General features: G+C 45.5%; 1 long non-coding RNA gene across 1 annotated transcript; it reads left to right on the top strand.

The window, feature by feature from the left end:
• Positions 1 to 27,836: 27,836 nt before the first annotated feature.
• LOC119385230 (uncharacterized) lies at positions 27,837 to 55,179 on the top strand. Its single transcript, XR_005182133.2, has 3 exons — positions 27,837 to 27,958; positions 54,747 to 54,835; positions 54,898 to 55,179. It is a non-coding gene; the product is annotated as an uncharacterized LOC119385230 (long non-coding RNA).
• Positions 55,180 to 72,089: the final 16,910 nt, after the last annotated feature.

Below are 72,089 nucleotides of genomic sequence, written 5' to 3'. Positions count from 1 at the left end.
AGCGAACGCCTTCACATTTACACGGACGGTTCTGTCTCGTGTGCAAGCTCAGCAGGGGCAGTGTTTATTCCCGCGAGGTCCGTCACCATAAAATTTAAGACGTCGCACTTGACCTCATCGACGGCTGCAGAACTCGCCGCCATCCGTGCAGCACTAGAGTTCGTAGTTGAAGAATCTTCGCAAGCTTGGTTCATCTTCTCGGACTCCAAGGCAGCTTTTCAATTTCTTATGTCTCCATTTCGTTATGGACCTAATGAGCAGTTAGTCGCTGCTGTAAGGCTCCTTCACAGCATAGCATATCAGCGGATACCGGGTCATTGTGGTATATACGGTAAAAACCGTGCGGTTGAGGCCGCCCGATCTGCACATGACAGTGACCACTTCGCAGATATACCGTTCTCCAGAACCGACGCAGCTACAAGGCTTCATTCGCTGGCACGTGAGCTCACACTTGCACAGTGGAACTCGGCGGAATTCACCTACGCTCATCTACACAGCTTGGATCCCAATCTCCAGCTCAGTCTTCCGATAGGAATATCGCGAGCTGAGGAGACGCTTCTGTGCCGCCTGTGGCTTGGCGTGGCCTTCCCGAATGCCTATTCCTCTCTGATTGGAATGGCCAACAACTCTACATGCAATAACTGCAGCTGCGAAGAAATGATCTCTCATCTTCTATGTGAGTGTCCCCGTTTCATTGCCTCGACAACTTCCCTATGCGAGCGGGAGTCACCCAATGCAAATTACATAACTGGTGGGCCGTTTAAAGCTTCCAACCCATTACAAAGGGCTGAGCCATAATTCTTCATCGTCATCAGTCGTCGCGTCAACAAAGTGCACATAATGCCTTACAGACGTGCAGCTGGTGCCTCGCTTCTCCGCAGAATGACGAATAATGGCTTAGTAGGTGCTTCCCAACTTCACAAAAATTGTGATTTATGGCGTAGTGGGTACCTTTCTAGTCTACTTGTATTGTAGCCCCAAGAGAGCTTAACGGGCTCTAGAAACGCCGCTCTTCCAGCTTTCGCTGTGACTGTGCTGCGGTTTCAGCGCAGGCCTGGCGTTTTTTCTTTTCCCGCTCTCCTTTTTTGTAATCTCTGTCTTCTATTATCTTTTATACCCCTTACCCCTGCCCCCGCACAGAGTAGACAGCCGGTCAAAGAAATAGCTAACCTCCCTGTCTTACCTCTTGCTTCTTCCTTCCTACCTTTATTTATACACGCACCTTCAATTATGCTACTATTGATTAAAGATCGCCCAATCTACGTTAGAACACTGTGATTTCTGCCTAACTTTACGTTGCCTATCTCTCCTCTACAATGTGCCATAATGCGTGAATAGTCTGTTCAACTTGTTTGGTATTAAAACACAAGCAGTTACATAGAGCAGACAGTTTCAGCAATTTGTCTTGCATGCACAACTTCATCTCTTTCATTTCCATGCACAACAAGCAGTCATACTTCAATTGATACAAGAACCAGTGGTTACAGTATTTTATTGGAGTCAAAATAGTAGCAGTTCTCATGTCAAAAGTAAGAATATATATATTTCCATCGTGGCTCACACAGCCTACTTCCAATAGTGAATTCGTGGAACAACATATACAGTAGAACCTGAGAACTATACATAATTCACAACAGTAAAGCAACACGAAAGTAGGGCGTAAAATCTCATCATAATGCCGACTGACATGTCGGCATAACTTGTCGGCATAATCACATAACTGCAATGTACCAGTACTTCTATTATGCATAATTAGTACAGCTATGTTTCGATGTTTTCATGCCAGCTAGTGCCATCTGCCACTGAAAAGTTCTGCATCAATTCCTCACTTTGTGGCTTATGCATAATTTGCCCACTGAAAATAATCCAAGTACCATGGCTGCAGAGTCAACTTGAAATTTGGCAGTCACATGGAGTGAACAAAAATGTCCTATATATAGCAACTGGTAGCTTTGCACATTGGATCCTAGGACTTGATATGTCATGAGGTTGAATAAAAATCGACCACACATGTATGGAGGTTGTAAAACAGTCGGGACTTAAGTTTATAGTTGAAGAAAACTCAAAACCAAAACCACAACACATAGAAACGAAGGGGACAGGATGACGCACTATACTAACAACTGAAGTTTAAGACGTGCTTGGTTTTCTTAGTCATGCTCATGCTCTTTCTGCGGATGTGTGATTGTTTAATCTTGTATTTTTTTCGTACTGTGTGTTTATATCTGTCTGTGATTTCAATTAAACTTCAGTTGCTAGTAGCGCGTCGTCCTCTCCCCTTCATTTCTCTTTGTTGTGATTTCTTTCACACCCTCTTTAACAATGAATATACACCAACTCGCCAACTGTTCCCGTTAGGACTTAAGATGGTTGACTAACGCTGGCTCCACTCAACCTTTTTTTTTTTAGGGGCGTAGCTCCTCTTAGTCTAACCTTGTCACGTCTCCGTTGTCCGGCGTCAACGGCAGTATCTCTGTCCGGCGTAAACGGCAGATGGCGCTGTCTCATAGAAGTACATACAAACTGCAGTTCAGGGATGATATTCTAGATGCCGCTGTACACAATCCGTGTCGTCATCACGATTTCTCGTACCATTTCCTAGATGGCGTTGGTCCAATAGAATTGTATGCAATATGGCGCTTCTGTGAATCAACACTAGATGGCGCTAGAAGTGCCGCTGCTCTCCGATTGCCTGCTGCGTGGGCTGCGCGGGGATGCGCGGGGAGCGAGCGCCTCTCTCATTCTCCTAGATCGTCGCCGTACGCGTCGGATCGTTGGTGGAGCATGAACGATGCGCAGCGGCGGGCGCTCGCTTGGCGGCAGCCAGGCGCATCCCGTGACGGTGCCCGCCAAGGACGCCGCTGCGAAACGGGCTCAACGAGAAGCCGATCCCGAGACCATGATTGCTTCAGGAGCTTCGCCCAAGCTCTTCATCATTCACCCGTGAATATGCTGTAATTTTTTTAAACAATGCGATATTTTAAAATGCATACAATATGCGAAAGGTTGCACGCAGTATTGTGCACAACACTCAGCCTCAATCCCAGTGTTTGCTCGAATGTAGTAAGATGTACGAGATGCTTGACATAGTGTACAGTGAGGCACAGTAGAGTGTTCCCACAATCGTGGGCGTCGGCAGGGGGGTCCAAAAAAGGAACTTCTCCCCTAAAGGCACTCCAGCACTTGGCCTCACCCAGGCTACACCAGCGCTCTCCCGCTTACCCGGCCACTATGTTACACCGTCTTGCACCCCCCAAGACAAAATTCTGCCGACCATCATGCCCACAATACACTGTCTTGAGCACGAACAGGTGGGCGAGCAACTCTTGCTGCTTTGCCAGAAGTGTATTCCTGAAAATGACACAAAAAAAGTCCATAAAGTTTTCTGCATCCATAAAAATGAATGTCTTAACCAATGACTCGCACTTGACTATCCTTATTGCAGACTTTTTGACAAAACCTGAAATAAATACAAAATTGAGATGCTGCTAATATTTCCTTGTGAGCTACTTAATGTACACAGGGCGAAAAATACACGCAGGTAAAAAACACGAAACAACACCAGAAGACTACTCTTGTCATGTTCACCATCATTCATGTAGTTTTTGATGTAAGTAACGTTATCATTATAAGTGCACTTTAAAAGGGGTTGGAATGCTAATAAGATCTTTTTCATCCACCGCAGCTACTCTGTCTAGGAGTGAAGATTGGGCAACTAATATTGATTCATGGCAAGAAAAGAAACAAAAAAAAACAGCGCACTTTATTATAATTGGGATAAACTAAGGCTTGGACACAAGAACACCATTTTCACCTTGTCAAATTGTGTCAACAGTCATAATGCTGAGTATTGATTGTAAAAACTATGGCAACATAATGCAAAACTGCAAATTCACGAGAGGAAATAAACAAGGTGATTCAACAACGTGGTTCAAAACAGATTCAATTGACTTATATCAATGCGATTAAATTAGCCTTGCACATCTCCTAATGGCTAAGAATATGCACATGCAACCTTGGCAAGCTCCACTGCTGATATGTGACTAATGAAATTGCACTCCTTCCATGCCGTTGAACGGCCGTTCATTGTTTTCTGTGTTCACTGCTTTCTGGTGTTCATTGTTTTCACTAGCGCAAATGTTCACCCCTTTTTGATTTTGTCACTTTGCAGTTCACATATGTGTTTTGCCATTGAATGTACACATGTTTCTACTGCTCTGTCTTTATTAGTTTTTTGCTCTACAGGGCCTCGTGCACTTCCCAAGCTACCATTGTAGCTTTTTGCTCGAGGCCCATTTCTTGTATTTTGCTGGAATAAACGTTCATTCATTCAATGCTATAAAACGCAGGTGCTGCCCAATACACACTGTCACTCACCAGATGTCTGTCATATAATATGGCCGTCAATATATCGCTTTAACATGATTTATTCTTTCTAGCTAAATGAACACAAGACAATGATGTTAATGTACCTAGATATTCTATTTCACTGTACCTTGATACATATGTGTCAAGCTACAGTGCATATGTACCTCATTTTATGGTATTTCCGGAGACGGACAAAGTGCGCAATGCAAAATTGTTGTCGAAAAGTCTTCTCACCTGCTGATAATCTGTGCTTCGGTGGGTTCTCACAGTTGCATGGCGGCAAAAGGATGTCCTTTGTTTCTTTCTTTCTATCTTTCTTTTACTTTCTCCCCCGTACAGCTGCATACACCCCTCCCCCCCCCCCCCCCTTCAGCACTGAAGGCATTATAGAAAGCTTCGAAAAAATAGAGCGAACACATGCCAGAGGAAGTGAAATAGGAGTTTTTGGTTCTTGAACTCCATTTGACGAATGGCATCACATAGTAAATTTAGCTCCTTTCTCCCACATAATTTTGTAACGAAGTAAAATTGAGGACGCCGAATTTTATTGCAACACCCACCTCATTACACCCTAAGGGAATACTGTCCAGATGCAGGTACTTTTAAGGAGGATTGTAGCCCTTAAAACGCCCAATTAGGCTAGTTTGCGTTTGCAGTGAAGGGTCACCTACAATTCGTTAATGGTAAATCACTGTCGGGATTTCAATGCACATCAAACTTCTGCTTCTGTTGTCTTGTTACTAGAAGTCGTGATAAGGGTATGAGCTTGATAATGAAGGCAAAGAAAATCACTGAAGCAAGCACAAGTAAAGTGAGCGCAACATCTATATCTCATTATTATCGAAAGCGTTGTACTAAAAACGATTAAACGGCCCAATCCCCATACCCCTAACAGCTATAAGCTTGCTTGTAATGTTGTCTGTGGGATCGTCACTGTACCTCCTTTCGCAGACGAGGAGCGTTATAATCAAGTATACTTTACGCCAGATAGCACTGAAATGCTGGAAACCTGAGGAGGTGCCTCGTATTTCTTTTTCTTTTTTTATGTGGTTAGTCAGTTCTGCAGCTGCCCGCAGATAGGAGGAAAGCTCACGTGAAGAGAAAGCTCTCATCCAATCAACATTGAAGCATGAAGCTACAGAGAAAATCCATACTGATTTTTCAGAAAGGAAGCTCCTTAGTTCGCTTAAAAATTTGTGACGGAAAAAAATCGTTCTTACCTTGTATTTACAAGACAGATTTTCATAGAACAATAAATTAGTTAACACGAATTTCTTGTGGCGGATTCGCTAGGCGATGTACAATGCTGATCATAAGGTAAGTGTAGAAAGAGCATTCTAGAAAAAACATTGAATTTTATTACTACCATGGTAACAGTTGTCTCTACCAGAAAAGCGCAGGGGCCCGTTATATGAAATTGTTTAAGGTCAAAGCCTTAAACGGCCCATGAGAAGTACCCGTCCGCTAAAAGCAATGCTGAAAAGCCGGCGTGTGGTACAAGAAGTCCCTTGACCACCCGCGCGCCTCACGGATTGAGTTGTGCGAGCTGCGCGATAACTTCGTCTTTGCGGCGTCCGTGTGACTAAAATATATATAAAAAAGTAGCATTCGCTTGATGTAAAGCACACGGCACAAAAAAAAAATTGAAGGACGCTTTGTAAACTGCAAAGTGTGTTCGGCGAAAGCCTGTGGCCATTCGACTGAATATGCCATGGTGTCGAGGTAATCCACATTATTGGGGCGCTTCTCCGAACCGCTTGCCGTGGAATCATCACCGGGCCGCTTGGGAGCCGTCCGACTAACTCGACTGCTGCAACGAGACGTCAGACGAAGGAGCGTTGCCGCGCGCGCTGCTGTGCCATCACGTGATTGCTGAGAGAGTGGAGGGGGGGGGGGCACGAACGGACGCCGCCGCTGGACGCCGCCGCCGCGTTGCTGCAACAGTTACGCAACGCGCGTTGGAAGGAGCAACGCGCAACTGTTGCTATGCGCCGAAGGTCCATCCCGTGATTGCTGAGAGAGTGTGAGGGGGAGAGGCCACGGCTGGCACCGTTCGAGGGCACGGACGGACGGACGCGGTCGGACGCCGCGAGTATGAGGCATTAAAGGATTTCGTCTTAAAGGGGTACTGACACCTTTTTTCGAAGGTGAGTTTACTCTGCCATACAAATCTCCTGTACGCAGAGACGTCTCTGAGCAAGTGTGAAGCTCAGCAAATGCTGATAAGATATTTTAATTTCATATTAAAGTCAATTTTTCTATGGCGATCCTACTGACATCGACACTAGCTTGACGTCAGGCTACAGTACAAATTCTGGCGACTTCACGCAGCAGTCTGGCTAGTTATGATGACGTTAGGTGCCAAAACTTCCAAGATGGCTGCTTGTGCGTCATCAAAACTTCCAAAATGGCCGCTTGTGCGTCATCAACGGAGCCACGGTGCGAAGCGGCCGCGGAAACGTCACTATATATTGTGCGAGCACGTGACGAGAAGCTCCTACCGTGTTGTGACGTCAGGGTACAGTAGGAACCGAAACTAGCTTTTAAAAACACACTGCAATTACTTTCTCAGGGTGCACTCGCACTTAGTACTACCTTTTCTAGGCTCTTGAGGGCTTGACCTTTCATTTGACGAAAAAAAACGATAACTGAAAATATTCGTGTCAGTACGCCATTAATATCTAATCTTCGGGTTGTCTTAGACTAATGTATAAGGGATCCTGTGAGTTTTTGAATTAGATTAGACTAATTATGGGATAAAGAAAAACAAAATAGATGAAGGACAACATGCCGTCCGCATGATGCGAACTCACAACTTCCGCATTTTGCGTGAACATGCGGGATTGCGCATAAAGTCCCAAGAAAGTGAAGTGGACGGTGGAACGGCCGCCGCTGTACCACCATTGGCAGAGGACCTCATGCGTAATGCAGAATATGTACGTGTCTCACCATAGACAAGTTGTTTTTTCCGTCCACTTTAACAATCGCTTATCTTCTAATTGCCACATTTTAGTTAAGAACCACAATTAACGCCCGGCGTGCTTTTTTTTTGCCTTTGTTATCCGACGGCTTCTTACGGCTGCGTCTACGTAAAGAGAAGCGATGCTTTAACTTGAACTAGTTGGTATAGCATCCTAAAGCAGTAGCGCTGAGCGAAAGGCACAAAGGACAAACTACAAAGAGACTGGACAAGTAGTGCGCTAACTTTCAACTGTTTATTTTAGCAAAAGCACGCCAAAGATAAACAAAAAACAGTGATGACAGCGAAAAACTATGTGACGACGTGATATACATGAAAGCAAGCCATTTCAAGCCCTCGGGTCCCGCGAGTGTATTGTTAACTAATCTAGCAGCTGTGAATAAAGTTAAAGGCTGCCTCGCTTAGGGCGTCATCGCGGCTTTGTGTATATCTTTGACGTGCTTTTGCGAAAATAAACAGTCGAAAGTTTGCGCACTACTTGTACAATTCTCTTTGTCGTTTGACCTTCGTGCCTTTCGCTATGCGCAGCTACATTAGAAAGAAAAAGCGACAAGATAGAATCGGCTGTGTACCGAGAGTGCACTGATGCTTAGCCCCGGAGTCCTCTCCGCCTACCACTGCAGGGTACCGAAGAACATGCGCGTTGCCTGGAGCTCGCAGCGGCGCCCAATGGCCCGTTCACTCGGCACCCGATGACGACGGTGGGAGGAAGGAGGCCCTCTACTAATTACAACGCGACTGCCGCAGCTCTTGCCTCGTGTCTTCAGATTCGTCGGACCATGCATGGCGCGCGCTTATCTTTCCTTTGCTGCGCCACTCGACAACGGGGCCCTCATCGACTCAGCCAGTAAGCATTCTTACCTCTTTTATTCTTGGCCATGCCTGGATGCCGAGCTAACGAGCTGACACGTCCTCGCTGCCTCGTCTACTCAGCGAACGGCCTCTAGGTGGAACAAGCCATAGCGCAGTGCCTGCACAACGCAGTAGATGCGCTCGCCTCGCCCGGACTGACAAACTGAAACGACGGCAGCCGTCAAAATAAATAAGTCACGACGAATAAATAAATGACGATGTTCCGAGAAAGTTCACTTTTCGGAGGACGGCTCCCGTTCCTCGATTATGTTTTTTTCTGACCGCGCAATATTTTATGTCTCCTTCCAGACGGAGCACTTCGTGGGATGACTGCGCTTGAAGACGAGATTTTGTTTTGTTGACTTCCGCGGAGAGATGAAAACTGCATCTAGATTTCCGAGCTGTGCGGTCCAACTACGCATTTTACTTGCACACCTAAGGCATAGACTGAAGCAGATCTTGACACACTTTCTTTTTGTTCCATCATTTCTGAGTGAAATGGTAAAACAGAAACATGACGGAGAGCCGGCGCTTCGAAATCTTGAACTTGCTAGAGAGGGGAGTGACACAGCGATGGAAAAAAAAAACACGTTGCACTTCAAGTGGAAAACATCTCTTTGCCTCGATCTCTGAAGGTGCCGAGGTAAGCTGAAAAGTAGGCAAATCTATGAACTTCGTGCCCTTTGCGTTGCGTTTGTGGACGAGAAGATAGCCTGCCCGCGGCAGGCTATCTTCTCGTCCACTTTTCTTTCTTCACATTTGCATTACATTTACAACAAATAACATCCCCTATACTTTCCTTGGCATTATTGTCTGTTAGTTCTCATTAATATAATGCCTGCAGTATTTTGCGGTGATTCGCAGCTATTTGAGGCAACAAAAGGCCGGCACAAAGGTACCCTGTACTCATAGAAAGATGCAGAATGATGTAGGCACGGCTAGGACCCCTGAAAGAAGCTTTGGGTAAATGACCGCCTCAAAGACTCATTTAAAGTACACTCAAAGAAAGAACGGCAATGTCTGCGATACCCTTTTTTTTTGACAGACGGCGTGCGTTCAGAAAGAAACTCTTACGCAGGAAAATAATCAAATTGTCTCCTGTCACCCGACCGCGTAGCATTTATTTCCATTATAATAGGTTTCGAAAGCGAGACGCGTGGTCTACGTGCCAGTCCGATATTTGTTTCATTTCGTATCTCGATTTATTTGTTTTGTTTCTCCCGCAGCCAGAGCCCGATGATTGGATGCCTTGCGTTGGCTCTATACGTCAATGCCACGACCATTTAGCGGCGGGGATTAGCGATGACGCAAGCAGCGGACGGTGCTGCAAAGGCTGTTCGATCTAATGGTAATAAATAGCAATCTCCGCTACCGCGGTATAGCAAGCTAAATGCTACATTCAGCGAGTACTACACGTAATCTGAGTGCCTGCTACACAACGATCGGAGAAAGGCCAAACCAAGGTCAGAACCTCACGTCCATAGGTTATTGACCGCAGAAAGCCTGAAAGGCCGCGATTTCTCAGTAGAACGCCAGGGCACCAAAATCGCGTGCATCAGAGAAACGTCGGCCTCAGTGACCAACCGTACTTTTTCTGCCAGCGTTCAGAGCTCGCCTTATCTCTCTCTTAACAGCATACCTGTTTAAGCTGGGGTAATTCTGTGTGCCCGCCGCACAGATCTCGGCGGGTATGCGCCACAGCAACCGCGTATGTGCCAAGCAGCTCCTGGCATAGCAAAGCCACGCAATGCATGTTTGTGGTGTCTTCACTTACTTCTTGTGTCCGTGTTTGCACGCCGAGTCATTTAGAATGAGGAGGAGAGATTTGAAGGTGAGGAGGAAGGGAAGGAATGCCGGGAGAGGGTAAAGCAAGGCATAGCCTTGTAGAGCATAGTTAAAAAAGAAAGAAAGATGAGATAAAGAATCAAGAAGAAGAAAGAACTCCAGCTGCGTTCACCAGGTGGTGACGCTTGCTTCCCAACTACGCTGTTTACTCAGATTTCACAGGCGGGGAACTGGCTTTAATAGTTTCTTTATTCTAGTCCCCATTTCCTCACTCCCGGTGTAGCATAGTGAACTGGACGCTCGTCCAGTTAACCTCCCTTCATTTACCTTCATCATTTTATCTCTCTCTCTCTCTCTCTCTGTCTGTCTCTCTCTCCCTCTCTATAAAAACAAAGTACCTAAAATTGTATATTTTAAAAATTGAAATATTAACAGAACTTACTCCTGAGTATATTAGGAGCACGCTGACATCCCACTTCATTAACAGACAGAAGCTGGTAAGGGGGTTTCGATGAATACGGACACCAGTGGTTTGCTGCAGCAGGCACAGCGCCTTCCTTTTGGTAATTAATTCTAAGTTTCGGAAGTGCACCAAACTGAAATTTGCCTTTGAGCATTTAGCTCTGCTGTGTAAGGGTCATTGATATCGATCAGAATAAATAAACTGTTTCCCGTAAACCCTCAAAGTGTGGCAGAGGTTGACGTCATTTATGTCAATTACTTTAGTGTCCGAAATTTCGTAAAAAAGATGGCTGATTCCTCCTTCATAGGAATCGGTATAACACGAAAGTGAAACGTGTCGTCACAGAAGTAGTTTACTGTTTATAGTGCATTGGTATATGAGAGCTTGTACAATGTCTACTGTTGTTTGGCAGATACAGCATCGCTTGATGTGGACGCATCGCACTCACGTTGGCGCCTATAGTGGCACATCTCCGTACCGACGACAAACGCCCATGATCATGATTTCACCCTTGCGGTAGCTGAAGTTCTTAACATATACGTGGACACCGCATATGGTGAATCCCGCGCAAAGATGGCATCAACAAGCACATAATAAACACTAATGCTCGATATGGACTCCTTCAAAGCGTCCTGAAATGCGAAGAGAAACGCTACGCGCGTCGTGTCTTCCCTCTAGCCTGGCCGTTACTTCTCACAGGGCGAGCGGGGAACGCGGTGCGACAGCCAGGCTAGCGTAGGAGAGCTATTTGTCGATATGGATGGATGCTGTGAGCGAGGCTTGCGCTAAAACCGCCATCTCACGGTGCGTTAAAGCGTTGACGAAATTAAACTTCTATTGGAAACGCGGCGATCGGTATGGTCGTTGCAACGGCACGGGTTTTTTTTTTGTTTTTGTTTTTTAGAGCCTGATGGCACGCATGTCACCGCCCCGTTATAAAGGGAACGCTCGTAGCATCCATCCATCCAAGAACACTGTGAGAGGCAAGTGTTAAAGATAAAAGGCGCGTTCATGTCGCCTCCGTAATGTGTTTGGCGGCAGCTCAGTGGGCTAAACGCCCGCCGGCAATCGTCGCGGACCGAGAGGTCATGGGTTCGATTCCCGTCAACGGAACATTTTCTATAGTTTTTTTTTTCTTTGCCATCTGATGGCGTTCATTTCGCTGACGTACTCCCGTGACGGAAATACGTCATGAAAGTCTTGGTAGACTCTGGCATAAAACACTTTCGTGTTAAAAAAAAAAAAGATGGGCTACGTGACCACTTACCACAGGAATGTACTTCAGGCGGTAATAGACGCACAAGTACAATAAACCGGCAAGTTTAGTTAATTGTAGTTACACATGTACGCCTAGCAGATAGGGATGGCGAAGAGACTCAAAGAAATGCGCAGCGTCAAAGTTGATGCGAATCCCACATAAGACCATCTCGAGGCCTTTCATCTCGATTACCTTGCCCGTCACCTAAGGTATGAAATAATTGCACAGATGCGGCTTCCCTGTTGACCATGTCAGACAGTAGCATGGAATATAGGAGTAAAATTGTGTACGTGGTGAAGTTTTTCAGTACTGACATTTGGTAAAGGGGCGGGCGTAGACCAATCCAATTAGCAAATTATAATTGAAGGCGACCTGGAAGTAACGTCCTAGTGATGCGCGTGGCCATCAGAAAATCCCTTTCGCTGCGTCCATTTACAAGTGCACCTTATCGGCCCCCAGAATGCAGTGCATGCAGAAATGCGATTTCCTATGGGATTAGCTATCTTAGAACGACACAAAGTTAAACTAAATCGCGTAGGAATTCATCATAATAAAAAGGGAAAGAAAACACCGTGTTTTAGTTGTCTGGTTCCCGTATGCATGTACCAGTTCTGTTTTGCTTTTTTTCTACTCAGGTGACGAACACTATATGTGCTGTTCCGCTCGATTAATTTTGCGCTAGGCTTGCTCACAAAAAGCTTGAATGGTTCCAGTTAATAATTTACCTTTAGGCCATGGTTATAGCATGTGCTCGTCGCGAGAGTTTTTGCGTTCTGCATGAATATGTGCATAAATAAATTTTGAAGTATGCGACGTCTCTATGACCGCTTACATTTCTGCTTCTTTTATTGTATCAGCACACACGTGGCAGCCGTCCACCACGACACTGCTTTCTATGCCGACGCAATCACTAGCTGGTCAGCGTTGAGTTATCGCGCTTCGGCGTATGCCTCTCAAATTCTGCGTCATCTCCAGGAGAACAATGTAACAGGCCAATTCAAAGACATAATCGGAAGCCCCCGAAACAAATTGCCTAGTTTACCTTGCTAACGTGACCGCCAAGTTAGATAACTATAAATAATAAAATGTAGTACAGGAGTCAAGCTTCATTAAACAAAGTCAGAAACTTTCCAGTGCTTTTTAAACCCCCGCATAATGCTGGTTGTGCGACACACACACTGAAGCTGTATTATTTTTCTTTTTTTGAATCTTGGCGTTTACAGTGTAAAAGGAAGAACCACGAGAATGAGTTCTTGTCGAGAACACCGGACTCCTGGTAGTGCAATTCTACCCCAGCCCGACAACACTGTGTTACCACCAGTGTTACTGTCTGCTTTTGTAAAATTTAATAGTTAGCGTTGTACGTTTGGTAATGCATACTAACGTGGCTACTTGTGTATGTTGGTAAGAAATGACCACGGACATGACTAATAGTGTTTAAGCGCATAACCAGGCGAAGACATGAACGTGCAGCGCCTGTTTGTCTCACGTCTTCTTCCATGTCCTCGTCTGGCTGTGCCCCTAAACAGCAGTGGTGATGTATAGTAGGCAGCAGCGTAAGAGACAACTACAAATAAAGCGAAACGACAAACACAGCGGTCCTTGTCGTCGCGTTCTCTTATGCGTCGTCCCTTGCGATTCTCCCAGCCATAAATCTTAACAGACATTCGCCGCTCTTTTAAACTCTTGATAACGTATTATGCGTAGTTAGAAGTTTAAGTGCATACATAATGCGGGACAAAAAATAGCCCGCGCACATTTATCAGACCACCGCAGTGACATTTCAACAGGTGCTAGCTCAAATAACCACTACGTTGTTTCGCAGTCGCCGGAGCATGTTAACAAATGCTTATTTGGACTCCTTTACCCCTTCTTAAAAAAATACAGATATACATTAGTCTTTCACATTCATCATTCGAAAGCGTTCTGCTTATTCACTTCACTCCTTGCGTGCTACAACTAATCACCTTCACATTTAGAGAAGATAAGTTTGTTTACATCTAAGATTTATGTGCTTTGCAAAAGTATGGACCACTGCAGCTACATATTTACAATTAATGCCGTTCATTGTGTTTTCTTTATCTTTCCATGCCAGGTGATGCTGTCTCTTTCAAAATATTCTTCTACTTCTTCTTCTCCTTGTTTATTGAACGAAACTTTCTTGGAACTTGACTACTAGGACGAGACCAGAGATATAGTTTCGGAGAGAGAAAAACTTCCCTCACGATCCGGCAATTTTCGAGGCGCACCACAGTCGAGATTCACCCGCTTCTCTCATAGAACTCGGCAGATCACGTGCTTACTTGCCCGTGTTCTCGTCCGTACTTATGTTCAAAGAGGAAATATTGACAACAACGTTATCCAAGATCTCCGCTTCAAAAAAAAAAAAAAAAACGATGCGTGCAAACGTGCTTTTTAAAGAGTCATTTACACGGCAGCCGGAAGCCGATGAGCTCAGCTTGTAAGTACGTGAACTCGAGAAAAGTCCCGTGTTTTCGCAGGTCTACAGGAGTGGCTCAAAGCCGCACGTATCTCGGGCAACGACTATGGCAGTGGAGACGCTTAGCAATGAATAGAAAAGCTACGCGACGACGCGTGGCCCTTGGGAAGCTGCGTGATTAAAGTTTCAGGCGGTTCTTGGGAAAATACTGTTCAGCTCTCCGTGCACTCTTCCTGGTTAGGTTTGCGGCGAGCGGCATTAAGTAGTGACGGCGCGCTGCGCGCGAACAAACCAAACGGAGAACGAGGTGAGTTGTACATACCTCCGAAGGAATCCGCCGCGTGCTGGCGGAGAGACCGCGTACGTGTGTGTCCCAATTTCTGAAGTTCTTCAGCCGAGTTTTATTAAGGCGAAAGCTTCAGATGCCTCATCAAATGCTAAAATTGACCGTCAGCGGCGTCAAAACGAGTGATGCAAAAAAATCGTCATCACGTGATGACGTCACCATTTGATGTCATCATGACGTCACAGATCGCCAAAAACTCGTGACGTCATCATGGCGTCACATGACGTAACGTCACATGATAAAATCATCACATGACATCGTCGCTTAATCAAAGGTGGGCCGATCACGGAGGCGGTGTTAAACCAGGTGGGTTGCAGAAAGCTTGCAATGCATCCGATCCTGGAGGCGGTGCGAAACCACTTTAGGTGCAGAAAGTTTTCGGAGGGGGGCGGGGAAGATCAATACATCGACTTCTAAGAAGAAGATGGCTTTCGTCTTCGACTCGTCTTAGGCGAATGCATAAGCGACCCCATGAGTTTTTTCCGCTCTACATACAAATTAAATGTGTTCTGTCGATTCACTCGGCCAGCCGCAAAGCGCCCACGGCTCGGTCAGGAAAACAAGTTTAATTGTCATAGTTTTTAAGAATTATTGCAGCGTGATCAGACTTCGTCCAAGAGTAGTCGTGTGCCGCAAGAATATTGCCTAAGCATTGTGCTTTTTTTACAAGGACGGGCTATACTGGTCTCATTCAAACAACGGTGACATTACAAGAACTGATATGACACCATAACACAATATTGCTTTTCAAGGCATCGGCGCAAAAGCTGTGTAAACAAAACAGCCAGCGGCAAATTCTGGGAAGCTAGAAATTAAAAAAAGACCAGCACGTCGTGCGCACATTAATTTCGCCATTAAGCCCTCATAAATACCGCTACTCGCAGAGCAAAAAAAAAAAAAAAAGAATCTGGAGGCGACTCCAATCCTTGATTTGGATATCTGGTAGTGGCACTCACACGTCGGCGTTCGTGTGCACAGGTGTATTCCTTCGGCTAACATTGTTTTTTGCACGCTGTACATGCGGATCTCAGAGGCCACGCAGAAAAAAGCACGGGGTTGGGATCTGTCCAACTAGGTGCCGCAACAATCCCTGCTGCTCACAATCCTTCAGTGAACTCAATTAATTTTCATTAATTATACTGACAGTTAAATGGCCCTTATCTTAAGTAAGGTTATGCTTCGATATCATATGTATCCAATATAGGTTGAACCAGAACCATAAGTTTATTTTTTAGAAGGCTTTTTATCAATATCCGGAAAACCGGAAGTAAGTGCTCGACCGGAAGTGCTTGGAAGAGAAACAAGAGTGTCACTCGGTGCTCGTGTCACTAAATAGGGTAAATTAGGCGATTTCGCATTGTCGAGCTAAAAACACCCGATCTTAGCGTCAGTTAGGTCGTGTGTATCAATCCCAAACTTTTCACCACTGCTCATACTTTTTTTCGACTTCATGTCTCACCATTTGCCCCGTATACTTTCCGGACTGGTCGCAGCTTCCGTTGCCGTCTCGGGTAACATCATTAAAAAGGTAGCCCATCGCAGTGGACTCTCTCTCTAATTGAACGCGTACGAGTGCGGTCCATTCTACGCTGACATACAGAAAAGCGTGCCTGGCTTATAACAAAACACGCTATAAAATAGTGGAAAGGCCCACATTGCGGAAGAAGTGCAGCAATTTGGGCCAGCGCGGTAGAGTACTATATATCGTGGTGGAAAAGCAGCAGGATTTATCGTCGGGCCACCGACGGTCAGGTTATTAAAGCCGCGACACAATTATATAAGCCTGACCGCTACGCCGATGTAGCGACTAATTAATTTCTTCAATAGCGGCCGCGCACAACATGCCTTATCATTACAAGAGAAAAGAAGAGCGTAAGAGATTATGTGGTAGCAAGGTGCGACCTCTTAGCATTGAAAGACGAAGCTGTTGCTTTGTAAAACAAACGTGCCGCCGTCGCAGAAGCCGGACAGTAACGACTGCGCATGCGGAAATTTTAGTGCATTAAATACGTGTGCTCCGAATGATGCGGCAACGCGAAATACGTCCAACGCTCTAAATATACAATTATCTTTTTAAGGCGAAAGAAACATTTTCTGCATAGAAGCTGCATAGACTTTAAATAGCGATCGATGCTCCCTTAATCTTCTATATTGACTTAAAAAACCAATAACGTGCATTTTTTTCCTGTTCTTCTATTCATCCTTGTTTCGGACTTTTTGTTTGTGCGTGTTCTTTTTTTAATATTAATATCATGATGATAGGGCAGTCTGCTCTAACGAAGCCTTCCTTGCCAATTTTTTCACGTATAAATAAAAAAATTATTTGAATTGAGAAAGGAAAACATGAAGTGATATAAGCGATTTGATGTAAGTTCATGACGTAAATGTAGTTTTACCACTTTCTCTTCACGCGAGAATACATTAAAAAGTACCACGCTTTTGTGAGAGGTCAGGTGTCTGCACTCACATAGCGTGTAGCTCAAATTCAGTTTCTAATAGAAGAATACATCTACACAAACTTGTACACAAACAAGGCACTTATCACAATATCTCTTGTGGCACCATGTAGACGCTTGGCCCCTTGAAAAGACACCTGCAAACTGCCAAAATGTGTCAGCAGCTATGCTGATGGCGTTCCAGGTATTCCAGCCTAGTGCGCCAGCTGTTAACCGTTTCCGTCGTCCACGCACTATGCAGTATGCATGGATGCGCGTGGTGAAAAGAAACCTCTCGTTTTGCTGGTTCGTAAAAGAAATCTACATGCACGCATTCAGTCATGCGTACAAGCCTTTGTCTTCACTATAAACATCCTGGAAACAGTCTTCACTATAACATCCTGAAAAAAAGCATTTCTTTTCCTTCAACAATTTTACCACGTGCCTTCAGGGGTTGAATGTCAAAAACAATAGCACTCTAGCCACTACCACACTAAGATTGACAGCACTCAACCCGTAGCCAAGTTTTCACTAAAAGCCACCTTTCCCTTTACGAAAGCAAACATCACTGCTTGCGTGGCACTTACCGAGCATCGTCCGTCTTAATTTGGTCTTTCGGAGAAGAAAAACCAACTTTGTTTTTACGTCTAGAAACACCCATTTGCGCGTCGTCCTCGGTTCAGTGGTTAGGTAAGCAGATAGTTAAAGGAAAATGGTGTGACAGGCGCCTTGGTGCTAAAGAAGTAGTCCGTCTCAGTTGAGCAGTTTAAGCGAAAACACGCCGTCTCCCTTAAGCAGTGTGTTTCTCCTCCCAACGCACTCACAACAGACGGCAAGTCAGCATCGCGAAAATACGAAGCACAGCGTGAATCTGCAACCATTAGGCACGACTCTAAAAGTCAGTGCCCGGCATACAGGCAAGCTTTGGCAGGCCCGCGTTTTCCATTAAGCGTGGTGCAAGAGAGCCCCTTTCTTACACAAACAGAAACCGAGGCCCGCTTCAAATAAACAGCGTATATAGAAGTCCTCACGAGAAGCAACCCTCCCCCTATTCTTTCCCACCTTCCCTTCTAACCCCCACCACGTGCCTTTCCCTCCGTCTCCTTTGAAAAGACGCGCTGCTGCGAAGACGAACCGAGTGGCTCGTAATGAACGAGACGTCACGGGCCTTCGACCCAATTAGAATCAGATTAGCCCCGCGGTGTTTGACAGGTGACTGGCAGTTTTGCAGAACATGCAGCACACAATTACCGCGGTCAGTGCGCGCGCAATCTGCAAACCCTCTCTCGCAAAGGGTACACCGCGAGCTTTTGTCTTTTCCCCTGGATGGCGCCTTTGTGTACCGTGCTGCTGTTGTTTGTTTTTTTCAACAGAAGCCAGTGAGCTCAAAGCGGGATCGCAGAGGAACAGTCGTCGTTCTTTGAATAACTTGTTTTCTTCCGCTCGTTTTCCTATTCTAAAGAATATGTGGTGCTTTTTTTAATGTTACTGAGCGTTCAAGGAAAACCTCAATAATGACGTTTCCAAGTAACGCACATCAAATGTCAAACAAACCGGTGGGATTAAGAAACAGTACAAAAAGCAGTGGGTCCTATCATGTATTGCTGAATGCGCTTCGAGCGGGATGGCGAAGTGGCTTCTTCTACTAAGTGGTTTGTTAAAGAGCATATACACGTGTGAACCAGCGGAGGTTTCTTTTTTACGACAGGGCATTGAGATCTTTCTGCGACGCGGATACATTGCAGGAACTGCATGAGCGGGTAGCAAAAGATAGCGTCTTGGTGCATGAAGCTAGGCGCCAGTTCGTAGGCGCATGGCACGACCACGTGATTGTGGAATATAGCATTGCGAGAATCATTTGTCGCGAAGAGTTCCGTACCTTGCAATAGGCGTGCACCGAGAATCTGCATGCCGCTGAGATAAGCGATAGGCGCTAAGAAATAAGGCTAAACAACAGTGTAATCATGAAGGCTGCAGCGTTGCTTCTTTACTTCAAATATAGTTTTAAAAAGAAGGCAAGACAATTTTCCAGCGCATCAAGGACTCGGGAGGAAACGAAATGGCTCATGCAGCTGCTCGGGGATTCACAGACCGAGTGGCCGCAAATGCGCGCCAACCTCTAGTGCCCAATGACTCCTAACAAGACACCTATAAAGATACGCTGATCACATTCCATGAAATGTGCACACATCACAGACACCAACGCCTAACATATCCACCTCTTTATCTGCCTAGAACGCGCCAGAGAGAAATATTGTGGCGGCAACTACAAACTCGCACATTTATTCCCCCACGAACTCTGCACTTATTTTTCCCTGCCACATACCGTCACCCATGTGTCGCTTCTGCCCTGTCCAGATAGCAGATCTCTCGCATATCATGTGGCAGTGTCCCATCAAATCTCGCGCCCGCATCCACAAACCATTAATTAGTAGTGAGGAGCTGTGGGAGACTGCCCTGCGCAGCTCTGATCCCGCCCACCGAGTACTGAGATGGGCTGAGGGGATAGCGGAGGCCTACCACTAGAGCACTGCACGGGCTCGGGCCTACCCGAACACCTGGGCCCGGCCCGGCCCACGGGCCGGGCCGGGCCGGGTAAAGTAGTTCTCACGGTGGGCCCGGGTCGGACTCGGGCCTAAAGCTCCGGGCTTAGAGCCGGGCCCGGGTTATAGGTGGCGGGCTCGGGTTGGGCCGGGCTTGGACTTTGCTTAGTTCTTAAAGGGACACTAAAGTGATACAATAAATCGGTTAACACTGGTAAAGTGTACTCTGAGAACTCGAATGTAGTTAGTTTCACCATAATAAGGAGAAAATGAAGGGCAAAGTTCAATTTTTTTATTTCGCGCTGAAGTTTCCGCGCTTGACGTCACGGATTTCAAACTGTATTTGTCGTATTTTGAGGACATTTACTCAAAAAAAGCTTCTTGAAGCTTGGCATGTGAAGTCTATGGGCCTCTCAGTCAATGTACTTAATTTTTACCGATTAGGAACTACGTAGATCACAGTATACGCCGTCAGCATCTATGACGTCACTGTGTTGTTGCACGATTTTCAAGGTGGTGTCGGTACTCGCATTTTCCTTTTGTGCGTTTTCTCGCTTACCAAGACTCTTGTCTCAGTGAGCGTGGTGATCTCGGAATTTTAAAACAGTAATTTACTGATAATATAAAAAATTGTTTTTTTTTTCGTTAGTGTCCCTTCATATGTGTTCCTCGTACGGTGTGCGTACATATACGTTTCACATTTCATCTCGTTTAAGCTTTTTTTTAATGTGGGGCAAGCTATCCGGAGAAGTTTCATGAGCGGCAAGTACTGATCTTTTGCATCTTGCATACGGGGCTACTTGATTTATCTGAAACGGGCGAGCTAAATGTAAATAAACCAGGCGCTCCTATTGTTAATATCTCGCTATTCTTTACATTATTTGCATTCGTTATTATTTATAACCAAAAGTTATTTTGTAATCGCTGGAATAAACGTAATATAACAAATTTATACCTATAACTTATTATCGCAAGTGCGATCACGGAGCTCTAAGGCGGGGAAACGTTCTTGAACGTTCCATCTCTCCACTAAAACGAAAAGACTGCCAGGAGACTCGTTCCAAAGAACCCCTATAAAGACATTCTTTTTCTGTGGCTCCGTCTCGGCTCCCAGAGGTCATGTGACGCGAGATGGACATGTACAGCCTGCTTTGTGTGCCCACATTGTTAACATCTGAGCTTTCTACTTGTTACGCTGTATCAGGGGTCGCAAAATCACTTCAGATGACGGCCAGCATTCACGAAAGTTTAGCTACGCAAGGGCCAGGACAGTGACGAAGGTAGGAGTGGAGTGTGTGGGAGGAATAGGTTGTACCAGATGTCAGCTAACGTTGCCGTTTGAAAGATCTTTTTAATATTTCATATATGGCTCATTTCCGAAGGGTATTGGGCGGCAGGATTCCGCCAACATATCGGTACCATCTCTGAAATGACTAAAATCTGGACGCCAATTCTGATATATAGAATTTTATTTCGCGGTTATGTATGAACACATAGTGGCTGCAGGCGGTGCCTCACGAAAAAAATGGTTTAGCCCTGTCATGCCTGTGTAGCTCAAGAACGTACTTATAAAGAAAATAAAAAGAATAGGACCAACAGAGTCATGTGCGAGCCGTATATAGGCCGCTAGCGAGAGCTACGCGGGCCGCGTGTTTGAGACTCCCGCACTATACCTATAGCGCGAAGGCTTAATGACACTGCCACAACAGCATTGGAATGTGCAGGAATAGCATAAGTCCATTAAACAAGGCGTGGGGCGAAGTGGATTCGCTTGACGAAATATCTGGCTTGAAATAAGACAATCGTGAATTATATGCCGGGTGATGTCCCCCTACCTCGAACCATGTGCACCCAATGAGTAAGCGTCAAGAAGCTTATTCGCACTTTTATTTACAAACTGGAACAAACCCCAAAAATAGATCGCAATCAGTTCGTCCACCTACTGCCAGTCCTACCAGCGTAGTGCAATGACCACCTTCTACCGGTACAACATGGTTAGGCAGGCATACACCAAGTAAGCGTGGGAATATGGAAAAAAGAGGCCCGTGCAAGCCGTGCATAACAGACACTGCTGAAAACTGCAAGGAGAAGCCCTCAAATAGGCATCTATAGATTACATTGAATAGTGGCACAACGTTCGGGAACGAGAGAAATGAAGGGATGAGCTGGACAGCTATTTTCAATCTGCAGGGATCCTAAAAGATATCCTAAATTTGCTCCATTGGTGGAAGTTAAGAACTACGACTGCCGACGCCTTCACATTTCACAAGGCATATGTGCGCCCCTGCGGCTAGCGCAAGCAGTGCGAGAAACTTTAGCGTGGCAGGACGTGTGATGTAACGGCTCACGGTGTGCTTAAAGCTGAATCTCTTTGTAATTTGATTTTTTCTGCAATAAAATGGGAACAAATAAAGTATAAACTATGCCACAAAACTTATAGACTGTATATAATAGCAGTGGTGTGATATATAAAAAGAATGCTATGACAAATAACTTCTTTTTTTTCCATTCGGCTTCTGATACGTATTTCCAAAGTGTACGTGGTGCGCTGGCTCGTTATAATTTTATCTAGGTTAGTGCATTTACAACAAAGGTCATAAATCTGGCTTTTTTTTTGTCTATTACTCTTGCTGTGCCAAGGTGCTAAAATGCTGAAGATAGGTGCTACATATCCAGATGGGTGCACGGTTGGCTTTGTCGTTACAGCATGCTTTAAGGGACAGTAAAAGAAAAAAAAAAACGATTTTGCTCGTGTTAGTAAATTACTCAGTTCCAAAGTCATCTCGTTCGCTGCGAGAAGACGCATGGGAAGCGAGAAAACGCGCAAAAAGAAATTACTGATGGTAACGCCCCCTTGAAATTCCCGCATCAAACGTCGGAACGTCATATAGATTTTGACGCCATCTGCTACGTCCTACACAGATCCTAAAAGGTAAAAGTAAGTGCAATGTCTTACGAGGGGGCTATAGACTTAACATACGAAGTTTCAGGATATTTCGTCAAGCCAAAGTCGCCAAAATACGAAAAATACGCTTTGAAATTCGTGTTGTCACGCGTGAATATTTTGGCGCGGAATTTAGAAATGAAACTTTGACCTTGATTTTCTCCTTTATTAATTCATCTGTGTTGGTGAAATTAACGACCTTGGATTTCTCCGAGTACAAATTATCAATCTAAAATTAACGACATTAGATTTCTCAGAGCACAATTTATCCATCTAAACCGATTCATTGTTTCCCTTTAGTGTCCATTTAAATTTCAATAGAAAGTGCAATAAAACAGAGAGCGTTCGGTTCTCTGTCCCCTCGTTTTTATTGCGCTCCTTATCGAAACTGGACTCATGTTGCAAATCACTTTTCTTTCTACAATATCTGCTACAAAACGCTCTTGATGATCCCGACTGTTTTTGCAGAAAATTAGGTACCCCGCTGAACAAACGTTCATCGTACCCAGTATGTCCGCACAACCATTTCCACGGTGAGCCCCTTTTTACAGGAAAGTATCGTAGGTTAATTTATACTTGCTAGCCAAGCATGCGCCAGGCATGCGTAGATATCTACCATTTAAAACGTCTTGCGGCCCATTCTATGTTTGGGCAACACCACCTAGATTATTGGCCCGGGCCTCTGTCGGGCCAGATCTGTGGTCGGGCCGGGCCGTGCCGGGTAAGCGAAATTTTTTCTCGGGTTCGGGCCGGGCCCGGGTCTCACTTTGATTCACCGGGCCCGGCTCGGGCGGGTAAGTTTGAACGAGTCCCGGGCCCGGGCCGGGCCCGGGCCGAGAATCACCGCCCATGCAGTGCTCGACCTACCACGACTGGTAGTCTGACGTTATGCCACACGAGGGGATGACGGACGCCTGCTAGGACTGGCTCACAGACCTCCCACTCTCCCCTTAGGCCCCTCCCCTTTCTTAGAAAGGGAATAAGTTTCTTCACTCACTCACTGGAGCTCCATCACAAAAAATGGGCTATATTTCCAAGCGGACGGCTACCACAATAAAAACCTAAGCGGCTTAATTGGTACCTAAAGTGAGCAGGTTTATTAACTTACGACAAAAATTTTTAATTGAAACATTTAAGGGAATTTTCGTAATAGCGTAGTTCGTTTAACATCTCAAATTGTGTGTGTAACCAACTTAACTGGTGCGAAATCATTCGCTTAATTTATTTGATTGTGCATGCGACACCATGAACATTGGCCAACGGCGAAACAGTCCTGTGGCGCAGAAACGAGATGTACACGCCTTTCGCGGGCCCAAATCCGGCATATTGAAAGGGTTTCACTTTGGCGCTATGTAAAGCGCAGAAACGAAATGCTAAAATTCTATATTTTCTTGAATAATGACATGCGCAACCCAGACAAAACTCTTTTTATTCACTGATCGATACACCTACGCTGACGTGTTAGTTTTCGCATGAGAAGAATGTGAAAATCTCGCCAGACTGCATGTTACTCAACATCAACATCTGGCTTGTCACATCTATGCGTATATAAGCAAAGCAGACCCTCAACTCCTTTCGGCGTTTCGTTTCGTCATTGGTGGTTACAAAGAGATCAGGACGATACGTATGATGGAAGTATGCATTCTTTGCCCGCGCGACACGTCAAAACTTTCTTGAAGTGAGTTTTCTGGCGCCTTACTCCGAAGATCAAGACGGGATCAGGAGAACGTAGGCCGACTTCGACACTTTGAGGAAAGCTTTTCGTGCGGCTTTTGAGCCCGGGCAGAAACTCGCGAGCACGATTCCTCAGAACAGCGGGCGCTGTGCCGCTGGCGTTGTTGACAGCCACTCCGTCTTAAGATCCTTCCTGCAGGTGCTTCGTGGCCCCGCATGTTTATGCACGCCGCAAGTGCATGTGCGTCGGCTGTGCTATCGGTTTTTCTTGGCTGCGTCGTGTCCTGAGTCGCCGGATAAAATTCCAACGAAGTGCAACAACCAAACCGTCCTTGTCGGGCGAATAAAGTGTGAGTTTCAGAAACTTTCAGTTTTCATTTTTGCCCCGTTTGCTTTTGAAGAGCTGTTGACGTATATGGTGTGTTAGATGCGAAACTGTTTTTGTCGTGTGCTAGCGGAAAATTTCTTGTTTGTCGTCGTGTGCTAAACTGTCAAATGCTAAAATAACCACTAACGTGGCCGTACACTCCACTCCAGACAAAATGCTTCAGGAAGAACATTTAGTGATTATACGGGAAAATGTAGGTGAGATTATGAATTTTGCTTATTTGGTAACGAGTCGTCCTGAGAGGCGGAACTCGTATTGTGTGTAATAATCTCAAATCAACTATTTTCAATCAGCGCTAATGACCTTACCTAGCAACGAACTCTATGGGTACGTTCTAATAAAAAAAATAAACCGTTCATAATATGCATCTTAACTTTCTGAGAGAAAAAAAAAATAACTTGAAACTATCATCATTTTTCGCTAACTGGACGAGTGTAATATTCTGGCAGATAAAATTATACGGACTTTCTTTAATATGCATGCCTAAACAAACTTGTGTGTAAAGAAATACTTTGTCATAACTTCCAACAACTCAAACAACCGGAGACTTTCGTTAAGTACACTGTACTAAAAATTGCTATCGGCACTAAAGTATGAAAAGCAAGCTTGAGCGGTTCTGGCCGCGCATAACTTGCAATTACTTAAAACGTTTTTCCAACCATTTCTTAGAGGCCTTATTTTTTTTAACTAGTTGGCTGTAAAGTCATCAAGTACAAGGCACGTCAAGAAAGAGAAAAGAGCGAGGAACCATCTTCAGTGGAAAATTCGCAATATATGCAGGTGTCTTTCCATCTCAAAACATTTTGATAGTGAACCCCCACGTTAATGAAGGCTCCGTTAAGATGGAATGCACTCGCGACAAAAAAATAACGTCAGTGTAAAGTGAGCGTCGCGCACGAACAAAAAAATGCGTCTAATTACGATGCGGGGTCTGCTTGTCAATATTGTTGCAACAATATGTAATAACTTACAATAGTCAATTATGAACAATATTGACGTACAGTGACTTACAATGACTACAGCAGGTTAAAACATAAGAATAAATTTAAGCTCCGCCCAGATTCGTCGCTGTCCGACCCAGAGAAAATTTGCATATATCTCCTATCCAACTGCATTCGCTCATTTATCTGACGTCATGCGCGCCTCGCGTATTTCAGGTAGGCGATTTTCCCATAGAGACACATGTTTGTGTCGCAGCTTTTTGGTCGAAAATCTTGAACTTCGTGGAAAATTTCAGCAAAGATTCCAACATCACTGTAAAGGAAACGTAATATTTTTAGTAGGGACGACGAACCTTTAATTAGTAACGTGCGTAGTATTTACATTAGCGGCGAAAAAGTACTTACGATTACAACGGAAACCACCTAGTACTACTCTCTTCCAGCGATAAATTTCTGGTTGCCGAAGTTGTATTTACTTTTAGGTTGCAACCGACTATAGACATACAGATCGAGCGCGCAATTTTTCCGCCAATGATCAGTACTTTCGCCAATACTTCCCAGAATAGCCCTCAGGCACACCATCAAGGTAACGCGAAAGTACAGTAATTAAACAATGTCCTGCCTACCGAGCTGATCAAGAGCCACGAGGTTATCCAGCTGTTATTATAGTTGTGATCTTTCGCACGCACGACAAGAAAAACAGAGATATAACAGCAGCACCATCTATCATTCCAAACGAGCCTCAATTTACGGAAGAAAGTCGGTGGATATTTTTCCAGTCATGTTATTGATGCCCCAAGCGGCATTCATTTCTTATGACACACGGACGTATACCGCCAACACCATGGTCTATTCCGCCATATCATGACCAAAGCTGCGCTTTTCTGCTTCAGTCGGTATTACATATTGATCTGATATTCATATGCGCAGAAGTAATAAAATCGGTTTGTATCCCTTCGCGCAATTTCGAGCCTTGTACGTTTATGCTCCAGGTGCACAGAGCGTGTTTTAGTAATAACATGCATGCATGCGGTGTTGAAGTTAAGGAGCTATTGGAGCAAGCGCCTGCTGCGGGCACCTGTGCTTCCATGAATCTTTGAGCCATGCTGAAAGATAAAGCTGCAGCTATTCTTTCCCTGCACTGTCTTACAGACGCGCATAATTTATCACTGCACACACGCAGGAGCTCCTCACTGGAAAAGAATAGTTACTTATGCACGCATATCATTCTTCCAGGAGCAAAGAAAGCATGATATATGTTCCTGTATTGTTCGAGAACCGTGCGATCACCGTATAGTCATGAGCAGCTTGTCAGCGTCTCCTTCCGCCGCGAGATCTGCATATTATTCCTATTAGAGACAAAAAAACAACAAAGTAATGTAATCCGTTCACATTGTGTCAATACTGTAGCACTTGGTGTGGTTTTAGGAAAGGATATGTAATAGGATTATCAAGCCTTACTTCTTTTGCTGCAACAATATGCAGCGTATCGTTCTTCATGTACCTATTTTACAGGGTCCCTTTCTTGCCTTGATCGGTATAGCTTCAGGGGGAGTGATGCTGAAATATTTATATACTAATGCTTTTGAAGAACTGTCGCTTCATATATCTCATTTTCGTTTGACAGCTGTGGTCACACAGTTTTGTATAAATTAAATAAATAAGTATATCGGAACGACGAACGCTTGCAGACAATTTTTTTTCCTGCTTTTTCTCCTACAGAGAGTCGTGTAGAAACCGAGAAGTTTCTCTTCCGGTTAACCACCCTGCTTTTCCTTTGTGTCTTCAGGCCAGCAAAGCGACGCGAGCATTACTACTGTTTTTAAAACCGACCGGCTTAATCGACCGCTTGTAGGCATTCAATGGACAGGTGCATATGTACCCTGACAGTGCCTTCTCTCTTCTTTCTTTCTTTTAATCCCTTCATCCCTTCCCCCCAGCGTAGGGTAGCAAACCGGACGCGCGTCTGGTTAACCTCCCTGCCTTTCCTTCATTTCCTTCCTCCTCCTCTCCTCCTCCTCCTCGCTCCCTATTTAATGTACTCGTGAAAAAAAAAAGTGTTATTTATTCCTGTAAGAGCCCTCTTCTACAGAAGAAACGTGAGGCCGCAGTGCCTACAACGATCTGCAGTGCCTGCAAACAACGCTGGTTAAGCAAAGAATAGACACACGGCGTATATGTGTCGAGCTTCAAAAGGCCCATGCTTCTTGAGAGTTATTGTAATTTTATATGGGTGCCGCATAATATTCTCATCAGTATGTAATCAAAATTTGCGGATAATAGTGTAATAGTGCTATAAACAAACCTAACATAACGTTAAAAATAAATTTTTGTCAGTGAGATTCTCCTTTGCACGATCATAATTACGCTGTTTTCTTTAGCGCGGCTGCAGTATTTGTTTGTTTCATTCTATAGGGTGTCACGTCTTTTACTGTACGCGCCTGCGAGCCTCTACAATACATGCAGGTCATGATTCATCGTGGAGAGGCTCTCCTTCCAGTGTTGTGGGTGATGTAGTGCTCCACTTTTAAATAAGCTGTGGTGAGTCATGAGTAACAGCTAAACCTTGAATTCGCACAATGCTCCTACTTTCTCCTTTTCCTCAATTCTCTATTTCTTTCGTCGTTTATGGCGGTGTGTTGATGGTTACAGGATAAAAAATGCCAAGTTCGCTACAGCTAGAAGTTGGACTATCCTCCTGTTCACCATAGCTCCTCACTGAGAGGCGAAGAAAGCAGGGTAGGCAAGATCGTGAATTCAAGCAGAGCCGCTATGCTGCCCTACACTGAAGGCAACAGAATGAGGGAATAAAAAGAGGAATACAGGGAACATCGCGGGTACATGAGAGGATGCACAGGCGAACTTTAAAAGGTCACTGAAGCAGCAAAGTTCAAGAACAGCACTAGCGCACATGTAGGTTTCTTCACCAGTTACAGATGTCTGCAGGGGCCGAGTACTTATGACTCAGAAAATGGTCCAGAGTACAGGTCGTTTACATACGGGAGTTCTAACAAACAGAGGCGCGCGCGCACGCACGCACACACGCGCGGGCGCAAACACAGAGAGAGGTAGAGAGAGGAGAACGGTTATCCAGAATATATAAGGCGCACAGTGCGGTCGCAGGCTCACAACAGCTGCGAACGACCACATAGGTATGGCGGAATGGTTATTCGATTGGTGTCTGTGCGAGGAAATCGCGCACTTACATAAGATATATCACTGAGGGGAAGGCGCATAAATCATACGAGCAGTTCGTTGATGCTTATATCAAATTTTGGCTGTTTTGCAAGTTGTAGCTGGGTGACATAACATTTATTTCCTATTGCGCCGTTTCGAACAAACCAGGGGAACGATTCAGTGTGCTTTATGACCACGTATCGCATTGTATTAGTGAAAAAGTCACAGTTTGTCACAGTTTCTGTAAAGGGCATTGCATTGATAGCAATAGCAATGCATTAGACAATAATACAATCTAGGACTCATAGCTTTACAGGCCCTGTATACTGCAGTAAACATTCGCTTACTCCTCCGTCAGAACGGCCGGCAGTGGCTGGGCTTTTACTCGGTGCAGCGCGCTTCGTTGGAGGCGAGATGCAAAGGTTGAGTAAGCCAACGAGTCGGCTGGCGGCTTCCTCAGCTCGATCTGCGTGCACACAATGATTCAGGTCTTGTTATCTTGTAGATGCCAGAGACAACGTGATGCGTTTGGACCCTTCAGTCTGAGCCATACACCACGCCACCGTTCTCAAAGCCACTGCTGGCGGTCATCTAGTGAGATGTATTCCTCATTGCGTGTGCTGTTTGACTCCGTGTGTTCGTGACTGAACACTACGTGTCATTTGTCTGTATATGTGATCACTGTATGCACCATAGTCATTAAAAATGTTTATATACGTGTTACTTTCTGCTCGTAATCGCTCGACCCACCCTCCCCGTAACTGACGCCGCTCTCGGTGTGCATCGTATCCCCCGTAGGACGTTCCTTAAGCCTTTGGAAGTTTGTCCTTGCTGAGAACAAAGAAGCGCTGGTTATACATTGCTCTGCTTGGTATGTCCGGCGTAATGAATACGAACAAGTCTCCACAAATTGGTTTCCTTCGTTTATTTTCGTCTGCCGTCTAGGTGCTGCCAAGCCTTGCCGCACCATTTGTCTCAGCGGTTAGAGGCGTTTGCGCGGTAGGCCTCGCTGGCTTTCTCGTCGGCCTCCAATGCGCTTTTTTGCGCGTTTGTTTTTTTGTCAGACCAAGAAGGCCACTCAGGCTGCCTAAGCACGCTACCTGGACTAAATGTCTTCTCTTATGCAATGTCACAGCAGGGCACCTTCTTTCCTTCGATTTTTTTTTCGCCTCCTTCCGTGATACGAGGACAGAAACTAACCAGTGCCAGGGGAAAACATGAACAGAGGAAGCACGCTAGAAACAGAGAATTTCGCGGCTTGGTCGTCTTGATTTATGAATCATGGGCCGCGAAGGTTATACACGCAGGTTTTTCACCCGCGCAACGAGAGAGCCACAACCTCGGCAAAACAAGGCACCCGTGCCGAGAGCTTCGTTCAGAGAGTGCATTGTATACGCACCCTCGCCACGTAGTCGTCTTTGGTTCGTTTTCTTTTTTTTACTAAGGTTGTTCGTAGACCTAAACGAGGCGTTTAGCCGGGCGTCGCGCACAGCAGCATGCTAAATTCTTCCTCGTAGGCAACAGAGGGAGACAACCAGCATTTCTTCCCTGCGCGCCGTAAATCTTATCCTTCCTGGTGTATTGCTGTCTTGAGCGTTCGATTTTGTCTACCGAAGATTCGACGATCTATTACCAAATCGCGCAGGCGACGGTATTGGCAGAACAAACCATATATTTAGAATGTTGCGTTGCACGCATCTGACGCCACGGCATTGTCTCATTACACCGACTGGTTGGTTACAAGATACCTACACTCGTGCCTGGTTAGAACATTGGTTGGAAAGTTGCCTACAGGGATGTGGCTACGCCTGTGTGTTTTTTTTTTCTTTTTTTTCTACTCTTTCCTTTGGAGCTTTGAAAACTTCGAGCTCGAAGTTCAGAGGCGTTGCTACCGGTGCCCGAGGCTCCAAAGAGCAGGCAGCCAATTGTTATAGCTCACAGCGGCGATGGTTCGCCCAGGGTTTTGTGCCTGCGAGAACGGTCCTTTGTTCCTCCGCTGCCACGCAGGCCTGTCGGGACCATTCGCGCCCTTTCAAGAGGGATTAATACCACCGGTTAACTCGAGCTGCGCCTCTCTATTTGTTTGTTTGTATCTTTTTCCTTTCGCTTTACGTTACTCTCAAACTCTTTCTTTCGCTCATCTTCGCACAGGCACTGGTTCCATTGTTCTCCAATCGGACTCCGCACCCAGAAAGCGAGGAGGTGTTTGTGGGTGTGTTTATTGGAGATCGATTGTCTAACTACAGTCGAATGTCCCTCCATTTGACTGCACTATCGCAGGCGTGTAAGCCATCAGCTTACTCCCTTGGGTTACACCGCGCCCTTTTTTCTTTCATTTGCTTCTACATTGAGAAGTTCGTTAACAACGCTTTGTTCGCGAAATTATGCTCGAAGCGTTTGTGAAAATGACTTCGTTGTGACACAAACACGCTCCTTTGTGACCTACGCTAAACAAAGGGCCGATTAAAATAGCGTTGTTTACAACGTCGATGAATATATCAAAGCAATTGTTCTATACCTGCGTCATTATAGCGATAACTTCATATTCATGACCCATTCGCGCATCATCATTTTAAAATCCCAGAGGCCTGGTATGTCTTTGTACGGTTAATACATTGAGTATTCCATCTTATTTTATTATTTATTTATTATTACTGTAAGCCCCTTTAGGCTCTCTCGGACAGACGGTGACAAGATGAACACTATGATGGTATTGTTAGGACCAACACAACTGCATGTACTTATATATTTCATTCGTAGTGCCAATGTAGAGTACTGTCAGTTATATGCAGGTATATTTACAGTAGTGGGCTTGAATCTGTTCCGCATTACTACAAGTATAATGCGGAGACCGCGTGAACGCACCTAGGGAAAAAAAGAATACGTAATAAAATCTGGAATTCCGGCTGAGAATTTTTTTTGTTCCGTTCTGAAAATGATACCGCCATTGCATTATACTTTTTTGCGAGGTATCTGGGGGCAGCGTTTGCCAAATGCACGTGTAGCAACGACACAGACGTAAAGAACACCTTCGTAAGACTCAAATACGGTACGTTAGCCATGTTCACAGAGTTAGTCCGGCACCGACTCGTACCTACCGACGTAACATCAATTTGCTCTTACGTGTTCAGCGTTTGTCTTGTCAGAACAGGAAGACGCCATTCTCGTAGTTTAGAGCAGGTGTTTTATAGTTGAGCTATTTGTTTTAACACATAAGTGTCTTATGACGGGGCCCACCAAGACTTCACTGAGACCATTTCCGTCACTGAAGTGACGTCGGTAAATTGTACACGAACAGATGGCTAAGAAAAACCAGAAGAAAAAGTTTCGTTGATGTTGATCACTTGGGAATCAAGCCCACGACTTCTCGGTCTGCGTGAATAGGTGCCCGGCGATCTACCCACTGCGCCACCGGCGCACATGCACGAGGCTTTACAAGCGCGCCTTGTATCTCTTACACTTCCCTCTCGCAGTGATCTTCGTTGCCGGGGCGGTGTCACCGTCTAGAAGCGGTGATGTGAAGTACTGCGTCACGACACCAACGAGTGCCCACAGAGAGTGCTTCGGTGGTTTCAGCGCAGCAGAGGATTTCAATGCATTATTGTAGGAAACTCCACGGTCGGTGCAACGTGCCTTACGCGATGATTCGTTTCGGTGGTTACGCAGTACGTGCTTTGCCTTTCGCGTCGTGTTAGCCTGACGATTCGTCGACAGAGTAGTGCAGCTTCCGCATGCACCAACGGCGTTTCTCCGCCACCTACTGCTTCGAGTGCGATAGCACCGGCTAATAAAACTGCTGAAATAAGCGGCACGAAAAGGCAATGACTTCGACGGGCGAATGTCGCGCAGTGAGTGATTTGGTGCAGCGAGAGAGATGTCAGCGTTTAGCTGAACGCCTTCCAGCGTTCACGGCTCAAGCTACGAGTTCTACTTCTCACGTTCCTGAAGCGCTGTGTGGCATATGCATGAGCACAGATGTAGGTTACCATATATTTCTGGGGAGCGCATGCCGTGGTGTTTGTCTCCTCAGACGACGACGCTTTGGATCAGTTTAAATCGAGTACCAGTGTTCATTACGTGGTTGCTGATGCCATCTTTGCGCGGGATTCACTCCAGGGTGTGGCCGGGTGTATGTTAACTACTTTAGCTACCCTCTCTCTCTCTCGCTCATCTTTATACTCCCCTTTCCCATTCCCCCAGTGTAGGGTAACCAACCGGGCATGTGGCACCTCTCTGCCTTCTCTCTTGTTTTCTTCCTTCCTTCCTTCAACTACCACAAGGCTTAAGTCGAGATCATGGACGTTAGTAGTCGGGAGGGAGATGTGCCACTAAGCGTCAACGTGGGTGAATCCACGTCCAACGGTGCTATTCGCCGCGAGATCGACCTATAGGAGGCAGCGTCGTCGCCACGTTAGTGTGGAGAGGCGGTCGGCGGCGCGTATACAATGCACACAGCGGCGCTTCGTTGTGAGCTGTTTGAGCCGATTGTTGTCGAATAAAATGCGTTGATTGCAGCTTACTGGTAATATATACGCTCTTCATTGTTGAATCGATGCACGAAGGTCATCCAACGTTACTAATACTAGTGAGAGAAGCGCAATCCGCCGATGAAAGGTATGCTCGCCCTGGGTGACAGTGTGCGCTTACGCACTATACGACGTTTTTTGTTGTTTTCTTTGTACGTGTTTAGCTTGTGTTCTGTGTACTACGCACTGCTGTAGCACGCCTGAACTACTTAAGCGTTTACTTCTTCTTCATTTGTATACCAGCCTATATTCCTGTGCAATGAGTTCAATAGCACTGTTCGCGCGAATACGCATACGCATGTAAGAGTCTTTAGCTCAGAGTTTTCATCGATTGATTATGTGCGCGACAGTGATGCAACAAAGGTCCGGTTATTTTATGGAATAAGGGTTTTTTTTTTCTCGAACTAATCATGTGCGCTGCCTTACATCAATTTATAACAACTCCACACAAACGCTCAAGATAATGTAAAAAGAAGGATGAGGTTTTGCGTGACATTATACGACAAAGATGTAAGGCACGCCGTCGGAATTAATTTTAAACATCTGGGTTTTTCAAAGCGTACCTAAATCTAAGCACATGGGTGTTTCTGTACAAATTTCGCCCAAAGTTAAAATTGCGCGCGGGAACCCCGTTTTATTACTGCCGTGTCATTCCATTATTTTTTTTTTTTAGGGGACAGTTTGAGTACCGAAGTGTCAGACTTCACTTGATAGAAATATTTTGCTGTAGTGGGACCACGACCGTACAATAAAACGACATCTTAAGCACAACTAAAGCTCATCATGAACTACAGTGCCACAGTTATACGAATAACAACAACGCGAAAGTGCATGAGCCTCGCTTTTGTTTACCACAGAGTCGCTAAAACGCGGCATTCACACACTATTTAATGCTCGTTATGTTTGGGACTATGCCAAGCGAACATTTCGACGTACTTGAACCAGAAAGCGGCACCAACACTGAAATGATTCTGGCGAACGAAGGGTACGACACCAATATACAGCCCTCTCGAAAGTCGCACTCACTGATCTTATTACAATGCGCATGCAGCCGAGCAAGCCCATTTGCTTCTGTACACCATGTTAGGTATACGTATGAGCAGTTAAACCCGCGATAACATGACAGAACAAACCGCCCTTTGAGAACGTGCAGGACGTACGCGCACATGCAAACACGGCGTGGCTAGCAGACGACGCAGGGAGCAATCCACACTAGGCGCGCTTCAGCCAGTAGCCACCAGGCGGCGACTCTGCTCGGTCTCGCGGCCAATAGCTACCAAACACCAATAGACATTGTGCATCATACATCACTGTACAATAAAACAATCAACTACTCCTGTGAAGACACGCTTCACTTTCGCATTATACCGATTCCTATGACGGAGGGATCGACCATGTTTTTTTCTTCTTTATCAGACACGCTAGTGGCCAACATTCTTAGCATTAATATACACGATATGGGCAGCCTCTGAAATCGAGCATACCCTTTAATCAACCAAATTTCGTTCACCTTTGAAAGGTGCATTTTGATTTGCGATGCAGATAACCTAAAGGTGCACGAGCAAATGGCGCTCAAGAAATACAATAATCCCGCCATGCTGGTCTAGTAGTTGTGGTGCTCGACTGCTGATCCGAAGGTGGCGGGATCAAATCCCCGCCGCGGTGGCCGCATTTTCGATGGAGGCGAAAATGCTTCGCCCATGTATTCGAAATTTCCGGAGCCCTCCACTGCGGCGTCCCTCTTAATCAAATCGTGGTTTTGGGAGGTAAAAACCCAACAGTTATATAGAAATATGACGTTACAACTATTTCATATCGCTGTTGTTACAAAAGGTGTGTAATGCCTAGGTGAAATACATAATAAATAATTAGAAAAGAAAAGAACCAAAACACACGGGCACTCTGCAGGAGAGTTCTAGGCGCAGCAGCACAGCCGTGAGCTCAATACGGTAAGTATACACTGAAGAACGGAGGGATGAAAATGGGTGCAGTGGAGGTGAAGGAAGCACTTTTGTCGTCTCTTGCCCAAGAGCATGAATAAAGTCGCCGTGAGGGTCATTAAAAAACGAGCTTCACTCTTTCCTCCTTTTACTGCGTTATTGTGTTCACTAGCTAGAATTTTATAAACATAAGCTTAAAATAAGTCGCATTAACAAATAGCGCCGACACTGTCCCTGATTCGGCTGCATTGAGCTTTTAGCGGGGTGCTTAAATAACGCTGATCTAAATTTAACGCTCCAGCGCTTCAGTCGCTCCTTTTTTGCTTTGTTTTCGAGGCGATAGCCTTTACCGCCTTGGCTTTCGCCATCTCATTGGCTCCGTTAAGACTGTGACTCTAGAAAGCCGTATCAAGTTGCTTCAGCATCACATATATAGATCCAGTATTCAGCATCTTAGAGTACACTTCGTTTGCTAGAGCATGATAAGAAAACTTGTATCCACGCTAGAATTTTTTCCTGAAAGTGCCACACGTCTAGCTATTCCGCTTGCGCGCGCTGTTAAAACAGTGAACCATTGCGTCATTTTTAGAAAGAAAGATGCCACCTCAGAGATAGTAAAAAGAATCGTTTAACTTGCTTGCACCGCACGCTCGCTCTAATGGTGCTGGCGAACACAAATGACAAATAAACAAAAGCATGAACCCACATTTAGAACGTTGTTTCGAAGGTAGTTACGCGCGATATGGGCTTTATTCCGCGTGTTGCTTCTAATGCGCGCTTCTCGAGAAAGCCTAGTGCCCTCTTTGAGCACAAAGCCTTTACGAGATTCCTAGAATTACGTCATATGTGACCTTAAAGGGGGAGGTAGGGGGAAAATAAAGTGTTATCACCGTTACTCCATTTTACCACAAAAAAGAAAAAAAAAGATCCATGGAAAGAATGAAAAGATGTAGTCGCAAGCAAACTGGTCTGTGTAACAGACTTATCTTCTGAGAATTTCATTTTTTTAGCTCCCTCGAGAGCATTCTAATTTTCACAGTGTTGGCTGTCATTCTTCTTCACGGAATCCGCACCACGCAAAAGGAACAGACAGGGGTGTGCTTAAAATACGGAACCACGTTGCTGCATAAACTTAGTCATTTCTGCAATACGGTAGGTCTGACAGAGTTAAAGCAGGTGCACATATCGGAAATACAAATGAGGCTGCCGAATGAAGAAACAAATATAAACTCCGATATAAATTATGGCAAGCATCAGTATCAGTTAAGCTCATTGACGTATACACATCGGCCATTAGACTAACCCTCATATGCCCATCTGACTCTTTTAGCCGGAACGCTAAACAAAACATCGACGCAGTGGAAAGGGTTCAACACAGAAGTCTCAGCGCCATTTCTTTACAGATGGCATGACTGACTCGGATGCGGCGAAATAAAAACCTGAAGCTTCCCTACGTCATAAAATTTGGAGGTCCTTATCTGTACATCAAACATATGACGTCACGACTAAATCGACGTCGTCATGCTGAATCAATATCTCCATCCGAGCGCGAAATGAAGCATTCAGGTTGACTTTCTTTTATGGAACAATAAAAATACTAATTTTGGGGGTTTTACGACCATAACTACCACATGATTGTGAGGGACGCCGTAGTGGAGGGCTCAGGGAATTTTGACCATGTGGTGTTCTTTAACGTGCATTTAAATCTAAGTACACGGGCTTCTAGCATTTCGCCTCCATGGAAATGCGGCAGCCGCCGCCGGGATTCGATCCCGCGACCTTCTGGTCACCAGTAGAGCACCTTAACCACTAGACCACCGTGGCGTGCCTTTTATGAATAAAATAAGAAATAGAACGCCAGTGCTTGTATGTGAACGCTTTGACGTTTTTCTTGCAAAAGCTACTCAAAACTAAATGGCACATAGAACTTGAGCTTGCATAGCAGATATATTGCCTGCATTTTGCAGCCAGTTGCTTTAATTTTAAATCTAATTACCCATATCACTAGACCGCACAAGCACGCTCGTCTGCTGTCCCTGAGATCGGCCTCTCCCCGAGCGGGTGAAATCTGAATAATGCCGAATGAATATAGTCTCCATGGTTAATGATCAGTAAGTGATAGCAATGCGTGCGCTGATGTTTCATTAGGCGCAGTGCTCAGACATGGCAACGTTAAGCTTCTTTTAACCAGACTTCAGATTAGTATGTTTGATCGGTTAACGAGGATGTTTGCACCCATGATTTTAAACGGAGTCGGAGCTGCGCTCGCTGTGGTTAATAAATTTGGGCGATCCTACGGGCCATGTTATCGGCCAGCTTGAAAACGGGCCTTCCGTTTGCATTAGCTGGTTTATACCTTTCATCCTTCTTTTTAGAAATCAGTTTTGTCGAAGCCCGCAAGGTGAATGAAGGTCTGTGAATGTGAAAAAAGATTTCACCCACCCAACTCTAGCGAGAACATACAAAGAAAATCAACATGCGGGTTTCTCTGAGTTAGGTGTACATATTTTCATGTGGTGCCGAATCAAAGGACGATTCAAACCGCACGAATAGTTATGCGGCCTTCTGCCGAACTGATTTATCATTCATATCAGTGTCCGTGTGGTTGAGGTTAGTTCTTAACTCAGCCAAAGTCTGCGATCCCCTAGCCTCCTGGTTAGTTTGACAGTGAAGCAACCTCCCAGACCAGACGCCGGTACTGGGTACGATTTCCATACCGGGACGAATTATTCTTACACTGCGAAGCTTTCGTTTTGAGAAGTCCGCATGGGTTTATTTTGTACCTTTGTACTAGAAGTGGGAAGGTGACACTGCGTCTGTTTCATGACACATTTTCTTTTCAGAATGCGATCTTGAGGGGTGACGTATTGCAATATCAATCAATCAATCAATCAATCAATCAATCAATCAATCAATCAATCAATCAATCAATCAATCAGATGTTTACTTCGCGAGAAAACTCTCGATGGTCTTCAGGGCTAAAAGCTGCTCTAGGCGGCTTGACCGGGTCCCTGAAGACCTCTACATTGACAGCATACGACGCTCACAGCCCGAATATGCATATCCCCTTCATTCACGAATTATGAGACACTGTCTGCAATTGCGTCAAATTCGCATGGCATGATTCAAGGCACTTAGTATTACATTCCAAGAAAGGAAATTAAAGAATGTGTTGTTTTGTGTGGGTTTCAGTAATTAATGTTAATTAGCGTGTAACTAAATATTGAATTATCCTGCAATCAGTCAGCGTCAATCCTTGCATAAAAAGAATGAGGCCCGAAATGCATGCACAGTTTGTTTTAAACGCGAAGCATTTCTTAGCGAAAACATGAGCGTTTCTATCTACGTATCTAGCTATCTACACTCTTAGAAGAAAGGGCGTCGGGGCACTCCCTTTGTGAGAGTTTTGGCTTGTCCCGCTGGGCACTCCCTTTTCCGGGGTGAAACAACTCCCTCTAGACAGGGAGTGATTCAACGCCTCCTCATGGAATACAGTACTCCGTCTGCGATAGAGTGAAAGCACTCCTCCGAGGGAGTAAAGCTATCACGTTGAAACAGCTTTGAAATAAAATTAATCGAGCACAGAAAATGGCACATTCATACGCGCACACATTGACGCAACCAAAACACGTAGAGCGATCGCAACCAAAACGCATACATTAGAGGATTTTAGTCTGTCCGGCACACCGGTATACTCAAATTGCTTTGCGTGTACCAGAATACCGGGTGTGAACTGCGCATACACACGCCCGGTAAACATGGCCGCGCCGCCGAAAGCGATTGCCGCCCACCTCGGATCTATCAAGTGGCCGTCGCTCGCTCTGTCGCTCGTTATCTCCGAACTGATGCTTTTATTTGCTTTAGGTTCACGTCCTTAAGCTTCGACAGCAAGGTATTCGTGTCGATTCGGCACCGTTTTCGAGAGCCATACTCAAATAATCAACGATGTAGGCTTAGCGAGTGACAATCCCGGAATCTCGAAGGTCATACATTATGTGTCGGTTAGTTGTTTTTACCCTCCATAGCTGGCGCAGCTTGACGTGGCGGCAGCTACGGCACACAAAGCGGCTGCGAAAAAGAAAAAATTTCGGCACTCGAACAGCGTTTCACGGAATAATTTCTGTAATGCTTATCTCTAGGGGTAATTAGAAAATGGACATCAATGTAAACATGCACATATGACAACACATACAAATCGCACACGACACAGGAATCGAACTCATGACCACAAGCACCGAAAGCAGACACTCTAACCACTATGCCACAGAGCTACCGCATGCTTCGTTAACTTTTCACGGCCTTATATATTTACAAAGTGGTTTGCAACGAGAGGGTGGAGTGGTGGAGTTTGCTACTTCTTTTTTTGCATCATCGGCGTGTGTTTGCGCGTGGATTAGGTTAGTAAATAGTTAGCGCGGCTCCATGAACTCACGAAGGCCACCGTTAGCACCTTCAGCTCCGACTTCTGTTCGTTGTTTGTCGTGCCGCAAGAGAAATGATAAACGTGTGTTTTTTGTGTGTTCACCATACATCGTGGATGTCTCGCTCGCCCAAAAATTTGCTCATACCGGCGTGAAAAGTACCTTTAGATAGCGAAACTCACGTATGTCTATTCTACGAGCGTGTGGTGTTGGAGCAGTTTTGGTTATTTTTGCCGCGAGCTGCAAGTGTCGGCAGTGCGTTCTCAGCTGTTCGAAGACCATCATATGTCACATATTTTTGTTACATACGTCGATGTCAGAGTTGCAAGCGTATTTTAGCGTGCACCTATACAAGCTCGTGCATTTATTGCGCGTGTAGGTGCTGTTGCGATCTGCACGCAGGGTCAGCGGCACCTCTGAGCAGTTAGACGAATATTTGCGTGATGAGCACTTACGCGCGCTGAAGCACGACATACAGTGCTTCTGAATTAGTCATAGTCAGTATTTAATTGCTTTTATACTCGGAGACTAGCTACCTTTTACTAAGTAACCTTTACTCTTCGGTATCACGCCGCCGTTAAAATGTATGTCGAAGGCGTCCACCAAGGTTAAGCACGATGTCCATTAATTCGCGAGTGACATGTCTCCCTTAAAATAGAAAAGATAATACTGTTGCGCCTCTGTATTGCGAACGTCCGCGTGTAGTTGGCACTACTCCTGAAGAGATTGTGCAGTACCTATTAAAAAAAAGGCATTATTGTATGCCTCAGTGAAACAGCTGTTCTTCAGAAAATAAGGTGTCATTTTAATTAGGATATTTTTGTCACGGCAGGACACAACTTGACTTTTTCGTGATTCAGGATTACACATAGCACGAACATGAGTGCAGCAGATAAATAAGAACTGAAAAAAGTGGGTGCCATGTGCACTCCTACTACCTCGTGTACCTGTAGTTGATTCCAAATCTACAAATTATGCGACCATTGATGAATGATCAACCCATCAATGTTCGATCACAGTTGATCTGTTTTCGTTTACTGCCTGTCGCTTATTTGCACGATGTTTTGCAAGAATCATCGGTTAAACCCATCTGGTAACGCAAGCATTATCTGTAGCATGCAGTGGTTCTCAAGAAGGGGGGGGGGGGGGTCAGCGAAGCCATTTCTGGGGGTCCGCGAAACGAATCTTCGAACAAAAAAGAAAATACGCCCTTTTTGAAGAAACAGTATGTCCAATGACCGCGGCCCCCATTTTTTGTTTTGCTTCACCGCATAACGGTTATGCATTGCGGCGGAGCTGGCTTATGCTTTTCATGAGATGGCTGTAAAGCTTTTACTGCAATTTTCTAGCACATGTGCTTTTCCAGGCTTGCATATTTGAAGAGAAAGCGTAGCGAGAAACAGCTGAAATGTGGCGGCAGATCGCACAACTTAGTGACAAGCTGTTGAGATTGAATTGGCGTGGCACTTTAGTTTGACCATTCTTTGCCACGGAGAAACGCAAGGCACCTATTTCATGCTGCATGTTGTGCTAATTTATAAGCCCTCACCCCCCCCCCCTCCTTCTCACTGCAAGGGGTCCCTCATCACTTCCACCAGTCCACAAGGGGTCTCCAAAACATCCATGGCTGAGAACCACGACCTATATATCAGAGCCTGAACAATTTCTTTTACATGTACAAGGACTTTTTTGTTTGAATTCATTACAAATTCTTAAAACTTCAAATGATACAATAAATGCTGGTTGTAGCACTTTATTAGAATCAAAACAATAACATTCACAATGTCAATGTAAATTATACATTTTCATCTACCACAGAAACTATGCTCATTATTGCACAGATGAAACAACATACACAATGCAACCTGAGCACTAATTCACAGCAGTAAAATATTATGAAAGTATAGTTCGAAAATTCATCACAAAGCAAGACACATACACTTCGCAATGCCAGTATGCAAGTACAATTCAAAGAGATGGCATGCACAGCAGTGGCGTAGCCAGGGGGGCACACCGGGCCTCCCTCGCCCCCCCCCCCCTCGAAATTTTTTTTTGCTATGGCATACAGAGCCCAAAATGACAACTGAACACATATGCCTGCCCGGCTCCCACTTCAAATCAAGGAGACGACCCCCCCCCCCCCCCGAAAAAAATTTCTGCCTATGCCCCTGATGCACAGAGAACTTGGTGTCTGCTTACACATGAAGGCAACTCGATAAGTAATAAAGGCTTGCAACACTTAGGCATGGTGGTGTACCATTTTTCTTATATATTGCATTAGTTTGCCCTCAGGCATGAAAACATGTTACGCATGATTGTGCAGGTCAATGTTTTGTATAAAGACCTGTGGTGTCGACCATAGATCCATCTGCCAAGGTTTGTAAACACAGTCGCCTTTATTCACATATTTTTAAGCAATAATGTAAATTTATAAAGTTAAGCTTGGGAACATGGCATTATTTCGCAACCCTATTCACCCGTATTATTATGCATAAATAGTAGACCAATGGTTACAATATTTACATGCCAGCTAGTTCCATGAAATGCGACCGGAAAATTGGTTCCTCGTCACCTTCAACAGCTCAATTTATGGCTCATGCAGAAGTGCCACATTGAAATTGAATCCGCGAATACCGTGACAAGAAAGTTACCTCGGAGTTAGGCAATAACATGCTTTGAATTAAAAATTGCCCATCAATACTGGTGGTGGCTTGGCACATTAGAGCCAAGGACTGGACATGCCATGAGGTTGAATAAAAATTGAACAGGGAATAAATAACGGCTGTAAAACAGTCAAGAACCATGATTAGTAAATGAGTTTACATTCAGCATCTTTTCAAGCCATGTAAAATTTTCAAATGCACACTGTTATTGGAAAGTTTGGACTCAGCACCGTGCATAACACAATGCAGCAGTCCAAGTGCTGACAATCCTGAATACTGAGAGATGTACAAGATCATCAGTATAGTATACTGTAAGGCACAGGAGTGTTCACAGAAGAGATCGTCTTGTAGACAAACAGGTGGGCCAGAACTGTTGCTGCTTTGCCGAAAGTGTTCAGTCTTCCTGAAAAAGATATCAAGCAAAGAAGTCCATTAAGCTTTCTGCATCTATACAAAATACCCACTTGTCTTCTCTTACTGCAGACTTTTCCGAAAAAACAGAAAAATACAAAATTAAGAAGCTGCCAAGTATTTTCTTGTGAGATATGCAATAAGTGTGCAGCACACTTTCATTCTTGTAATATCTAGAAAGACGCAGCATTATAATACAGAAAGACGAGGCTCAATTGCTTGTCCATGTTTTGCTGCCATGTTTTTATACACCTAGCAAAAGAACAAGGTACAATAGCTAGTGTGCAGTGTTGCTTGTTGTTTTGTGGAGGCAACTCCTATTACAAAATAATTCATTTATCCTCAAAACTTAGTGCATGTTCTCCCAAATAAATTATTTAAAATCCTAGGCTAGACGGGACAAAATATAGATATATAGTACTTATGAGGCATGCCACAGTGGACAGCCTCGATTTTTTAATTTACATTTAAATATAAAACTCTGTTTATGCCAAAGCAACATCTAGATGTTGTCCTTCTCACAGCACTTCGGACTAAACCAGCTGTGCACATAGCACCTGCCTGTAAGCACTGCACCATCCTGCTTCTGCCAACTATGAAATGCGTGCATACTGAAAATTTTATATGCTGCTTACTGCTTGCTGTTACCTTAAATCTCCCCTAGCCAACACAAACTAGACAAGCAATTAATATAACTATCAAGTGGAAATGAATGTAAAAATTTTCCTGACAGTGATAACTTAAATCACAAGGCGCATGCAGCCCATCCTATGTTAGTCCTGTTGTGACTCACAACAGGACTAACATTTGTGTCGCAAATTGTGAGCGGTTTTGCGACTACCGAACACAAAAATAAAGTTAAACACCATAATAACAATGCGCTAGTGAGCTTCAATGTATATCGATGTATATGCCACTTCATTGTTAAGGTAATGCATCACAATACTGATCGTTTGAAGCAAAACGGGAATGTGAACTAGTTGGCGGGTAATAGGCGAAGTTCAAGTTTAGGCAATAAAGCTTTCAGTTGTGAGTAAGCGCTCTTGATGTGCACTTTCTTGTCCTTGTCTTCTTAGCACTGCCGTTATATAAGTACTGACCATTTCGCCAGGAACACTATGAATCCCTCACAATACAGTCAATATCATGCTACAGGTGTCTATTATCGAGGCACTCCACTGTAAATTCAATATAGTGTTATAGGCGTGACAGAGTGCAGGTGCAGATTCTGCATACTGTATCGGATGATTGAGATAAGAGCTACCATGACATTGGACTCAAAATAGTGATACTCTCAATGTTTCCAATGTATCAATGACTTGCTTCATTAAACACAGGTATGCATTGCACAATTCAGAAATGGATTCTATTTGATCACTCTCTCCTAACGAGATTACTGCTACCAACCCAGGTTCTGTGAAGCATCCAGATGAGCTTCAAGAGTTCTTATCAAGCTGCTGGTGTCCACAGCTGCATAGCGTTGCATGTGCCATCTTGAGCACCATCTGCAAAGAAAAAAAAATGTACAGATTTTTTGCAGTGACTCACTATTTCATGCTGCACTAAAACAGCTGTAAAGCACACCAATACCTAATTCGGATAACCGGCATAAATTCAGTTAGACGTCCATGCATGTAACAATCTTTTAACTCTAAGTTTATTATCCTAATGCACTCAAACACCAAGAACTAATTCAGTACATAATACAAAACTGGCAGTGTAGATAAAGCGTTTTTTTTTTCTAATCTCAGGGAAAACAGATTCCAGAGCTTTTTCATTGCTGCTCCCGTTTGAGGTTAACATTGAAAGTGCTGCTGTGCTTCTTACGCAAAAGTGAGCTTAGAGACAGACTTTACGAGGCATCATACTCTTCTTTCCTGCTTTGTTCTTTTTCTGTAAAGTTTCTTTCGTATTATCCTTTATTCCTCGTACCTTCTTCCTTTGCACAGCATGGCCAGCCAGTTTGAGAAGTGGCTAACCTGCCTGTCTTCCCATCTATTTCTTTCTTTCCTTCCTTCATTTTAAGTCTTGCAGCATTTACAAATATACACACCAAGTTCAGTAGTGTAGCGTTGCCAACTGCACAAACATTCATAACCTACAGCCAACCTACAGCCAACCACAAATTTCACTGCCTGTGCGAGACTAGAAAGCAAATACTTGTGGTTTCAAGTTCACTCCACACCTACCATTTCGTCAAAGACACAGTACTTGAGTTTCTGATAAATTAAGTTGTTTGCCGTGTATCATGCTAATGAAAGAGCTCAAAACAAAGCATGATACAGCAAGGAGTAGGTGCACAACAGCACATCCTTTGAGAATTTGCGATAGAGTCATCTGGTGACTTGCGTGCCATTGTCTACTGCTTCTGGTGCTGCGCTAAACACAATATTCACATTCATCAAGAAGCATGAAGGTAGGAAGCTTACATATGACTTAAAGAAGTAAACCATTAGAGATGACGAAAGGTGTTCTGTTCTTGCTGAACATTAGTTTTTTTTAACTGTGATAATGTTTAATGGCTGCTTAGCCTTGCTTCAAAGCTTCATAATAGTCTATGAGAGTCACATTTTTTTAATTATTGTCCCTCTGCCATCAGTATTGCATTGAGCTGACTTGCACTGATGTGACTGAATAAGCCTGGCACAGCTCACACATCTTCAACTCGATGAGAATATCCACATGAAATTCAGGAAAGTTCAAGATGTCACTAATTATGTCACAAAATTGTCACGAATTAAGTGACAATATCGTAAAATGCACGTGCTTCACCATAAACGCTCTCACTTAGCAGACAACTTTCACATAATATGGCCATAATCATATCTCTGCAGCATAATTTATTCGTTCTAGTCCAACCTAATGACGTTATTACCCCATATATGGTATGCTGTTTTTTTTTTTTTTTGTCTTAGAGACGAACTAAGTGCGCAATGCAAAATTGTTATCGAAAAGTATTCCCACTTACTAATATTAGGGAGTTTTGGAATAGCGTACGCCAGGCCCGTAGCCACAGGGAAGGGGGGGAGCGAAATTCTGATGGAGGGGGGTGTTTTACCGAAAATGAATTATGAAAATAGGCGTTTTTCTAAAAAAGTGAAAGGCGCAACGAAGGGCACCGGAAGTTTCGCCCATCTGTTTTCTTTAACGTGCACTGACATCGCAGAGTACACAGGCGTTTAGCGTAACCCCCCCCCCCCCGAAATTTTTCAGTTTTGCTTGCGTATATAAGCACGCACACATACAAACGCACGCACGAACATACATAAAGTATGGTTGACCCCCCCCCCCCCCCCCCCCCGAAAAAAATTTCTGGCTACGCCCCTGGCCTCCACCGAAATGCTACCGCCGCGGCCGAGATCGAAGCCGCGACTTTCGGGTCGGCAGCCGAGCACCGCAACCATCGTACAACCGAGGCTGACAACTACAATAACTGAATCAACTGAAAACAAAAGTTAGCCTTAATGCACACATGACGGAGTGATAACCGCGGCTTCTCGCTTGTTTATATTTTCTGAAAGCACGCTGCCGTATTCACGCTTAATGGCAAGCAAAGAAATTGTATAGCACAAATTGTCTTCATTGAGGCGTACCCGCTCTTCGATAGACTGGCCGTGCGAAGCGTGTGCCTTCACAAAAGCTTTTTAAACGCGCATCAGGCATCACACGTATGTGCGCGTAATGCTTTTCCATTCTGCTTTTTATTGTACTTTCCACGCGACACACTGTGCAGCACTACACACGTGAGCGACGCGAAACTGAGAACACAGAAGCACCACTTACCGTTCGCATTTCCGACTGTGCCTAACCAGGTGCTGGCCGAACACGAATACACGAAGGTGCAAGCACGCTTGAGTCTTCAGACCATCATGAAACCAACACGAACACGCTCACAGTACGCGATGTTGCACTGCCGTCGCTAAATGCCGTTCACGTCCAGCGTTGAGATCAGAGTCGCGCACACACAGGACACGGGCACGCACAGCCGACACAGCTGAGCAATTCGGAAACTTCGATGACCGGGCAACGGGAGAAAATGGCGAAGGCAGCGACGGGCGACGGCGAGACTTCGACTTGAGCACGCACGCTTCTCCTCTCCTGGTGCGCGCGTGTGTGTGTGTGTGTGTCTGTTTTTTTTTTTTTTTTTTGTCTTTCCTCGCTCGCGCCTGCGTGCCTGCGTCGTAAGGTTGCGTTATCGTGCTTCTCTCGGCGGCTCATGTAACAGCCCTCCCGTTTAGCGGCTGCTTGAAGGAAGTCGCGTTTATATATATCTTTTTTTTTTTTTGGACGCGATAGCGTCAAAGAGCTCGTCTCGCAGAAATTCCGGTGTCGGCGGCGTCGGCGTCATTGGTTCTGAGCGAAAAAGCAGCGTTGGTTGGTCGTGAGCGAAAAGTCGAGGTAGATGCAAAGAGACAGAGGGCGTTTGCACTTTGGCTTTCCTTGCGGCACTGTGTATACGTCTCCATCGAGAAGCGCAGGCAAGCTAGCGATTGAGAAGGCGATAGTGTGTGTGTGTGTGTGTGTGTGTGTGTGTGTGTGTGTGTGTGTGTGTGTGTGTGTGTGTGTGTGTGTGTGTGTGTGTGTGTGTGTGTGTGTGTGTGTGTGTGCGACCATGCGTGTGTACGAATACCGCTGTCGCGTTTTAAAGGCGAAACTAACAGTCCCCCCCCCCTTTTTTTCTTTTTTTTTCCTCGTGCTTTCTGTCCACAGCATTTTATTGCGTACGCTGCGGCGTGCCGTCTCTGGTCAGTTAATAACTAGGACCTGACTCAGAGTGTGCGTACGTGTGAGTATAATCGCAGATTCTTTGTGCATGTCAGCGGTTTTCGTCGCGATAAGTTGACGAGGAATCTATCGCCGTCACTTCTTCGATTGAGCTACTACCAAAGATATTAGACTGCTCGAACTTTTCTTTACAGCTCGTTATATTTGGAGAGTTGCAAGACTAAAACAAGCTCTGACACAAGCTTTTATATGGCAAGAGAGTAAAACAACCTTTTACTCTCTCGTGGGATGCGGGAGTGAAACAGGCACTTTACTCTCCTTCGCCAGGAGGAGTGAAATGCCTTTTCACTCCTCCTGGCCAAAAGAGAGTAAAGCGCCTCCCTGAGAGAGAGTATAATGAGATCTGTGGGAGTAACACAGCTCTGTAACTCTCACTGCAGGAGTTTCAGTTTTTAGAGTGTAGCCGCCTACGTCTGGGTGCTCTCGTGATCGCCTCCTTAATTAACTTGGTGTAGACCAAAATTGGCATGGGAGGGTAAGAGGATTTGACGAATATGACTGTATGGTCGTGACATGAATGACGCGAAAATCTTTTCGCGTACGTCGGCAAACCCTTTCGTCCAGATACGTGTGGCACATGCCCGTTTACCACAGAAGAGAGAGAGAAGAAATAATAGAGAAGGAAAGGCAGGGAGGTTAACCAGTATAGGACAACCGGCGTTTACCACAGGCCCCGGTAAACGGGTACGCGCCACAGGTAACTGACAGTTTATATCTACCCAGGAACGGTGAGTACAGACATTAGTAATTTAAATGCGAGAGCGTTAAGAAAAACCGACATCGGCAGCGTTGACCCGACGAATGCAAAGAATAAAAATTAGGATCCCAGCAGGAATCGAACCCACGCAATCTACGTGGCTGTCAGGTATTCTACCACAGGGCCACGCCAGGTCTAGAAATGCCGTTGGAAACAGTGGCATAGCCAGGGGGGCGCACACCGGGCCCGCCCCCCTCCCTCAGAATTTTTTTCTCCTATGGGATACAGAGCACAAAATGACACTCGGCCCCACTTATCTATCCAGACCCAATGTCGGATCAAGGAGGTACCCCCCCCCCCCCGAAAAAAAATTTCTGCCTGCGCCACTGGTTGGAAATATGACCAGTCAGGCGTAATGTCGATGCAACGTCAACTGTGGTTGCAGTGCTGGCTATATAATTTTATAACACACTACTTATGTACTCCTACGATACAGACGTCATGTCAGGTTAACGTCTGTAGTTCCATTGTTTGCTTCACTTTTATAGCAGTCTAATAAGCATTACATTTGTATTCCTATGATCCATCAGGCTATATTCAAGCGTTGCTCGACCCCGTAAGAATACGCTAACGAAAGGTACTGTGTATTATATTCACATTATCGCACCGTAAAGTGCACTTCGTTTCGATATTGCTGACGTATGTGCTCTACGTGAGTGCTGACGTTACGTCAGACCATAAGTAAACCTTTAAACGCCAGTGTTGTCGACGTGCCTGGTAAGCCCACGATGTGCACACAACTACTGCCCCTACAAAGACACGTCGATGCACCTCGTAACGCTTGGTTCGAAGCCAAAAAATGCTGCATAGAACTACTCGCTGACTGTTTTGCATGAAACCGATCCCACGAGGCGTGGGATCTGCCGAATTTTTGTGTTTGTATTCGGTTCGAGCGAAGCAAAAAAATACTCTTGGCGTTGGTCCTGGAACGCGGCACGTCGAACGGTAGCCGGACATTCTAGTGGCTCCAGCAGAGTGATCCTCTGCAGCAAGACGCAGCACAATGAAGTTAAGTGACCGTTAGTTGTCCTCTCAGGAAGCCTGCACGAATGCGCACACTGAGTGTCAGGGTATTTGAAGAAACACGCGGTGCCTGACGCACCTCCGAAGTTGATGTACACAATTATGTCGCCATGACGGAAGGGGTTATGTTGTTATAATTTTAACATATACGTGAGATGCATGGAGGAACACTGTCATATTAATTTGACCCCGTTGAAGTCATCAGAAATCGTAGCACTGAGCGACCCTGTCTTGACTGGCTCTCGGCGAGCAAAGGTCATTGATTCACCGTATGACGTGCCTGAGACTGCATACGAAGGTAGACTCGTTGAACAGGGGGCAATGAGCTAGCGCGTGCGGAAGCACCGTCTTCTGCGTCGCTGCGACGCTCAATCACTCGGGTGGTGGTGGTGAAAAGCATATATTAGAGAGTTTTAGTTTAGCGCGCGCAACGGCCTTGCGCACGCAACGGGTGAGAGAGAGCAAGACTGCGCATGCGCTTAACCTAAGAGAGATGCGTGCGTTTGCGCGCGCAAGAGATGCGCACGCTAGATCTCGGCGCTTACGTTGCGCCCGCTACGGCCGTTGCGTACCTTACGGGCGCTTCTCTCGCGAGATCTCGACCGGTCGAGACAAGCAAAATGGCTGCGTCCGACAGCAGCACAAGCGGCACGGCTAGCACGGCGGTCATGGCAGCGAATAAATACCGTGTCCATTTCGGAATTGCCCTCGATTTGGAGCTCCTTGCCTACGTGAGTAGCTTGAATCCGTTCGCGGACCCAGTGCAGTGGACAGTGATCGCTGCAAAGATGTAGGAGATATTCGATGTCGTCGAAACTGCAGTCGCCCTTCAAAAGTCACCGCTCTCGGAAGGCATTTTTCCTCCCTCGCTGCTGCTCGCCTCGTAGAAGTCGTACCAACCGTCACCGTTCACCACCGATCACCTCAACAAAATTTGCGCCATCGTAAAATCTTGCCTTGTCTCGTGCCTTGACTTGTGTCAACTATGATCGGATATTGTAGTTTATTTCTTAGCCACTAGATGGCGCAGCAAAACACGCCGAGACGAAGGCACTGACGCCTAGACGCATTCCACGTTTCGGTTGTTGCGTACGGTAAACTAAAAAGGTAGGAGACAGCCTCAACTCTAACGTACGCAGCGCGCAGGCCGTTGCGTACGTACAGGTTTGCGCGCGCTAAACTAAAACTCTCTATTAACAACACAGAGGTGTGGGACCTCTTCAGAGGCCCCTACACCTAGGTGGAGTCTATTCCGGGACACCATTGGTTATAGCCCCCACTCTGGCTCTCTGCACCAAGGCCTGATGGAATGAAGGTTTGAGCAGCCGAGCAGGGCCGTCTCCCAGTCCTGTCGTGTAGGGTTTGGGTGCGGAGTAGGGGCTGTGTTGTTTTGACAGGCCCGCACCATATGGCAGGTGCCCTTGAATACTACAGTGCCTTTCGCGCGGCAAAACGCCACTAGCGATAGCGTTGGTACTGACCTAGTGAAAACATACTTGTTCCCAGTCAGACGACATTTTCCAGGTGAAAATTTCAACCCTCGATTCTCTATTCTTTATTTTTTCTGGAAATTGCACTTTCTTTTTGTACCTAAACAACACCTGAAATTACAAGGAACGCGTTTTTCTCTCCCGGCGTTTACCATCTTTCCGGCACAATTCGTGACACCAGCAGTCTGTTCACGTGACATCATGAAGAAATAAGCTCTCGATTTGTCCATGTACGAGATATATCAGTTGTGAATTGTCCTCTACCCTGCTTTGCCATGCAGTCGCACGCCTGTTCTGCCTTGTCTAGCAGGACTATAGTGAGCGATCACCTGATTTCACATCGTCTTGTGCGTTTTCTACTGCGCATCGCGAAATCCTGATAGGCTCAGCGCTTAATGCTCTCATTGTCCACCTGTTTTATGTAGAAATAGGAGGCGCGGAAGAGATAGCGCCTGTAGGAAGGTTAGTGAAGTCGAGAAAGAAACCCATCTCTCGTGATCAACTTTTCTTACGCAACCTTACAAAAGGAACTGAACACAGCGAAGAAAGACGTACAAAACACATCAGCGCAAGCTATCGACGGTTCAATACGGAGATGAACATGATATACATGCAGTGACCACACGCATTCCTTTTGTGAACTTGCGCAACAAAAGTTGATCATGTTTAACCAACTAGCCCATTGTTAAGTTTACCCTCTCTCGTGTTTAAACTCAGAGTGAGTGGTATAGGAGCTTTTCAAGAGACCCTTTCTTAGTGACAAGGCTGTTGAAAAAATACCAACTAAGGTAGCGTAATAGTTTTTAAAGCGCGAGGCTCTGTAGACATATTAGCACGACCAAATTAAATTAAACTTAGAACGGTAGGCCTTCGCGAGACGTCAGCGAAACGTAGAGAACATCTGTTACCTCCCGATAACGTATATGGTATCGCTGCACTGCTTTCGCAAGTTATGAAAGATAGTGCCCCTTCTGCGACACATGCGCACGTCTTGGGCGGCGGCTCGGAGCTCCACTCGTCTCGGAAATGTTTCCGAGGTATCGTGTTTCGCAAGATGAGGTTTTGGTAACGCGTCTACGCAATCAAAATGTGTTGCTCACGGCTGTTTGCTCGTGTGCTGTCCCCACTGCACTGCGCGCGAAGAAGAAATCTGAGAAAAGCACTCGTGTGTTCTGTCTAAAAAAGGGAAGATACAATAACTTTCAGTATTGATCCATCTCATAAAAAAAACTGCTAGAGGCCTGGAGGAATAAGTGTCGCCTTTTCAGTTACGCAACATTACCCTAAAGGGAAAAACGTTCAGCCACAACTTCTCAAGAACGCAGCTGTAATGGAAATCCATACGTAATTCTAAGGAAGCTCTCTTGTTGACAAAATTTGGTCCTGGTTCGGGCTGAATTTTTCGTGAACCAAGAGGCTTTCTTTCTGAGAAATCCTTGCGAATTTCTTGTGTAGCTTCACCTTACATAGCTACTGGACGACAATTGTTTTCCCTTCACAATCTCTCCTTTTCCTTTACGAAACTGGTTTGCCGCAGGAGTACGTGCGCGTCTTGAGGCTGGGTATTAGACATAGACGCCTGCATTTCGTAAGTATAGACATCACATGTACATACAAGTATACAGGCCACAATTTTTCCTTTATTTTGTTTTTTACCTCATTTATTGCACGTTTATGAATCCTCACCTAGTTCCCGCTTAAAAAAGCTTGGAGTGATAAGAAACTGACCATTTCAGAATATTTAGTCCAATTATCATTCTTGTCGACACAGACAGTTGTGTAAGAACAGAGCAGTTTATGTCTGCTAATTATTTCCTGCAAGTGTTTTCCTTCTTGCATGGAGAGTAGAGGATCAGTTAGGAATATAGATAAGCCGCTTCTTCGTGCAAGATATTCACTTTGCTCTTAATCTGCTTCTCTAGGTAATGGCATGTAGATTCTTCGTCTGCGAATGTCTCCTTTTTTTGTGCCAGGTGTGAGAATTGGTCCCTGTATTTTCCTCTTATGCTCCAGTTACACTGCTTGTAATAATACCAATTAAATTAATAGTAAGAAAGAGAAAAAGAGGTATTATTATGGTGACCAGGAGCAGCTATGAATTGTGCAACTAATAAAAGGTTCCTAGCAAGCAAGACACAAGCGAATGTGATAAAGACTCAAGCATTTCGGACGCAGTGAGGATTATAACAAATTTACATTAAGTTAGAGGATGTTGTATAAAGAAGCGCTATGAAAAAACGAAGATTAAAGAGAGTAAGATGGCGTGAACCCGAGCGGATGAAATTTTCATTGAAGTTCTAAGGAGGTAGGAATGTTGGCCGGGTTATGTTTTATTAGGGTGAGATTACTGGTGAAGCTTGTTGGTCAAAGCAGCAGCATGGGTGCTAAGGGAATGGAAGAATAGGCAGCAGAGGACGGGAAAAAAACTGAGTGAGATGTAAGACTCAAGAAAGGCTATGGTAACTGAACAACGTTTGGAGGTGTTTTCGTCCAACAGCAAACATATAAGGTCGTGATAACGATGATAGATAGAACAATATTAGGCTATGCTTCATCCGGCCACCTAAAAAAAAAATCACAGGATCCTTTATGCCATAGAGTTTCATACAATAACCTAGAGGGGAAACTGGCGCTGCGATCGTTCAACCACCATGGGAATGATGGGAAGTACAGGCTTCGGATTGGATAGCGTTAGCTAGCGAACTGTCTACGGATCTTTTTCTACAGTTTCAGTTTCGTTCTTCGCGAGGCCTGGGTAGTGGGGTGCGTTTCAAAGCACTCAAGCAGCGCCTTTGTTGTTCAAAGAGGCTAAAGACCGCTAGATCTCTTGGTTTGCTGCGACGCTGCAGCTTTACAGGTTGTATTTAACAGTTTTAGCAAAGCGTCGTGCACTCACCGCTGCGCACAGATATAGCGTTCCATGTCAGTGCAGCAAACTGCATCGAGTTCGCGTTTGTTTTATAAGCGCGTCTTACCAAAACACGTTCAAATCAGCTTCAAAACGACGGCGAAGCTAAGTAGACGCACCGTCGCGCTCCTCTGACTTCACTTCACAACAAAAGGAGAGAAGCATTGGAGGCAGACCACTTGGACAGACGCACGTGGCATCACAGCAGACGATACGTTAAGTGCTTCTCACTCTATACAATACTGCTATTTCTATAAATAGATAATGCGTACTTTCGAGGGAAAAACAAGCGTGTTTGTTTTAAGTGTTGTAAAGAAAATAATTCATTATATTGTGATGCCAAATCTGAAACACAAATGCAGATCAATGCATACCCTGGTGGTCAAATTTTTCCACGTTTCAGTTCTATCTCACGGTCGCGCAAACTTTTTGCAATAAGTTTTACGTGCAAAAGAATGAAGCAAGTTTTAATTGGAAATAACTTCATATCGCTTTGTTTTACATTCGGCAAACAAGCGTCGCGAATCTCAAGAACCTAATCCATCCGAAGCAAATCCGAAGCCTGTACTTCCCATCATTCCCATGGTGGTTGAAGCGCCGCTCAAGGAGTCCGCGTAGACACTAGCGCCAGATTCCACTCTAGGTATTATTGTAAGAAACTCTATGCTTTATGCATTCACCTAAGATAACTCGAAGGCGAAAGCCATCTTTTTGTTCTCAGTCGATGTACACTGCCTCCCGGATTGTAGCAGGCATTAAAGGCTTTCTGCCCCTCACCTGGTCTTGCACTGCTTCTGGGATTGGCCCACCGTTGACCAAGCGATGATGGCATGTGATGACGTCACAAATTTCGACTATCTGTGACGTCATCGCGTGATGATGATTTTTCGCATCACTCGTGTTCCCGTCGCCGACGCACACAGTCAATTTTCGCACTTGATGAGGAACCTAAGCTTTCGCCCTAATAAATGGAAAGATTGTATCAGCAATTGACAAAGGAGTTTTCCTTCTTTTTTTTGACTGAGTACTCATGTTTGCTTGCTTGCTTGCTTGCTTGCTTGCTTGCTTGCTTGCTTGCTTGCTTGCTTGCTTGTGTGCTTGTATAGGCGGCACCTCGAGGCATCTTGTAATAACGCCCCAAAGAATAAAGACATGCTGCGTGGATATTGCAAAGTTTGCGAATAAACACATTTCTTAATCGATGCCCCTTCTGGCCGATGTCACGCAGGTTGTTTCCTGCGCATACGCCCGCCTCGGGAAAGGCTCTTGAATCTCGGCCTGCGTACACATTGGTCGTACGATGTTCCCCGAAACGAGGTGCGATCGCGTTACTCGGCGGCGTGCGCAGCGTAGAGCTGCAGGGCATTTATTTGGCGCAGGCAAGCCGCCCGGAGAAGAGCCGGGTGTTTGCTCCTTCTTCACCGCTGAAGGACTCGCTGCTACCGACCGCAAGGATACGGTGTCGCAGCACGTGTAACGGGAGAACGGCCCTCCTCTCTCCTCTTCTGCGGCATAGCGAAGGAAAAGCCCGAGTGGATGGCTGATTGGCGAGATAAGATTTCCTTCCCTCGACGAGGTTGCTGTGGCCGCACCGAGCACGAAACAAGAGAGAACGTCATTTACAAAACGATGGCTTTCACCGTGCGCGATAAACGCTGTTATGACGCTATGACATTTTGCCTGTTCTGTCGCTTTGTCCTCTCCTGTAGTGGCAGTGTCTCGATCTGAAAGGCCGTTGTTGGCTTCTCTCGGGTGCACGGGATTGTGTATAGGAGTCATGTCATCGACACTGACCGCGAATGCTGTGTACATATGACCGCTGAGGCACATATCTTGAATTTCTGCCTTCATTCTACGCCTCTTTTTTTTTCTGCGTCATACCTAAGATTACAAGAAATTGTCGGATACAGTGCTTGAGATACAAACTTTGTATGTTCTGAAATGAAAACGAAGAACTGCAAATTCTAATAAACGAATCGCCTTCTATAAAATTGTATAAAAGAAAAAATATGTAGATATAGTTGGCTGTGTTACGCCTTGTCGTGTTATCAGTGCAAAGATCTGCAGGCTGAAAAATATGTTGCATTGTTACTATGTCCCTTATGTTACTCATGCTACCCTCGAAGATTAATTAATATGTCATATTTTACTATTCACCACAACGATCATGTTCATGCTCATGCTGTTTTTTTTTGTTGTTGTTGTTTTTAGTTATGCTGCTTGGGCAGAGCACGGACTGTACAAGGGTCAGGGCCTCAATAACGCACATGCTAGCGCCTTTAGACCTGATCCTTTTGGTTTTCTGTAAGAAAACTGAAACATTTGTAAACAAATTAATTTTAAACTTTCGCTATTTGGTTAATAACGAGGGCTGCGCTGAGGATCCTTTCAAGGTTATGATCACCGCGTTGAACTATTTAGCTATGTGTGTGTCTGATCAGCCCTTAGGAAAGCTTTAAAGATGGTGTACCAGTTATGTTCTTTTACAGCGAAAGCTGTTATGAGATCATTTCACCGGCCGTTTTTGGTGCCGTATAGTTGTCCGCCGCCGCCGCCGCCGCCGGTGTCCGTAATCAGTATCGCTCGAAATAAAAAAAAAACTTAAGAAAAAAATTCCAGGATGGAACGAGGTTCGAACCTGGGCCCTCTGCGTGGGAGCCCAGTATTCAACCTGTGAGCCATGCCGGTGCATGAAACTGCTATGCAAAAAGGTCCTACACAGGCTTCATGTCGGGAAGGAACCACATTAGCATATGCAATATAGCGTGGTAAAAGAGTAGAATAAGCACCAAGCGTCGCACAACGCGAATTCTGTAACCAGGCGTCACACAATGCGAATTGCGCAACGAGTAGGTTGTTGAATGCTTCCAACCCATTACAAAGAGCTCTACCATAATTCTTCATCGTCATCACGCACAGCATCAACAAAGTGCGCATAATGCCTTACATGCGTTTAGCAGGTACCACGGCTGTCTGTAGAATGACGAAAAATGGCCACAGTGCCTACTGCCCTACTTCTCAAAAATTACAATGATTTATAGCGTAGTGGGTTCCTCGCAAGTGCACTTCTGTTGGTTGCCAAGGAAGCCCATAAGGCTCCCATGATCCATTTCCTCAGGGTCTCAATAAAGTCAGTTCTCTCTCTCTCTCGCTCTACGTTTCTCCGGTTAAAGTGTGTTATAAAGCGTGGTGGGACAGTTAAATAACGACCGGGCGTCACACAATATGCATTACGTAACTAGTGGGTCGTTTAAAGCTTCCAACCCATTACAAAGGGCGCAACCATAATTATTCATCGTCATCAACCGCCGCATCAACAAACTGCACATAATCGCTTACATATGGTACCTCGCTTCTCCGCAGAACAACGAATAATGTCGCGCTGGGTGCTTCCCAACTTCCCAAAAATTGCGCTTTGTGGCGTAGTGGGTATGTTGCTAATGTACCTGTATTAGTAGCCACAGGAGAGTTTATAACGGGCTCTAGAAATGCCGCTCTTCCAGTTTTCGCTGTGACTGTGCTGCGCTTTCCGCGCACGCCTGGCGTTTTAGATGCGAAGTATCTTTAGGTCGAGCTCAATCCGGCGGTGGTGGTGGTGGTGGTGTGCGGCGTGACCACCCTCACTGCGCATGCGCATACCCTCTCCACATTCCTCCTCTCCACTTCCCCTCACCATTCCCCTACCCCTCTCCCCTTTCCCCTCTCCACTCACCCTCTCCCTTTCCCCTCTCCACATTCCCTCTCCACTTTCCCTCTCAACATTCCCTTTCCACTTTCCCTCTCAACATTCCCTCTCCCATCCCCCTTTCCACTCTTCTCCTGAAACGCGGGCTAGACATGCCGAAATCCTCTCCTGCACAACGCCGCGATGAGCTCGAGCCAGCTCGAGCGCATGCGCGTCCCCTCCCCTTCTCTCTCCTCTCCTACGCTGCCCCCCCCCTCTCGCCCGCCTGTCGACCGCGTTCCCCGCTCGCCCTGTGAGAATTAACGGCCAGGCTAGATGGAAGACACGACGCGCGTAGCGTCCCTCTTCGCGTTCCACGACACGAGGTGGGTAGCATGCCCAACGAACGCCAACGGAACGCGATCGTGCAAGTGCTCCGGCTTCGCATCGCCTCATGGTCCCCTTTAGCGGGAGATGGCATAATTTTTTTAATGTATTAAATGTCGTGAGCTCGAGCCTCGGGTGCATCGTTTCCTTCTAGATAAATATTTCCTTGGTCGTTGTTCATTGTCTTGACTGTTATAAATCATTACAGCATGCGCGTCTTTAGTTCCGCGCCTGCCCAGATTGCCACGTCATTTTCAAGTCGTCTGTAACAACGCAACCAATTTATGTTAGCTTCATAAGATCTAAAAATCAAATCAAATTAAGAGAGATTGTACATGCCAGGGAATTATCAAAAACTGTGAAGACATAAGTGTACTTAGCGAGGTATAGCCTCAGGAAAAGTACTTTCGCGAAGAAAAATTGCGCAGACGAGCACTGACACCATACGTGCTCGTCTGCGACTGGGCATGTCAGCCTAGTGAAATGGAAGAACGTGCGGTCAACGTAGCTTCAAACTCTAAACTTCTGTCCCAGCAATGTCGCTGCGTATCGTAATTATGCACCAAATATCACCGCGTTTCATTCCAGTATTTAAAGGAGTCTGAGATTGGTTCATACTGCCGCGAGTGTCTATTTTTGATGAGTTCGGGTTTGACCCGGAAAGACGGTTAGCAACGCTCGACGCAGGCCGCGCCGCAGTGTTTGAGAAGCTTCGCGATTGTAGTAGACCATTCTGGTAAGATTTCGCGCAGGACGAGAATAGTCAAGATTATTCCAGAGTTTGCGCGACCACCAGTGATAAGGCTGGAAAGTTCGATGCGTGATGCATAAAAGACGGCGCGTCCCAGCGATGATCTTTCGACGGCCGACGCTCTGTTCGCCTGTATCAGCATACAGCGTGTATTGCTTGTAGCGTGACTTCTCCTTTTCCAGGCACAAGTTCGCCCAAATAATAAGTTTAGTCTAACACGCCGATTGCTGCCTTCGTCAACGTCACGACCACGTGACGATATGGTCCCAGACAGCTGCAATTGTTTACGGCAGTTCCGCGTGGTTGTGTAGTTCCACGTGTAGGCGATACTTGTTGCGGCTGCACCGCCCAATTAACGTGTATACAGAGCGTGAGAGGCGTAACGGTAGAGTATATAACATTGCTTCTCCACTTCTGCACCTTGCATCATTAATCTTCATGCTGCCTTTTACATACTTCTATGTGGTTTTAAGTAATTCTATGTTTTATACACACTGTAATTGGTGCATCGTATGCATGACTCCATCAGTGTTCTTCTATGAGTAATAGCGTTAAAATTAAGGGTAGCTTTCTGTTTTCTATCTGGTAATGAATGTAACAGAAAAAAACCATCAATCAGGGGGAACAGTAAATGGATGTGACTTTCTCGCCAAGGTATCTTGCATTTACGACGCATAAATTGGCTTCTTAAACGTGATACACACGCTGAGAATACATGCGTAAGTTAATATACACGTGAGTTTTCACATTGCTTCGCCTTCATTGCCTAAGAGCTTACGAAGAAAGGCATTCAATTGCATTCAGTTAACACATAGAAATATTAAAGTAAACAATACATTACAAGCAACCATTTATGTCGGCTACAGAGTACTGCCGGTGTGCTTTAAGAGAGAGAGACAAACATTTTAATGAAGCTGGAGATGTTTGCCTGGCTGTTCGCCTGACATGCTACTCCAGGTGCTGGGTGACGATTATTATATATACAGTGATAACCACATAACACATACAGTCACACAAGTTTACAAAGTTTCGTTCAGGCTCGTGGCCCGCAAGAAAGTCAACAGCGCTTTCGTGGCAGGTAGCGCACAGGTGCTGCTTTGCCATGGGCCCAGAACATGTCGCAACTCTAAGCACGATTCCCGTTGAAGACGCAAGGCCGCCTTCAGAGACTGTCTCTCTGATGCATATCGCTTGCATTCACAAAGAACATGATGTACGTCTTCTTGGACGTTACATTGGACGCACATTGGTGAGTCCGACAGCTTAATCTTGCTGCTGAAGTAGTTGGTGTATGCGACGTTTAGTCTGATGTGGTGCAAGCATGTTTCATCTTGTCTGTTTAGGTCTCGCGGCATATCGAAGTTACACGATGGGTCGATCTTGTAAAGTGGCCCATACTGGTGATTAGCATCTGTCCAGAGGGATCGCTGGAGCCGCCAAGCGTGTGCCGATACGAGTGTCGCCGCATATTTTCTCGAGAAAGCTATCTCGATGATTTCTCTCGAGGCGTCATGTCCAGCTTTGGCAGCGTCATCAGCCTTGACGTTGCCTTGTATTCCACAGTGGGCAGGTATCCACTGCAGAGCAATGCGATGATGGAGGTCGCAGGCTTTGTTGCATAGATATGTAATGTCCATGACGAGTTGGTCCTGCGGGCATGGAGACTTCAGAGACTGCAGCGCCGCTCTTGAGTGGGTGAAGATGACCCAAGACTCAGCTGTCTGATCTACAATGTAATTAAAAGCGGCCCGTAGTGCAGCCAGTTCAGCCGCTGTAGATGAAGTACGGTGACTAAGAGTGGCATTAAGTCTAAGCGCTCCATATCATATGTTTACTGCGACAGTAGTTAAATTGGTTTGCCTTGTGGCGTTTCGTCTGTCCGTCCCACTGGGCTGGCAGCTCGTCACACCCGTGCGGCTTTCGTATTGTACGAGCGAAAAGAAATGCACATTTTGACGTCTAAGTTAAGAATCGAACTCAAGTCAGATCGTCTGGTAGAACTCCAGACCAGACGAGATTTGATCAGACCCTTTACTTTATTAGGCCATGCGTCTTTGGAAGCCCAGCGCGCTAGCCACTGAGCTATCAATCACTATTACTTCCATACGATTGCTGTATGCTGTTGTGCAGCACACAGGCTCCGAGATCAATGTCATAAGCATATGTATTCCGTAGGCCAGAACGGAGAAGTACTTTACTGGACGAGCTTTGCATTGTTTTCACCTCGTCACAAGATGGCAGCATATTTACGCACAATTCCGCGTTGATAGGAATGCGAAAACACCGTAAGTTGCTCAAAGAAATCGCACCTTACAATGATTATAAGAAGCCTCGAGCTTCAAAAATGGCGCATACACACATGGTATATGCGCAGTAAAATGATGGTTATGGCCAGTAAACGCGGTTCAGATCCACAGATCTATATTTAAGTATGCGCCGGTGGCGACACAGTTGGTAGATAAAGTCGTCTAAACCAAGGATGGCATCACTGTGAATGTAGAGGAAATCGATCGTTAACTTGGTCAATCCAAGATAGTGGCTGTCATCTTGAGTGGCAAACATAATAAACAATAACGAAATAACAGGTAGAAGGAATGTGTAGTGTCGTAGCTCGTAAGTTCTTAGCCGAAGAAATTACTGAATTATGTCATCTTTTCATGTTTGCGTGTTCAAACATTATTTGTGCAGCTTGTGAACACCGCCATGAACGTCAAGTCCCGGCATTATCTATACTTTATGCTTTCCCATTATCAGTAAGACCACGGTGCTCTGTAGTCTGTTACAACCTAAGGATAAATGCAAGCTCCGCCCCCAGAACTGAGGCGCGCCTGCCATTCATCCCTGGAAGAGACTACACTCTTAATCAAGTCCTGCTTAAAGTGGCAGTCTATAGCCCGGAAACGAGACGAAAAATCTAACGCCTATAGACTGTCTGTTTAGCCGGCACAACCTGTAGGCGGTGCCACCCGTAGCCGACCCTCGGTGTAATAGCTTTCTCAGCGGCTCATCTCATAGGCGGGACTCAATACAGGCCGGAGATTTTTTGTCTCGAATCCCGGCTAGTTGAAGGCCGCCTATAGACATCTCCTCGTTCCACGTGACCAGATGTCCTGGCTACAGGGAGTCCTACCTACGGTGCGTCCCAGCTGCGGCGCGTCCTCGCTATAGGCGGTGTACGAAGCGGCGAAAGAAAATTAGATTTTAGGTCACCTTTTAAGCTGTATTCGGAGACTTACACACATGTTCTATGACATACATATTTCATACACACATATTACAATCAGAAGTAAACCACAGAAAAATTCACAATGAACACACGCGGATTCGAACTCGCGAACACTCGATCAGCAAGCGCGTACGCTAACCACTACACCACGTCACGCCGCGGCCACAGGGATAAAAGTACGGGGGTTTATATGCACCAATGTGTCGCTACACGCTCTGGCGTATTAGTGCAGTGGAGGTCGTTATTATGCATGTAGCGTTCACTGATACGTAAGGATAAATTTCTTAAATGACATTCGTGAAACTATATACGGCGTCACTCAAGTTATTGCTGGGAGCATGCTTCAAGCGAATTTGCGTGCTTGGTAAGGAAGATAAAACTGTTCCGCATACATTTGGCACTGGCGCCTCAGTGACATTTAAAGAATTTTGGCGTGCGTAATATCCGAGTTCTATTCATGTTGGCCGTCAGCCTGTTGCCTTTCGTGGACTGAACGAGTTTTCAACGTCAAGATTCGCTTGCTGTGGAACGTGTGCTCGGAATCAATCCACGGCAACCGCACACCGACGTAGCCGATTACCGGCGGAGAATCACCGTGTTCTCAGTAACGTCGCTGGCCGCTTCACCGCCGATGGTTACCAGGCCGGTAGCCGATATCGTCACTAAGCCTATTTAGTTTATTTCGAAGCCGTAGTCGACCGTGCTTCAGAACAAACCGCTCACGCTCATATGCCAGGCTGTTTTACCTGTTACCGTCGTTGGCTCGACCCTCTCCCCGCAATAATTACACACTGAGATGAACATGCGCTGATAATCGTGGTATTGTCAGCCATATATACAATATTCGAACACGCCTGAGCAGGTGCGGTGCGCCGTGCACGCACTGCAGATGAACTTCACTTGTAAAGGAACTCATCTTGGCTCTAAACGTTGGATAGTGCACGTCGCTTCCCCTCAAATGAATGACACTATACCAGTAGACATTATTTTAGCTTCAATGAAAAATGTGGCCGACACTTGCGTCGACCATGGAAGCAAGGAGCTGGCGCTGAATGCATGCAGCTACGCGGTCGCTCGCCGGACTGCGCGCCGGAGGAAATGCCGTTTATGTTGGACGCCACTCGCGCGGCGTACGTGACTCGTGAATTGGGCTTTGCACGCTGGAGACGCGGCTCGCCATTTGCCGTTCTCAGGCGCGCAGTGCCAACAGTGTAGGTGGTGTTGGCAGTGCGCAGGCAGGAATATGATGCTAACATGGACTGGATCTTATATGCGGCAGCACTTATCGCAGAAATATTTGTGGCGTTCTGTTACGTCTCCATCAGTGGCTATATTTTTGAGAACTTCTAGATTCACGCTGATATAGCGGTCCCGCCGGGCTATTTAAATCACCTCATACTCGTCCTAAAGCTGAGATCGCGCTAAAATGACACTGGATGATGCTATATTTTTCACATAAGTTTACTGAAACATTTTCTGGAAGCCCGAGTCCATGCAATGTACTAAGTATAGTATTGGTGCGAACGGCACTTTCATGGGCATGCAGTGCCTAACTCTGTACAAGTCTCACCTTTTGATCAATGTTTGACAAATCTCGCCGTGATTAATACGGCTGAACACGCAAACATTTACGAGCTACATCCACACAGCTGCATTTGCATGCACACGCGACTGGGGAATGCTAGTTTGTTGTGCTAGAGTGCATAGGATAGCCTTTTGGAGTGTTTTACGTATACACGCACTTAATTTTTTATGTGCGGATTACTGAGAGGCGTTGCGTACAGCAGAAATCCAGAACATAGTAGAGTGGTGCCTTAATGGAAAATGAATTTGACACCATCGAGTAATAGGTTCTGTTGCAGAGTTTGCGCGGATTTTTTTATTGCGCACATACAAAGCGGTTGCACCTCAGTGTGGCAGTCGTTGCGAGGAACTAAAACTGCTAAATTATGACATATTATCGTAAGAAAGCTAACGTAGAGTGGCCATTTGTCGAACATGAGGGTGTTTAACGAATTCTGAACTTTTTTAGCCAATGCGGCGATGTTATTACGAGGTACACCCACAGGCGTGCGCACTTCGCGCTGGCACATATGTACGTTCCAGAGGATGGTAATTTAATTCTGCAAATATTGTTTTCCAGACTTAGACATTGCCTACCGCGGATTTAGGAGAAAAGAGTGAATGGTATTGCGAAATCTAGAACACCTCGTGGAAGCTCTACTGCCTGCATTTGATTTCGACAGCATGCGGTTACTAAGTAGAACATTAAATTAGATATATACGTTTTACGGCAAACGATTCGAGCATTTGTCCAAGGAAGCATTTTGTTTTTCATCATTACTAGCCTTTTTTATGTCCACTTGAGGACGAAGACCTCTTCACTAATCCCCCATTGATCCTATCCAGCGTCTTCATTACTATTTTTGTGTGTTTGTGGCATGCACAAGAACGAAGAAAGCAGTCAGGTTGCGGTATCCGTAATGCGGACTCCCTTGACGTCAAGTGGCACGCCGTGTAGTGGTTGATTCTTGGCTAACAGTGTTTTAGAATTGTGTGCGCAGACGTTGCGATGGCTGGGCACGTACGCTATACTGTATTCGGAAAGTAACGTGCGCACACAAGCGTCTAGTCTTTGACAGATGTGCAGTGGCAACAAACACAAGAAACTGTGCACACGAAGCTCTGGGTGGCGTATGCTAATACTGCCTAATTTTAACCACGTGGATTTTTTAACGTGAACCGATTACATCACATAGGAGCGTTTTTGCGCTCATTTACCCCTTGATGGGTACCTAGATTGACCATTAACAGTCAGCTTGGAAACTATAAGCATGCAGTGTGTTTAGACATGCGTATAAAAATTCGCATCGTTTTTTTTTTTTAGTAGCGGTGGTTAAAGCATGGACGCACCGCGTTCCCCATAAATGTACCGTTCAGCGGAATCATTTGAGAATCACTTGACGGACCATACCAGCTTCACAGTTCAACAGTACCTGCTGTGTCTAGTGTGCATAAGCATGCGAGAAACAGGTACTGCTCACGTGTAAAAATAAGTATTTATTGTAAAAAAATACAAACAGCGCTAAAAGCAATGCTCAGCGCTGAAGGAAACGATAAACGTGCCATCCGATGTTTTTTTCGGACAAATATATTCTGGTGCTTAACGAATACCTTTGATCTTGTCGATGTCTTCAGCAGCTTCCTGCTGTTACAACACCTGGGAAACAACTGGGTTCATTATACTCAGCACAAGACGAAGTGTTGAGAATACACAGTTGCATATGTGAGGTCCTTAATATAGTACATCGTCAAGCACCAAATAAGGGCTTTCTCTAGAAGTGTGCCAGCCGAAAGTTTCACATTCTCTTGCACTTGATCGCAGTAGAACGCCTTGTTGTAGTACTCCCTCCAAATTCTGCGGTCAGGCGATGGGCGGGCTGCTGTCACGTCATCCTGACGAAGAAAAAAAAAAAAAGAAAAGCAGAGGATACATGCGACGTTGTGTTCTTAGATCACCTGGTGTTTTCGCCCATCACACAAAAACTGTAAACGGACGTTTTCAATCTGTTATACACCTTGACGAATTTTGTGTAGACAGCGTCACAGAAGTTACAAATATGAAAGTGTTTTCAGAAGTTGCTAATGAAGCTTTCTAATAGTGTTTTAACCATAAACTTACTATAGCTATGAGAAAAAGCTTAGCATGATTTCCTCAGAAATACTCATCGATCTCCACGAAATACATGCGGGCATTGCACATCTGACCGAGTATGACTTTGACCTTGTTGCACTCCTCCATGAAACTTCCAGTTTTTCTTAAAAGTGCAGCTCTGTTTCGAATGTCGGCTGCAAGTAAAAACCACAGCACAGTCGCAATTTGATGAGAATCACGTACAAGGAAAGCAATTTTACAATAGACTCACGATTCATTCGTTAAGTAAATAAAGTGGCAGGCAAACTCGGCTTAAAATTTGGTTGCACAATATTGCACAATATTGCAACAGCACAATATCGCAAACGAATTTTCTTCCATACCAGGTGAATGACAGTCACGGCGAATATTTGAATGGTAGTAGCCAATGCATGATTAGAAATTAATTCGCTGCTGCAGGTCAATGCTCGGCTGCGGCAGCGATATTTAGATGGGAGTGAAAAGCAAAAAAAAAAAGAAAATGAATAAAAAACACAAAAAGAAAGATCGTGTGCTCAGTTATGGCATTGTAAACAACGCCACGGCCGGTGTTACTGCAGCTACTGCTGGAAAACCTGCAAGGTGTGCGCTCCTTGCCAGTTGCTCGATAAAACTGCGCCTGGCTCTTGTGTCAGAAGGTTTTGTCACCTGCAAAGGTATTCAAATTCTGTGTATACTATCACGAGGATGAACAACAATTATATCCCTTATTACGACTGCTGTATGCACTTCACTTCTCTGTAGTAACATTAACCATGAGCAATCCAACATAAATAATAAGCTGCCAACGAAAACAACAATACTTTTATACAACCACGGTTATATGTCGCTGTTGCATCGCATGAAATGATGGATGAGAGAACAAAAATGCCATCAACTAGCTAACGTCTAATTACATACGACGCATTACTTTACCTTCATCGAGATCAGCAATTTGCACAGGCACCACAGCTGGTGCATGATGCACTGATGTACTTGTCCACACTTCACTTGGCACTGCATTAAACCAATGGGCAAATGTGACCCGAAACCACAGAAATCATTGAAGGGGCACAGTAAATACGCAAGTGTATTCACGAGCATGAATGAGGCTGGCTTTAAAACTTGTTAGAAATTAGGCAGAAAAAATGCGTTTTAAAGACCGTAGCTATTCAGAAAGTCGAGTTGCTGATTTTTCCTGCTAAAAAAAAAGAGATGCCGCTAGAATCTATGAGCACCTGATCCAATGAAACGGTACTAACGTCTTCGGTGCCCGTAAGTGCAGTTTTATTACTTTTTGATTGCGGAAAAACTTTTCCGCTTCCCAAAGGTAATCAAAGAAATGTAAATGCGAAGTATAACGACCTACCATGAAAGGATGTCCTAACATCATTCAACTGCTAGCAAAAATATGCTTCCTTTGATTGCCGCATTGTATCATTGACCATAAATGCAGAGGACAGTTGCTAGCCGAAAGATAAGAAGCCATGCGAGAGCTAAAATTACACAGCTTGTCAAGCAACACGAAGTGATTTTCTCAGTGACACCTGTCAAGAGCGCCGAAAGCCTCTGAACTGTATGAGAGTTCACAATAAATGCGACCAGCACGACAACACGTGCGTGACTATAGAGACGGATGACGATTACAACAAAGCTAAGTACTCGTATACTCGTATAGTTACTCGTACGCATACTCGTATGGTTATTTCAAAAGCCGTCAAAAGAATATTCTGGCAGCTCAATACCGTCATTCATATATATCAGCGCAAGCATGCAACAATGTGAGCGCTAACAGCACGAGCATGTGTGTGAAGAAAGAAGAGTACTCACCCAGGCGGGTACGATGCGCCCGGCTGTGTCCGCAGTGAGCGCACCAGCGAGACGGAAATGGCGCGAAAGCGTCGTGTAATCCTGCAACTGCTTGCGTGTAGCCATTTCACGTGCAAGGGGATGTCGCTATGTCCTCGCAACACCCCCTTAATGTTGAGATAAGAGAATTTTTCCATGGCGGCCGAGTACCGGCTCACGCGGCACGCTCAACAAACCACACCAACCTATCAAACATCCGCCGCTCTCGTAGAATGCGCTAAAACTAACCACTCGCGCCAAAAACGCAATCCCCTTCCCATCGCACAATATCTTCGAACTCTCGTTTTTACCTCCTTTCCGCAAAAACAGCAGAAGTGGAGTGCAACGGAGAGCGTAGAAGTAGCAGCAGCCCCTATTCTCTCTCACGCACGCAAGAGAGGGTGCGTAGTTAGCTCCATGCGTATACCTCCTCGCAGCATAGCTCGCCTTTGCGGCTGACGCTGTCGGCGCATGCGTATTCACCGACGCTTGCGCCGACAAGTTATAACACGCGGCAGCATACGCTGAGCTGTAGCCAGGATTCTCACTTACGCGGCCCACACCGACGCGCCACTAATACTGCAGGCCGTCTATAAGGCGGCGGTGAAGGGTGCACGTTTTTTATATACACTTGTCACGGCTAACTCCTTTTCGAATCCCTACTATAGCCGGGAGTTTTCCTGAGTTTTGAAGCGTCCCGCCTACAGGGCATGCGTTAGCCAGGACTTGATTAAGAGTGTAGTGCTAGGTGGTTTCCCTTGTCATCGTAAGTACTTTACCGCTGCTAATGTAAATGCTATACGCTTATTAGTGATTAAAAGTTCGTCGTCCCTACTTAAAATATTACGTTTCCCTGAGCAGTGATGTAATATTTGCCAGGCAGTTCAAGATTTTTGCGACCGAAACCAGCGGCACGAACATCTGTCTGTATGAGAAAATCATCTGGAATACGCGAAGCGTGCTTGACGTCACGGAAATGAGCAAATGCTATTGAATTGGGGACCTATGCAAATTTTATCTGAGTCGGACAGCGCCGTCTGTGGGCGGAGCTTACAATTAATTTTAGGTTGTAACCGACTATAGTCTCTAGTTCTACTCAAGAGCTGCGTCTGTCCTTGTCTGATGTTTTCTTTGTGGTCATACGTCTCTACAGTTAGGAAATGTTTGTTGAGATTTCTTCGTTTCATATACTCCCATCCTCTTTCGAACTCTTTAATGATGCGCGTTTTTTCTTTTTTCGTCCGAGCCTTGTACAAGCGTACTCCAACGATTGGTAGGGGTCGCACGGCCAGCCTCATTGACTTCTGACTTAAGATGGGGCGGCAATTAGGGGGCAGTTTCACAGGCCAGCCATTCGCCCATTGTCAGGATACCGGTCTCCATGGAAACGCAATACAAACCGTCTCGCGAGGCCTCAACGGGTCGCGCAGCTTGAGCGCACAGTGAAAGAATTCGTCGAGACGAGATTTCCGGTAATTGACCGATCGCGACGCCGTCGCTAGGAGCAGCCACTGTCAGGCCTCGTTCTGCCGGTCAAGCGGGACGTTTTTATTGCGTTTTTTTCCTTCTTTTTTTTTTACCTACCTCATTGGACTGCAGACTATCTGTACCTTCAGTCGCTGGAATGCTGGCTTGCACATGTGGTTTATAGCTGTGCGTCTTATAGCAATCACCCTTCGTATCAGCAGATCTGCAGACATTCTGATATATCACGTCACTGAGAACTACGACAATTTTCAGTAGCAAACTTTTTCCCTCTCTCTCTCTCTCTCTCCGGATAGTCTTGGTCAGCTTCTTAGCGAGATCACAGGCTTCTTTATGAATCCGGGTCCCTCCACGACCGAGTGTAGGCGTATTAGTGCGATTGCTTGCACTTTTACTGATCCCCTAGTTCCCTCCATTCTTTTTGTGCCTTAAGCTTTTTACCCGGCGCCGAGGGTAGCAAGCCGGACGCGGGTCTGTTACATCTCGCAACCATTCCTATTTCTCCATTCCTCTTATTATCTGGAGACTTGTAAATCAAGCAATATCAGAAGTTAAGAGTGCTAACGTTCAACTCAATTCGTAGATGTTTACATTTTTCAAGGACTTTTAGTTGATTGGGTAGTAATCTTTCTCGAACGGATGAAAGTAAACTAGGCGCCTCCTCCAGATGCTGCCAATGAAATTTCAGTTTATTCCTCTATAACACATGGATCCCTGGACCCAGTGATGAAATAAATAAATGATAAAGAAATAAAATCGATCGAAGTAAAAGAGGAGAGGGGGGGGGGGTGAGGTAAACAATTATGTTTTCAGCGTTCCTATCTTTTCGCGTAGCTTGCCGCTCGCGAATATCTTGCTTCTCTACCCCACTCGCCCCCATCTCGCGAGATGCAGTACCATTTGCGTCATCGGCAGAGCACTGCCGAGAGGCGAGACTGCGCACAGCCTCCAAATAACCGGAAAATTCTTGCGTATAGGTTTGCGCGAGAGACGCGTTTTGTTATTTTCACCGTCATATTCTCGGGTCCCGTTTCGCCGAAGCGCCGTCGGGCGGCGTTTATTTGCTTTTAATTAGGCGCGAGTAACAGATGCTCTGTCCAGCGACGCTCGTCGAGATGCTCTCGCGCAGCTCGCGAAACAAAAGAACGCAACAGCCCTCGAAGGACGAAGACGACAGTGCACAGGCGGCGCCTTCAAAGAAAGTTTTCAAACCCGTTGAAAGGCACTCGAGCAGACATGTTTCCCAAGCACTCAGTCGCCTTCTTCGCCGTCCGCGACCAGCCGTTCGCCTCAGCGTAGAGACAGCACTTTGGCCACATCTAGTGCGCGCAGCATAGCACTCACTCTTCCCTGCGTTGGACACTGTGCGCCAGCGAGGAGTAAAGGAAGAGCGAGAAAGAGAGGAAGGAAAAGAGCACAGGCTTTCAGTAAAGGACAAAGCCTCCGCCTAACCGAATAAAACTGCCGAACCGCAGAACGCTAATCCCCGAAATTAGGTCGCCGCTGAGCTCAGCAGATGTGACCAACTGGTGCGGAGCGAGCGAGCGCTACTGCATCTCTGTGTCTATGTCTGTGTGCGTGACTGGCGTTGGCGGCGGTGGCGCATTGTCTACTTCGCGCCCGAACAAACTTGATGTAGATAAAAAAACTAAGAAAAAGGACGAACAACTAATTGTCGAACGAAGGAAACAAGACATTTTTGTAGTTCTTTCTTCAACTCCTTTTCTTTTTCCTGCGCGCCGTTAGGTTCTCATTCGTCTCGTATGCTTCCCTCATCGCTTCGGCTGTCGTTTCACAGTCATTTTCTTTTCGTACAGGAATGACCGCCAACGCTCTTTGCGACGTCTGCGGTATCGAGGAGACCTTGAAGCACATCTTCTGCGACTGTCCTCGCTACGCTGTGCAGAGACGATCCCTCGCAATCCCTATCGCTCGCCTTGATCACAGACCGATGTCGCTAGCAACTATGTTTGAATGTCATCCCGAAAGGTCAGTGAGAATTAAAGCAACGGAAGCATTGTTAATATTTCTAAGGACGAGAGACTTGCACGAGCGGCTTTAGGTTGATGGTGATGCCGGAAACTGCACATTGTGACGTTATGTATGAGTGTGCTCCGCCTCTCTTTCTCTCTCTCTCTCTTTCTTTACTCTTTCTTCAATCTCCCCCTTCCCTTTCCCCTGTTCAGGGTAGCATACCGGTTATGCTAAACTGGTTAAAATCCCTGCCTTTCTTTCCTTTTTCTTCGGCCGATAACGCTTTTTGCGATGCCTGTCGTTGCGAGGAGACGCGGTTCAGAGACAGTCCCTGGCCTCCAGTCTAGCGCACCATGACAACAGACCAGGGTCTGGTAAGACCACTCTGGCATGTTGTCGACAGAAGGCATCGCAGCGGAAGGTGACGAAAGCGCTACTTAGGTTTCTAAAAGAAACGGTATTGGACAAGCGGATGTGACAGTGATGTCGCGTACCTCGTAATTGAGTGACGGACTGTGACTGTCTGTGTGTGTGCTGTGTTATTTACTGTCTTTCTCTCTCTTTCCTGTCTTTCCTCTCACTCCTTCAATCTCCCCCATTTTGTTCCCATTTGTAGGGTAGCAAACCGTTTGTTCCAAACTGGTTAACGTCCCTGCCTTTCCTTATCTACTATTTCTTCTTCTTTTCTTCTTTCTTTCCTTCGGCTGCCGTGAAATGTGAAATACATTTCGACCGCCATGTCTGTCCTGTCCCCAGCGAAGAAATAAGAGAGGCTAGGATCGTAGACATGCACCCATTTACGGCGTCGACGCCACCGCAGGCCCCACGGCATTTTACGTCTTGTCTTTTACGGCCGCTGCGTTGGCATAAAAAGTGCGTCCGTAGGAGAGGCAGGGAAAGAAAGGAACGCGAAATGGGAGAGGTAGCGCGGTCGCTCTTTTGAATTCCAATGAATCTCGCGCGGGAAAAATTTAGTGTAAGCCGCTTGACCGCGCAACTTTCTCGGAAGGGGGCTTTCACTGCTGAACGATCGGGCGACCGGGCATTACACGGGCAGAAATGTTGAAGGGCCCAGTCAACACGACCATTCTAGATCCGGTGTAAACGATGCGGGGAAGGCCGATCGAAAGAAGCGCTCCTGCCCGCGGCTATAAAACTCACGTCACTCTTTCTTTCCGAGACGTTCGCTCGAAGCCGTATATAGGTCAATGTCCAGTGTGAGCGACGTGGTGTGATCCTTTTAATTTATCTGTTCTTTCTCTTTTTATGAAGTCCGAACTTTCGACCATGTACCGCATTCTCTATTGACGCTTTGAATTATGTTGTTTATTGCATGATGTGCATACTTTGAAATATACAGGGCGTCCCGAATATCACGCGGCGCGACTTACACAAAGAGGAACGTCGTTAGATGAAGCACATCTAGTGCATATTGTTCCGACTATACTGTAGTAGCCACTACTAATCTTTCGTTAATGCGGTTCAGTTAATTAGTCCTAATTATGTCTATAACTCAACAAATACTCACCTAATCAATAAAATGTCAATAAAGCAAATGTAGGC

The sequence above is a fragment of the Rhipicephalus sanguineus genome, chromosome 3, assembly GCF_013339695.2.
Source record: "Rhipicephalus sanguineus isolate Rsan-2018 chromosome 3, BIME_Rsan_1.4, whole genome shotgun sequence".
Lineage (NCBI taxonomy): Eukaryota > Metazoa > Arthropoda > Arachnida > Ixodida > Ixodidae > Rhipicephalus > Rhipicephalus sanguineus.
Note: the sequence above shows the minus strand (reverse complement) of the source record. Positions and strands in the feature narration are given on the sequence as shown.